The sequence below is a fragment of the Cajanus cajan genome, chromosome 5 (genome assembly GCF_000230855.2).
Source record: "Cajanus cajan strain Asha chromosome 5, NIPB_CcT2T_4, whole genome shotgun sequence".
Taxonomy (NCBI): domain Eukaryota; kingdom Viridiplantae; phylum Streptophyta; class Magnoliopsida; order Fabales; family Fabaceae; genus Cajanus; species Cajanus cajan.
The window spans coordinates 289,315-361,403 of NC_138521.1; the positions used below are offsets into that span (position 1 = coordinate 289,315).

The 72,089-nt window shown below is 35.5% G+C and overlaps 6 protein-coding genes across 7 annotated transcripts; 4 read left to right on the top strand and 2 right to left on the bottom strand.

Annotated features, from left to right (window-relative positions):
* Positions 1 to 3,669: 3,669 nt before the first annotated feature.
* Positions 3,670 to 6,410, bottom strand: LOC145958169 (uncharacterized). The gene is made up of 2 exons (XM_083074664.1): positions 5,111 to 6,410; positions 3,670 to 5,042 (listed from the first exon to the last, which is right to left on the bottom strand). The coding sequence occupies exons 1-2, from the start codon at positions 6,093 to 6,095 to the stop codon at positions 4,015 to 4,017; spliced, it is 2,013 nt and encodes a 670-aa protein (XP_082930790.1). The 5' UTR covers positions 6,096 to 6,410; the 3' UTR covers positions 3,670 to 4,014.
* A 6,185-nt stretch (positions 6,411 to 12,595) lies between these two features.
* LOC109807940 (pyrophosphate-energized membrane proton pump 2) lies at positions 12,596 to 22,305 on the top strand. Of its 2 annotated transcripts, none has more exons than XM_020370687.3 (15): positions 12,596 to 12,755; positions 12,907 to 13,214; positions 13,282 to 13,485; positions 15,495 to 15,646; positions 15,729 to 15,876; positions 15,960 to 16,092; positions 16,617 to 16,789; positions 17,569 to 17,689; positions 17,786 to 17,973; positions 18,184 to 18,621; positions 18,703 to 18,867; positions 19,815 to 19,970; positions 20,061 to 20,172; positions 20,796 to 21,015; positions 21,996 to 22,305. In XM_020370687.3, exons 2-15 carry the CDS (start codon positions 13,119 to 13,121, stop codon positions 22,093 to 22,095), a joined length of 2,406 nt encoding a protein of 801 aa, XP_020226276.2. In that variant the 5' UTR covers positions 12,596 to 12,755; positions 12,907 to 13,118; the 3' UTR covers positions 22,096 to 22,305. The 2 variants fall into 2 exon arrangements, with proteins under 2 accessions (XP_020226276.2, XP_020226277.2); XM_020370688.3 differs by having other exon boundaries at positions 12,599 to 12,755; positions 12,912 to 13,214.
* A 3,019-nt stretch (positions 22,306 to 25,324) lies between these two features.
* On the top strand, positions 25,325 to 26,448 carry LOC109809322 (reticulon-like protein B22). The gene is made up of 4 exons (XM_020372592.3): positions 25,325 to 25,637; positions 25,726 to 25,937; positions 26,017 to 26,152; positions 26,253 to 26,448. Exons 1-4 carry the CDS (start codon positions 25,459 to 25,461, stop codon positions 26,254 to 26,256), a joined length of 531 nt encoding a protein of 176 aa, XP_020228181.2. The 5' UTR covers positions 25,325 to 25,458; the 3' UTR covers positions 26,257 to 26,448.
* A 1,834-nt stretch (positions 26,449 to 28,282) lies between these two features.
* On the bottom strand, positions 28,283 to 30,855 carry LOC109809021 (Mitochondrial substrate carrier family protein). The gene is made up of 7 exons (XM_020372241.3): positions 30,704 to 30,855; positions 30,508 to 30,622; positions 30,237 to 30,350; positions 30,052 to 30,146; positions 29,633 to 29,966; positions 29,184 to 29,421; positions 28,283 to 28,775 (listed from the first exon to the last, which is right to left on the bottom strand). The coding sequence occupies exons 2-7, from the start codon at positions 30,571 to 30,573 to the stop codon at positions 28,522 to 28,524; spliced, it is 1,101 nt and encodes a 366-aa protein (XP_020227830.2). The 5' UTR covers positions 30,574 to 30,622; positions 30,704 to 30,855; the 3' UTR covers positions 28,283 to 28,521.
* An 18,378-nt stretch (positions 30,856 to 49,233) lies between these two features.
* LOC109808231 (auxin-responsive protein SAUR71) lies at positions 49,234 to 49,662 on the top strand. The gene has a single exon (XM_020371132.3). The coding sequence runs from the start codon at positions 49,234 to 49,236 to the stop codon at positions 49,660 to 49,662; it is 429 nt and encodes a 142-aa protein (XP_020226721.2).
* A 10,876-nt stretch (positions 49,663 to 60,538) lies between these two features.
* Positions 60,539 to 61,039, top strand: LOC109806252 (uncharacterized). The gene has a single exon (XM_020368625.2). The coding sequence runs from the start codon at positions 60,539 to 60,541 to the stop codon at positions 61,037 to 61,039; it is 501 nt and encodes a 166-aa protein (XP_020224214.2).
* The last annotated feature ends 11,050 nt before the right edge of the window (positions 61,040 to 72,089 follow it).

Sequence of the window (72,089 nt, forward strand, 5' to 3'; positions counted from 1 at the left end):
CAGAGGAAATATCATTACAATTCACGCCGATCAAAAGGCTGCTAGGGAATGTTATTACGCTAGTTTGCGTGTTGAGCCGAGGGAGGAAAGAAAATCCAAATCCAACAAAATTCATGCTGTGAACGTTTCGGCACTAGTAGGGGAGGCTGTGTTAGATCTTGATCCAAGAATGAATAATGAAGAAAGGGTGGAACCAATTGAGTCTAAAGTGCCATTCCAGATAGGCTCACGTCCCGAGCAGGTCACGTACATAGGTGCCGAAGGCTCTGAAGATGACCACTCGGCCTTATGTCAGGTTATTAAGAAGAACAGAGATCTCTTCGCATGGACACCCTCCGATATGCCAGGAGTGGATCCAAAAGTCATGTGTCATAAGCTTTCAGTCTGTGCCGAAGCAAAATCAATCGCGCAGCGCAAGAGAAAAATGGGGACCGAAAGAAAGCTGGCAGTTGAAACAGAGGTTGCCAAATTGCTTGATGCCGGATTCATTCGAGAGGTTCATTACACCACTTGGTTGGCGAATGTGGTCATGGTAAAAAAGTCAAATGGAAAGTGGAGAATGTTCACAGATTATACAAGCCTCAACAAGGCATGCCCTAAGGATGCCTATCCACTTCCAAACATAGATCGATTAGTCGATGGAGCTTCGGGACACGAAATGTTGACATTCCTGGATGCTTATTCGGGATACAATCAAATTCCCATGCATGCCCGGGATGAGGAAAAGACGGCCTTCATTACCGATTCGGCTAATTACTGCTATCGGGTAATGCCGTTTGGGTTGAAAAACGCTGGAGCAACGTACCAAAGGCTAATGAATAAAGTTTTTCAACATCAGATAGGCAAGAACATGGAGGTATATGTGGATGATATGGTGGTAAAATCCAGAAATGTTGATCAGCATGCAATGGATCTTTCTGAAATATTCAAACAGTTGCGCAAGTATGATATGAGGCTTAATCCGGAGAAGTGTGTGTTTGGAGTGTCAGGAGGAAAATTCCTTGGCTTCATGCTTTCGGTTAGGGGGATTGAAGCTAATCCTGATAAGTGTATGGCAATTGTCAACATGATCAGCCCTAAGAATCTTAAGCAAGTTCAGCAGCTAGCAGGTCGGCTTACAGCGTTGTCAAGATTCCTCCCGTGTTTGGCTGAAGTAACCAAACCTATGGTAAAATTACTGAGAAAAGCGAACAAGTTTGAATGGTCTGCCGAATGTGAGAAGTCTTTTCAGACTTTAAAAGAACGTCTTGGTTCTCCACCTATCCTATCTAAGCCCGATCCGGCAGTACCAATTGTGGTCTACTTGTGTGTTTCGAATGACACAATAAGTACGGTTTTAATTCAAGAAAAGGAGGGACAACAGCCCATTTATTTCATCAGTCGTATGTTACAGGAAGCCGAAACAAGGTATCAGCTCTTGGAAAAAGTGGCACTCGGGCTTGTTCACACTGCTCGGCGCCTTCGGCAATATTTTCAGAGTCATCAGATTATTGTTCGAACTGATTGCCCGATAGCCAAAGTGTTACGCAAACCCGAGTTAGCAGGAAGGATGATGGCTTGGTCAATTGAGTTATCGGAGTTTGATATTTGTTTCCAACCTAGGGGACCCATCCGGTCCCAATGCTTGGTGGACTTCGTTGATGAATTGCAGCCGAAAGGATATTTTGTTAATACTGTATGGACGATACACGTGGATGGTTCCTCAAACAATCAAGGGAGTGGGGCAGGTATAATTTTGGAGGGACCAACAGGATTAATCCTAGAACAGTCCTTACGGTTTGTGTTCAAAGCTTCAAATAATTAGGCCGAGTATGAAGCGTTATTGGCTGGCTTAAGACTCGCGCAAGAAATTGGTGTCAACCGGCTGGAGTGCTGGACCGATTCAAAGGTCGTAGCCGAACAAGTGAATGATAATTTTCAGGTAAAAGATGCAAACTTGTTGAAATATTATCATTTGTTCCAAAAAATGCGCGATACGTTTGAAGAAGTTCAAGTAAAACACACACCAAGGGAACACAATGCGAGAGCGGACCAATTGGCTCGGTTGGCAAGCAGCACCAGAAAGCCTGGACAACTACGAACCACACTTCACTTGGACCTCGAATCGCCAAGTGTGGTAGCCGCCGAATGTTTGGCAGTGGAGCGGTCCGTTCGTACGTGGATCACCGAGATAATGGATTATCTTGAGCAGGGCACACTACCATCGGACCCAACAGCGGCTAAAAAGCTCCGAATGCAGGCCGCTAGATATGTTATTGTTGGAGGAGATTTGTATAGGAGAGGATTCTCGACTCCATTGTTGAAATGTGTTGATGAGGCACAAGCTAGCTACATTTTGAGAGAAATGCATGAAGGGATATGTGGTTTCCATTCGGGGGGACGGACTTTAGCAACGAAAGTGTTACGAGCCGGATACTACTGGCCTACTCTCAAGGACGACTGTGTAAACTTTGTGAAGCATTGTGTGTCATGTCAGCGACATGGTAACCTTATCCACGCTTCGGCTGAAGAACTGCACGGCATAAGTTCGCCGTGGCCATTCGCGATGTGGGGTATGGACATTCTAGGCCCCTTCCCGATAGCCAAAGGACAGTGCAAGTTTCTATTGGTAGCTGTGGATTACTTCACAAAATGGGTTGAAGCCGAGCCACTTGCAAGTATCACAGCTGCCAATGTCCAAAAATTTTTATGGAAAAACATCATTACTCGCTTCGGCATTCCATATGCACTTGTTACCGATAATGGTCTGCAGTTCACCGATCAGAAACTCAATCGGTTCATACAAGATCTCGGTATCAAGCACAGATTTACCTCTGTTGAACATCCACAAGCCAATGGGCAAGCCGAAGCAGCAAACAAAGTCATACTTGGCGAACTGAAGAGACGGTTGGGAGACGCTAAAGGAGCTTGGGCGGAGGAATTGTTGGAAGTTCTATGGGCTTACCGGTGCACGCCCCAATCCACAACTAAAGAAACACCCTTTCGGCTGACATATGGCACCGAAGCTATGATACCTGTGGAGGTTGGAGAACCTTCTTTTCGGAGAATGCATTTTGATGAAAATACCAATGATATGTCTCTCCAAGCTGAAGTGGATATGGCGGACGAGGTTCGTCTAAAAGCAGAAATCACGGCTGAGGCTTGCAAGCAAAGGATGACTCGCAGATTTAATTCCAATCTTATCAAAAGAAGTTTTAAAGAAGGTGATCTAGTATGGAGAGCACAAGGATCGGCGAGGCGTAATCCGAGAGAAGGAAAGTTGGCTGCTAATTGGGATGGCCCATTTCGGATTCGGCATAGCTTGGAGAACGGTGCATATAAATTGGAAGAGCTTTCAGGCAAGGTCATTCCGCGAACTTGGAACGCATCCCATCTGAAGACATATTATAGTTAATATTTGTTGTAAATCAGACCTTGTATACATAGATGGTGTACTCTTTTCCTTATTCGGTCTTTTCTCCCCTTGTAAAAAAGTGAAAAGGGGTTTTGGCCGATAAGGTTTTTAACGAGGCACCTGTTAATAAAAATCTATGCAGTTCTTCCATTCTTACAAGCCCAATTTTCGATTCTGTTACTTAATCAACGCAACAGGCTTCCCTCCCGAGTTGTTCAACTCGGCCAAGGATGTGCCTCAAAATCTCGCAACAGGCTTCCCTCCCGAGTTGTTCAACTCGGCTAAGGATGTGCCTTGAAAAATCTCGCAACAGGCTTCCCTCCCGAGTTGTTCAACTCGGCCAAGGATGTGCCTCAAAATCTCGCAACAGGCTTCCCTCCCGAGTTGTTCAACTCGGCTAAGGATGTGCCTTGAAAAATCTCGCAACAGGCTTCCCTCCCGAGTTGTTCAACTCGGCTAAGGATGTGCCTTGAAAAATCTCGCAACAGGCTTCCCTCCCGAGTTGTTCAACTCGGCCAAGGATGTGCCTCAAAATCTCGCAACAGGCTTCCCTCCCGAGTTGTTCAACTCGGCTAAGGATGTGCCTTGAAAAATCTCGCAACAGGCTATCAGAAACTATGCTACTCTTGGGGCGGATCAGATTGAACGGCAGTTTCGGGACTTCCCTCGGCATCATTCTCGTTCTCGGGATTCTCCTCGTCGAGGGTGTTCTCAGAAGTTTCAACATCATTTTCCGGCTGGGGGGCAGTAGTCGGTTCAGTGGCATCTGGATCGGCTCCCTGAGGCATATCGGCAAAAGACATCAGTGACCCTTGATAGAAATCTTGGGTCATATCAAACTCGAAGCCCTCTTCAAATTGGCCGAAATGTTTAGCCTGCCGAACCGCATGCTGAAACCCGGCTTCATGTTGAGCAAGAATCTTCTCCTTAGCCTGCTCCTTAAGACGGTTATATGCAGCTTCAGCTTCATTCAGTCGACGACGCTCCTCATTAGCCGCCTTTTGAAGGTCTAGGCGAAGAGTGTCATTGTTTCGCCGAACAGCATCCAACTCGGCCGACAATTCTCGGTTTTTGGCCGTCAGTCCTTCATTCACCGCAATCGCCTCGGCCGCAGTCTTCTCGGCTTGCTCTAGACTTTGCTTCAAAAGCATCACCTCGCCGATAGGCTCCATAGCTAGGTGTTGAGCTAGTGCCAAGGTGCGAGTTTGTACCTCGCAGAAAAGTCTCCATTTGGCCCTCACATCCAAGGTAGCCAAGAACTCCTGCCCAGGCGGAGACACCATGTCTGGCTGAATCACTGCCTCGGCCGAAGAGTCATCGCTTAGAAAAGCCCGAGACATTAATTGGGGAGGCACCACAATCACGGTCCGATTAGGAGAGGCTTCCGGAACTGATTTCGCCTTCTTGGCTTGCTCTTGCCTTTCGCCAGAATTCTTTCTTTTTGAACGGCCCCGATCAGCATCTTTACCCTTCTTGATCTTCTTTTTCTTGCGTTCAGGAGAGGGGGGAATTCGATCACCATCATTGTGTTGAGGGGTGCATGCAGCAGCCGACGTGCCTACCCCCCCGGATTGCCGAACTTGCTTCACCCGAGCAGCAAGTAGGTGGCGTATATCCAGCTCATCGGCACCACTGGTAACCATGATTCCTGCAAGAAGGGTTGAGTAAAAATCAATAGGAATTAAGTTTATGAGTGGAGTAGGACAAATAGCATACCTATCAGGTCGTTCCACCAACGGGAAGACTCAACCAAGTTAATTAAAGACCTAGTCGGCAAGCGCCGAGGAAGACGAAGCAACAACTTCAAGTCCTCCCGCTCTTCGGTCGTCAGCATTTTCTTCGGCACTACGTCGTACGGCCGGGGGGATCGAGTCCAGTACAGAGGAAACAAGGGCTTATCGTCCTTGTTAAAGAAAAAGCGTCGTCCATTAGGCCTGATGGTCACTCGAAAAAATCCAGCCTTAAAATTTTTGTACGATGAAGTAAAGCTATCCAATAGTAGTCGATCGCCTATTCGGCTTAAGGAATGCCACTTCGCCAATATAGAAGGCCGGGACGAGTAGAAATATAGAAAGAGGAGCGGAGAAGGCTTAATGTTGACACACTTACACAAATGTTTGAAACCTTGCAATTGCGCCCAGCTGTTCGGGTGCAATTGAGTAGGGGCAACATTCAGCACCCTCAACACCCCCATAGTAAATTCATCAAACGGCAGCTTGACTTTGAGATCCCGAAAGAGGCAGTCGTACATATAAAACGATTCCATCTTCGCACCACTTTGATCCAGGCAAACCATATCCGGGTTCGGAAAGGCATTATTCCGGCATGACCGAACCCCTATCGGATAGGGTTCCTCGGCGGCGCTAAAATTCAAGCATTTGGTGTAGTCCAACAAGTTGGTGATCATGCCCGTGTCTCGGTAACGCGAGCAATAGGAAGTCACTTCCCCGTTTACCCATTCATAACCTGGCACTTCGGACGGACCGTACCGCTGCCGATTTGATACGCGCTTTGTCTTTTGTTGGACCTCTTCGCTCCCACTAGTAGAAGTCTCTCCCGACGAAGAAAGACTTCCATTCGGCCTTTCAACATCGGTAGGGGACCGAACCATGCTAGAACGACTCGAAGTACTGGACGAAGACCCCTCGGACGCAGACGACCTAGAACTGCTGACCGAAGAGCTCGATGAAGCGTTAGACATGACGATAAAAACTTACCAATTTCTTTTCAAAATCACAATCGCTCTTCGGATCGGCTTCTCAAGCGTTCGGCCACCTCAATTCGGATGAGAGCAATACGTGTGAATGGCCCTACCACCCAACCTATTTATAAGCTCAAAAAGAGGCGGGAAATTTCAAGATTTAAGAGAAAATGTAACCGTTCGATCTCCAAGATCTAACGGTTACTATTGTGCGACCGTTCGCTTCACCCTGGCAACCGTCCTTACTCTACCCTTGAAGAAAGCCTCACCTTCCTTCAAGGCTGGGGGGCAGTGTACGGGTAGGGGCATTCGGCCACCTTTGGTCGGCCGCCGAAAGGCAGTACTTGGTGGCCGAACGGCAATCGGCCACCAGGACCGAACTATCATTACTCATTGCTCTTAACCCGTGATTAGGGGTTAATCAGATGATTAAGGTGTATTACCTAATACGGTAAATACGTTGCAGGGCCCATGGGGTCCAGGGCCCATAAATGTCAGTATAAATAGCTCAGGTCAAAAGGTAACGTCACTGTTCATTAATTACCCTCGATATTGGTGCTTGTCCTGACTTGAGCGTTGGAGTGCCTTTTGCAGGTACCAACCCCTCACTCGCATTGGATCGGACCACTCGTTCGGCCTTCAGAGTACGAGAAGATTTGGTGTATCCTCCAGACAGGTACAATAAGGATAGCAAGAAAGTTCGGAAATGTTAGATTATATGTCGAACATCCAACATTTGAACCTAAAATTATACAAAGTTTACCATCACCTATTGTAAGAAATGATGGGCCATGTAGTTATTGATGACAGTGGGCATGGACCTTTTGTTGATGGGCTGATTGGGATAGAGGCTGATGTTGGTGTTGATTGTGGGGTTGGGTGTGTTGCTAATGATGTGAGTGTGCAAGAGGGTGGTGTTGCTAATGAGAGTGTGCTAGAGGGTGATGTTGCTAATGAGAGTGTGTCAGAGGGTGGTGTTGTTGATGAGAGTGTGCTAGAGGTTGGTGTTGCTGATGAGTGTGGGGCTAGGGCTGAGAATGGGCCTGGAGCTGTTGTTGCTGATGAGAGTGTGCCAAAGGGTGGTGTTGCTGATGAGTGTGGGGCTAGGGTTGAGAGTTGGCCTAGGATTGTTGTTGTTGATGAAAGTATGCTTGAGGCTGTTACGGGTAATGAAATTGGGCCTAGAAAGGGTGATGATGTTTGTGATGACAAACAAAGTGAAGATAGTTATTATAGTTATCCTTCCGTACATTTAGGTGATACCGATGAAGAAGAAATTTCAGATATTGATTTATTTGAGGTACCTGTTAAACCTAGACATAATGCTTCGGTGGATAGGTTTGAATGACCTTTGGAAGTAAGATATGTTACTAATAGTGGTGAGTTAGATATATTGAATCATTTTGAAAATACCTGTCCCTAAATAAGTACCTGAACAACAACCTAGTTGTAGCAGTAAGGAGAAAGGTAGGCCTAAGAAGACTATTGAGCCTACTAAAGACCCTACAGTTGAGGATACTAATGCGTTTGGTAATGATGATTCAAATGACGATTTAGATAATGATTCTAATGATGACTTGTTCAAAGGTGACAACTGTGGAGTAGATAAAAAAACCATTCCGTGGGTAGGGGTATTTTTGATGAAGAATATGAATCAAAAGAATTACTAAGTGGCCTAGATGACACTAGTGAATGTTTTAACTCAGTCATTGTTGAGGCTAGAGGAAAGCCAATTGTTACCATGTTAGAAGACATTCGATTGTACTTGATGGACAGATGGGCTAAAAATAGGAAAAAATATCCTATTACATCAAGGAGACATTCTTCCTAAAATACTTAAGAAGATTGAAATGGAAAGTAATTTCAGCAAATGGTGGATACCAAGGTATATTTTAAAGCATTTTAATTGTTTAAATTAACCCATTTTTGGTATATAATTAGTTAACATATTGTTTTCAATTGGGCTGGAGAGCAAGTTTTTTATGTTAAAAATGTTAACTTGACAGGAGATAAATATACTATCAACTTGCAAATCTAGGAATGGAGCTATAGAAAGTGGATGTTGACAGGGTTGCCCCGCTGCCATGCTATATCATGTATGAGGTATACGAATTTGGATCCAAAGGAGTTTGTGCCAGAATATTACAAGAGGGTGACATATGAAGTTGTATATCAATCAATGATATATTCAGTAAATGGACAACAACTGTAGACCAAGACATGATAAACTGATGTTCTTCCACCGCCATCAAAGAAAATTCCAGGACGCCCTAAGAAAAGAAAAAAATTGGAGCCATGGGAACTGAAGAAGGATGACACTCAATTGAAAAGGAGTGGATATAGGAGAAAGAGTAGTTGGTACGCCTAACTGATTTATTATTTATATGGGCAGTGATGAAAAATAAGGATGAGAAGATCAACTCTGGTGCATATTTGGCTAGACAATTCTAAAACATTTCAAACACTAGATTTTGTAATATTGTCAATGGGGGGTTGATAACTACAATTGTTAAAAATTTAGGCTATACCTCATTTTTGGACCATTTGTAGGATACCGGAACTCCTAGAAGCATTAATTTTAATACTTGTTATGCAATGCAGTGTATTACTAAGGATAATGATGGTAGGTTTTATTTCATTATTAGCCAAATTGGAGTGAATCACTTACTACCAAACTGACACTATACACTCAAGGATGAAACCACATGGTGTTTCCCCTTGCAGTCATTAATTGATGTACCCCAACAACAACCTGTTCCTAAGGAGGTAGAACCTGAAGCAGAGGAAGAGGAGACAGAGGACCAAGATTTCACCACACAATTGCATGTACAGGTAAACAATATTGATATCCTATCAGTCATTCAGTGTATGGATCGTCGATTGCAAGAGATTGATGAACACCAACAACACTATAATTATATGGTAGACAAGATGTATAATTTGCACCTTCAGCGTTATCTAAATGATTTTCCTCCTCAATGATTTCTTTGAATCATATTGCTTCAGCATAAGTAATTTATGTTATGAATTTTTATTTTTAGTCTTTGAACTTTCTTAGCATATGTATTTAACTCTTTCAAATTTCAAACCGTATGCATTCAAGTCTTTAAACATTTAGAGCTTAATATATGTATGTTTATGATTATTGGTTTGATTCGACGTTGATATTTGGTGCACCGATGATTTTACTCTTGTCATCCGCAAACTGGTTTTACTCTTAAAAACTAATAGCTAAATTTAAACTTGAGTCAATGCTTCAATACTATCATTACTAATTTGTTATTTAAATTCTCTATTTGTGGTTGAGTTGGTGCGATATCACTTCTATGCGAATGAGATCATGATTATACAAGGCTACTTAATCAATTAATAACATGCTCTGTCCACCACTTATGCAAAAGAAATGGTTGTGTTAATAATGCTCTTACTAAAACAGGGTCTGCGTTAAACCAAGAATTGGTGCTATGCAAACTCCTCCTTCTTGCTTGACTTTAATATTGCACGTTGATGCAATGTATATTACTTTTACTTGTTTATAATTCTTGTTTTTGTTTGGTTTCATTTTCCCCCTTATTGATGGGCTCCTTCCTTACATGGTGTGTTCTTTAGCTTCCAAGTTTCTCCACGGATTAGGAAGAAGGAATATGGCTGGATGTTTCCTCAAGGGTGGTAAAACAAAATATTTGGAGGGGTGGAGGTGAAGTGGGCGAAAATAGAAGAGGAAGGGTGGAAGGTGTTTTTGGTGCTCTTGGCTAGCTCTCTCCACCAAGGGATGGTGGAGGCCACTCAAGGGGACTTAAGCACACTCTAGGGTAGAGAGGAGAGGAGAGTGGCCGTGGAGTCCTATGAGACTAAGGAAGGCTTTTGAGGCAACAAGGCTCACTCAAAATGCATATATTCCAAAGTGAGTACAAGGTGGAGGGACTAGAGTACTTATAGAGAAAGAAGAGCATCGATTTCTTGGGAGCATTTGGCAGAAAATTTCAAGCCCAAATGCACCCTAAATTAACCCTAGATGCAGCCCAAATGAAATGGCTCTCATCTCTTCAAAAAGTCTAAAGTACCCTTAGTCTTAGAAAATGAAAGAAATGGACTTTTGAATTTACAAGTCAAGGTTAAGTCCCTAAATAAATCCTAAGGCTAATTTTGCCGCATAATACAAAGGCTAAATAAAAATACAAAATAAAATCCTAATATCTAATGTACCCCAAAATACAAGGGCAAAATAGGAAAAGAAAGCAACAAGTTAAGGAGAAAGCCCAAAATCCATGGACCTTGTGGTGTGTTCTTCATCTTCCTCTACTCTCCTAGCCATGGACCTTGTGATAGACCCTATATGATGTCTCAAGGATAGTCTTCCATCACTTATTTACTCTATGTAACCATATATATATATATATGAGGAAAGATCTGTTTATTTTAGGAGAGATTTGTTCAATAACTCATGTTCTACATTAAATTTCAACGATCCAACTATTTAATTTAAAGTTCTTAATGCATAGATCAAATCTGCAAATTTTTAAATAATTTGAAAATCGTTTGATACTTCATTTCATTAATTAAAATTGATGGATAATCATAAAATTATTTTAAACATTGATTTGAATTAATGAAATGAAACATTAAATAATTTTCAAATTTTTTAAAAATTTGCAGATTTGATCTATGCATTAAGAATTTTAAATTCAACGTTGGATTGTTGAAATTTGATGTAGAACATAAGTTATTGAATGAAGTAAATGAATCTCTCCTCATATATATATATATAATCAATTTTTTTATAATTGAGAAATTGAATTATCTATGAATGGTTAAAATATTGTTGACTAAATGAATATTTATTTATATGCAACATAATTCTTAAAATTTGCATGTGATATAAGTGAATATCAATTCAATTAAAACGTGTTTTACCAATATATTTTTTAAAACAAGATAAAAATAAATGTACAAACACAAAATCCTTGAAAAAGCTAAGCAACAACAAAAGACTAAACATGATAGAAAATAAATGTAGAGTTTGATTAACGCTAATTAATTTTACGTACAACATTTTATTTTATGTTTGAAAACACGAATATTTTTTTTTATAATTTAATATACTATGAACAATAATTTTTATTTTTTAAATATTTTTTTTACTTTTCAAATCTATTAATTTACTTTTTAACATTGTATTTTTTAAACTATTTTTTTGGTAAATAAAAAAATTTATAATTTACTTAAACAATTATAATTTACTTTTAATGCATTCCTTATATCTTTATAAACAAAATTATTGTTTGGTATATTAAAAAAATTATATTATAATTTATCAATCAAAATTAATGAATTGAAATATAAATATAACATTAAAAAAAATAATGATTTTCATAGTTTCATTGAAAACTTGTAATTTTTCTTATCATTATAAGTATGATCTATAAATCATAATATTAATAACTCATCTCATTATAAATATTATTATAACTACTATTATTGTTATTATTAATGTTATTGTTGGTGATAATAATAATAATAATAATAATAATAATAAAAAAAAAAAAAGATGATGATAATAATATATTAAATAAAAATTTGAGATAAAGATTATTCTTTAGACTAAATGAAATCAGATAAATATGATTGGTGTGAAAGATTAATGATATGAATTTATTTATATATATATAATTTAATTATTACGTAATAAGTTGTATTAATAAAAATAGCTTATTTACATAAAATTTTATAATAATATTATTTCATTTTGACAAGTATAGTTGACCTTCTCCAATGCGTTTTTAATTATGTTGGTTGCACTTTGTGAATAAAAATCATACATCATTTGTTTTACTTTTTTTTTTTTTTTTTTGGATAGAATATTTTTTATAAGAGTTAATTACCTATATACACTACACTGGTAATCAATCAAAGCCGTTAATAGTATTTTTTTATTTTCATTTAATTAAATGAGCAGATGAAAAGACACTGTTAACGGCTCTGATTGACTGCCAGTATAAAAAAAATTTACACTGGTAGTATATAGGTGATTAACTATTTTTATATATAGAAAAATATAAAAGAGAGAATAGTTTGATGTATTTGTTAAACTGAACTATATATTATTAAATTTGCCTAAATTAAGTTGAGTAAATTTAATTTCTAAATAAAATATTTTATATTTTGCAGGAAAAACTGTTTATCACAAATAATAAGTATGAATTGGTTAATTGTTATACTTAATTAACATAATGGTGAAAGAATTAAATATAGCATTTAATCATAATTTATAATAAAATTTTATAATTTAGACCTTAAAGTTAATAATAATAATAATAATAAAAAAAGAAAAAAACGGTAAAAAGAAATAGAAACATATATGGAAGTAGTTATGATAAGAGTGGCGAATTAGAATGCAGTTGGGATGAGATGTCGTAAGGTTATTGGATATAGCTGACAGTATGTTAATTGGGTGTTTAGGAAATAGGAAAAGAAAAAAAAAATAAGAAGAAAAAGTGGACTGATTCCATTATGAGTTGCGGAAGTGCGAAATTAAAAAACGCAGTCATCTCTCTCTTTCTCTCTCTGTTTGTAAATAAAGGACACGCTTTCTGGCTGTGACTGTGGACAACGGCAGGCAGGAAGCTAAACGCGAATTCCATTTCCGGTTCATCACCCCAAGTAAGCATTAGATCTATGAATATTACGTTTTGGGTAGCAGATCTATTATGCAATTCTGTTTTCCTTTGTAAATCGGAGGAATAGGCATTGGGCATTGGGCATTGGGAATTGGGATCTACATCTTACGCATTGCATATTCTATTTTGTGTAGCCTAGCCTGTAATACTGAAGAGTGAAGGCGTTGCATGCGAAGCGAACAACTGGTGGATTGCGATTCCCTTAGTAAAACGCAAACGAAGCATTCCTTGTGTGTGTTAAAGGCAATTCAAAATTCAGCGACCGGGTTCAGGGGGTGACTTGCCCCAAGGAGGTGAGTACAACCCTTATCCTGTGGCACGGAGGGTCAATTCCACCCATTCTATAATGATGGATGACGACATGGAGACCGGTACTCTGGGGGCTTACCAGGATAGGCCAAGAACTTTCCCCAACATGCGCACCAAACCTTACACCCCACTGGTAAACTTTTTTCTTCATTCTCTAATTTCACCCTTCCCCTCATTATATACTAACTATGTTTCTTCAGATATTTCGTATTCTGCTCGGCATAAATGTTCGTGTCCTCTTCCTTCTTTTGCTCCTCGCCTTGGTAGCTATCTTTTATGTCGGAGCAAGTACATCTCCGATCATTGTCTTTGTCATCTCTGTTTGTATTCTCAGCTTCCTTCTCGCCTTATATCTCACAAAGTGGGTGCTCGCAAAGGATGAGGGCCCTCCAGAAATGGTTCAGGTATTTACTGATTCCTATCATCCTTTGTAGTTTGTACTACTATGCAACATATATAGAGAAAACTAGGAGAAGGAGAGGGGCCAGCCTTTTGATTCATAATTTGGGTAAACAGAAGAAAACCCATGCTTTAAGATAAAAACTGTTCTATCTTCTGTTATTATATAGATAGTCATTAAACCCCATTTTATAGGATACAAACCATGATTAAAAACTTTAACTGGCCTTTAGGGTATGTTTTGATATCTAACGATGGTTGGAATGGAACAAAATTACCATGATATTCTACGTTGGAAAGGAGGAAAGTTTCCATTTCTTTGTTTCAGAAGGCTAATGAGAATAGTAAAACTTGAAAAGAGAGAAAATAATTTCTGAATATTATTGCAGGATGACAATAGTACAGGTGATGAGTACAATATACAGGCTAATTCTAATGTATCTAACTATGGGCTTGCATGGAATAAAATCTAAGAAAATCCATACAAAATTCAATCTGCCCTAATTACAGGAAATTAGTGAAACCAGTCTGCACAAGAATAAAGGGAGGGGGGAAATAATGTACTGATTACGGTAATTATGCCACACGTCTGTAAAATATAAGTTGGTTCCATTCTGTAACCACACTTTTTTTGGGGCGCGGGGGGGGGGGGGGGGGGGGGAGAAGGGGGTAGGGAGAGGGGAACAGATGAAATACATTCCATCCCTATTTTAGCAATTAAAAACAATGGAAACTAATATTTTTTCCATTTCCGTCAATCCAAACATAGCTTCAGAGTAAATCCTAATCATAGTTCTGATCTGGAGTTAACTTGAACTGTAAATAACTAAGAACCAAGAAATATAACTATAATTGACCCACTTTATCCTGCTCCTGCATCAACTTTCTGTGTAAATCAGTTAGGTGGCTTCTTGTGACCGAGTAATTGTTGGCTTTGGAGCTCTTCACGTTGGTGAAGATGAACAGTTCAGTCAGGTTGTTTATATTTTTTTAAGGTTAAATTTTAAAAAAATTGCTCCCTAAACTTGGACACCATTTTTCATTTTAGTCCCTAATCCCTACATGAAAAACTCAACATTTTATTTTTAATTTTCAATGAAAAAAATGTTTATGAATTGATCATTTCCATTTGTCGAACTTATAACTGTGTTTGATTTGGTCCCATGTAATTGACACCATTTTTCATTTTAGTCCCTACACTAATTTTTTTTATAATTTATTTTGATCTCTACAAGAAAAGAATTCTACATTTTTGGACCTACACCTAACATAGTGTTTTTCGTTTTGGTCCCTACATGAATAATTCTAACACCATTATAACTTTATCAAAGGGTAGGAACTAATTTATAAAAAGCAAAAAAAAAAATTCATGTAGGGACCAAAATCTGGTATTTGTTTTTGTAAAGACTAAAATGAAAAGCAGTGTCAAGTCTAAGGACCAAATTTTAGTTTATCCTTTGGTTAATTATCAGTTTTCTATAAATCAATATTGTTTTTCTCTGTTTTTACATAATTACATCTGTTGGAAAAAAAAAAAATGAGAAGATCATGTCAATCTAGATTTTTTTTTTGGTTGGGGTGGGGCCGGGGCGAGGGGGGTGAGGAGGGCAACAATCATTCTTTCAAAACTAAGTTTCCTTTTTATTTTTAATGAAGAAAGGAAAATATAAACCTAGGAGCAGATAGGCATTAGATAACCTCTGAAAATTTCTTGTTTGCATATCCTGAAATGTGAAAAATACCAAGAGATGTTTTTTTTATGAACACAACTATAGCAAGCTTTTGGAACCTTTTTGTTATTGTGCTTTCATGCAATGAGCCTGGTTTGTGGAACTATTTGGTTTAATTCAACTATGAAATTTATAAATTATTGTTTTAGGCTTTTAGCATGAAAACAGTTTGTCTTAAAGTTTTTGTAGATCTATAATGTCTTTTGTGATGGCTGCTTGACATTTGGATCACATCACCATGAATCCTTGTTTTCTTGTCCTGAGCTTATCATATTGATTTCTAGATATCAGATGCTATACGGGATGGAGCTGAAGGATTTTTCAGGACCCAGTATGGGAGTATATCCAAGATGGCCATGTTGCTTGCTGTTGTCATTCTCTGCATATATTTGTTTCGCAGTACAACTCCTCAACAGGAAGCTTCTGGCCTGGGAAGGTGATGTCATAGACTATATATGCTTTGAATCTTTTCTTGTACCTTTTACTCGGTCTTATTTGTCATTTACATCCTGTTTCAGGACAACTTCTGCATACATCACTGTAGCTGCTTTCCTTTTAGGTGCCCTTTGTTCGGGTATTGCTGGATATGTAGGAATGTGGGTATCAGTTCGGGCCAATGTCAGAGTCTCTAGTGCTGCAAGACGGTCTGCAAGAGAGGCATTGCAGGTTAAACCATCTAATTTATTATCAGTTTCTGTGAATACTATGAACAGTTCACTGTGTGTATTAACCGGAAGGAATTTGCACAGGTAGCTACTCGTGCAGGTGGTTTATCTGCTATCATTGTTGTTGGTATGGCTGTAATTGGTATAGCAGTCCTTTATGCCACATTTTACGTTTGGTTGGGAGTGGACTCACCTGGTTCAATGAAGGTTACTGATTGTATGTGTAGACTTCTCCCCCTAACTTGTTATCATAAATGGAATTTTGTTTTTAATGTTTGAAATTTGAATATTCTTATTGTTGAACATACATGGGTGGGTTCTCTTTATGTTTCGTCATTATCTTTTCAAGCTATTTTTCCATTTGATAAGTTTTTATAATGTGGTGAATTTTTATTTGAGTACATTTGCAAACTGTAGAAAAAAAAATAGCTAAGGTGTTAAAGTTGGGTGAGGATTTGCTTGAGGTCATAAATAATTCCTTTTGTAAAATAAAAATTATGTCCTTTTTTTTCTCATTAAATATCCTCTATTTAACTTTTGTATCATACTGAACTGAAGAGGGAATAATTAAATTGACTGAAATAAGTTTTAGATGATATGATTGCGATTATCAAGGTATATTTATTGTTGATTTCACCAAATTGGTATATTGACAGTATGACAAGATTTAATTTTTGTCTGTTCTCACCTTCTCTCTCTTTTATTGGTGATTGATTCTTGAACATTCTTGTTTTCCCTCAGTGCCTCTTCTTCTAGTTGGATATGGATTCGGTGCCTCCTTTGTTGCTCTATTTGCTCAGTTGGGTGGAGGAATATACACAAAAGCAGCTGATGTTGGAGCAGACCTTGTTGGAAAAGTAGAACAGGGAATACCTGAAGATGACCCTAGGAATCCTGCTGTTATTGCTGATCTGGTAATTGTTTTTATTTTTGTTTAATTTGTTTTGATTTGTCCACACATTAAAATTGAAGACTATTTCATCTAAGTGTCAGTTGATTACTACTTAATGTTCTTTGGGCTAGAGGATACTTTGTGGAAATGATTTTGATATAAGATTTTATCTTTATGAGTAAAATGAAAAGCATGTTTGCTTTCATTCAAGTTTAAATTACAATAATTACACAATGTTTTTCATGGTGCTATTTAAAGGTGGAAACACAACAACAAAAGCCTTATCATGCTAGGTGAACATGTAGAAAAACAAGAGAATATATTTTCCATAAGTCATCTGTATAACTCAAGCAATTGATGGTGTTCTGTGATTTTAAGTTCCTAAGACTGGAATATTTACAATCATGTTTTTATTTGTCTGAGATAGTAAAATTTTCTCAAAAAATTTATGATCATTTTTGGTTTTGCCAAATATTCGATAAATAGGGAAGAAGTTGCATGAGGTGTCTTTATTTCAATTTCTTTTAAGAACTCTAATATTTAGCTTCAAGGCAAGACTGCAAGAGAATAGTGAAAATATTGTTATGAAAATTTTATGAAAACCATTATTAACTGAATGATATAAACGTACAGGATTTTCTTTTGTAAAATTGATTGATACTTGCAGAATTACATCAGCTCAATGAGAAGAACTGCTTAATATTTATAATTTCCTTGACTTGTGCTTTTGTTTCTTTCTGTTTATACTATTTCTGGTCTTGTGCTTCCATTTGTATCACACTGGTTTGATTTGATTTCTAGGTTGGTGACAATGTGGGAGATTGTGCTGCTCGAGGTGCTGACCTTTTTGAAAGTATAGCAGCTGAAATAATCAGTGCCATGATACTTGGCGGAACAATGGCACAACGCTGTAAAATTGCAGGCAAGCACCTTACCTCATCTAGTTCCTTTAAACCCCATTTTGTTATCAGACTTGTATGCATGCTCATCTAACATGGTGCTTTCTCTTTTGATTTAGATCCATCTGGCTTCATCTTGTTTCCTCTTGTTGTTCACTCTTTCGATCTGGTAGTTTCGTCAGCTGGAATATTTTCCATTAGGGGTACACGTGAAACTGGAGTAATAGTTCCTGTGGAAGATCCAATGACAATTCTTCAGAAAGGATATTCTTTTACAATAGTTTTAGCTGTTGTGGCATTTGGCTTGGTAATAGTCGTCAATCTTCATTTGTGATATTTTAATTTGGCTTTTCTATGCTGTCTGGATTGGCCAAGCATTCATTGTTCCAATTGCTGTAATTTGTTGTCATTGAGATCTGTAATTTCCAACTAGGACTGCAACAATTTATCTTCAATCTTTTCAAATTTTTGTTGCACCATATTTTCTGCTTAATTTTTAAATTGAATTACTTTGCAGTCTACCCGGTGGTTACTTTACACTGAGCAAGCACCTTCAGCATGGTTCAATTTTGCTTTGTGTGGGTTGGTTGGTATTATCACTGCTTACATTTTTGTCTGGATTGCCAAGTATTATACTGACTACAAGCACGAGCCTGTGCGCATATTAGCCCTTTCTAGCTCTACTGGCCATGGGACTAATATAATTGCTGGAGTTAGTTTGGGTCTGGAATCTACTGCGCTTCCCGTCCTTGTCATCAGTGTGTCAATTATCTCAGCTTTTTGGCTGGGCCACACCTCTGGATTAGTAGATGAAACAGGAACCCCAACTGGTGGGCTGTTTGGCACAGCTGTGGCAACAATGGGAATGCTTAGCACTGCTGCCTATATTCTTACAATGGATATGTTTGGCCCAATAGCTGATAATGCTGGAGGAATTGTAGAGATGAGTCAGCAGGTAGCTTTTGCCAGAATAATTTGGTCCATAGTGTTATTTTTGAAATTTGTCGTTATGTACTGACAATTAACCTGTTTCCAGCCTGAAAGTGTCCGAGAGATAACTGATGTCCTTGATGCCGTTGGAAACACAACTAAAGCTACCACCAAAGGATTTGCTATTGGTTCTGCCGCTCTTGCATCTTTCCTTTTGTTTAGTGCTTATATGGATGAGGTTTCTTCATTTGCTCAGGAACCTTTTAAACAGGTGTGCAGAACTAGCTCCCACCTAATTAGGCTTAAATTTGTTCAGTCCTTACATTTTAGAATTTCCCAACCTGTCCTAATAAAATATATTTCTTCCCAATGTAAACCTATTAATCTTCCATCAAGCTTGATTGTTAGATAACTTCTGGGACTGAAGACAAGATCACCTCTGTTTCAAGCTGTCAGGAACCAAAAATAGAAATAGGAAAATAATTTATTATCAAAGAATTACAGAGATGAAAACTGCTATATCCACATAGCAAATCTCCTGACCTACTACTATTGCTATTCCAGAAACTGATTACCAGCAAATCTCCTGACCTACTACTATTGCTATTCCAGAAACTGATTACCCCCCACTCCTCTCTCCCTAAAATGGCTTAAAATTAAGTATAACTCTCACTCCTCAATTCAACTTTTTTGTCCTCCTACACCTAAACGTGTATCCAATGCTTGCATCCCATGCTGAAATGCATATGCTATATGACTACTTCTTCATGTTCTGTGTTCTCCACCGGTGCCTTTCACCTCTTCTTTTCAATCTCTCATCACACCACAGTGGTGTCTTTCACATAGATCCTCTAGTCTGATTCTGTCCATTCCATTCTTCTAAATTTTTGGGTTCAAAACTACATGCATCCAGAGACAATTTTGTTGTATTCTTACTTAGATTGAATATGTCCAGGGTGGCTAACAAGTGTCCTGTCACACAAGAAGAAAATGTTCAAGCTTGATGGAGATTTAACGGATTGATTGCATTGGGAAGAAATAGCCTATATAAGGACTGGTTTGAAAGATTAAAAATAACTAAAACCAAAATGTAGGCATTTTTTGAGGATTAAACATATTTAAGTCACCATCCTAATAATTAGTATTACTAGTTTACTACTATTGTGTCTCATCAGATTTCACCGTTCTTCTAAATTGCATCTTATGATTGAATTGTAGGTTGATATTGCAGTTCCCGAAGTTTTCGTTGGTGGGTTGCTAGGTTCCATGCTTATATATGTCTTTAGTGCTTGGGCCTGTTCTGCTGTTGGCAGAACTGCACAAGAGGTTGTTAACGAAGTGAGAAGGCAGTTCATTGAGAGGCCTGGTATAATGGTGAGTTTGGGTTTGTAAAGTAATGTTGTTTATGCCAGTTTAGGTTTTGAACTTCTCTCCTTTATTTTCCGCTGTTTATGCTCTTGACAGGATTACAAGGAGAAACCAGATTATGGTCGCTGTGTTGCTATTGTAGCATCTGCATCGTTAAGAGAGATGATAAAACCTGGTGCTTTGGCAATCATTTCACCTATTGTAGTTGGTGGGTTAACTTTTAATTGCACATGTTTTCTCATATATTATCATCAGGGAAACTTGGGGAGAATGGCAACAGTGATGCAAATTTTTGTTGTACCATAATCATGTCACATCATGTGACCATCATAATTTCTTGATAGGCTCAATCATATGGCAAGTAAATAAATGTTTGTAATCATTTGAGGAACAAATTATAGATATCTTATGAACTTTCCGCTGACAAAACCTTTTAAAATATATATCATGTATTGGTGAGACTCGTGGGTATGTACTGCACATATTTTTACAAATCCTACCTAGATGGAGGACACTATATTACTTTGAAATCCTTTAATCCCATGAACTTGTTTTGGGAAGTTCCTGTATCTCTCATATATGAGCATTTCTATTAGAATATTTTGTTTATTCGACTATGAATTCTGCCCTCGCTTAATACCTTCAATTGTTCCATTAGTTTTGTTGGTAATAAATAATTATTCCTTATGCCCCTAAATCATCTGTCAAATTCTGTCATGCAAAAAATTCTTGGGCAAACTCTTGAAAAAAAAGGCCTATATTCTTATATTTATTTATTATGAAATATTTTTTATGCCATCAGACTTTACTATTTTTTTCTCCCACTTGCAGGTTTTCTGTTCCGAGTTTTGGGCTACTATACAGGGCATCCTTTACTCGGGGCTAAAGTTGTGGCTGCTTTTCTCATGTTTGCAACAGTGTCTGGTATTCTTATGGCACTTTTTCTGAACACAGCTGGTGGTGCCTGGGATAATGCAAAGAAGTACATTGAGACTGGAGCTCTTGGAGGCAAGGGAAGTGAGGCTCACAAAGCAGCTGTAACTGGAGATACGTAAGTTACTGTTTATGCTACTTTTGTTGTATAGTAATGTCATTAGCATGTCATCAGCCATTATTATAGTTATGACGTGTGGGTCTCTGTGTCACTTTAATAATTTAATTAGGTTTTTGTTTCTTTATATCTGGAACGTGGCTTGCAGTTGCTCTAAAGTTTCATCGATACATTTTCACTATTCAGCTAGTGGCTAGGGTTGGTGTTTATTATAATATACCTGTGGCATGTTTCCGTTGTCTAGCAGCGTTGGTTATTGTGTCTGGAGTCCTTTCTTATAAACATATATCTGGTTCTCTTAACTCTTTTCCATCTTTTTTTTTTCTATCTACCTCTACATTTCTCAACTATCACATATCAAATCTATCATTTCTTCTCTCCCTTCATCTCCCCCACTCTATTCCACCCCAAAATGGGGTGGATGGGTGTTTACAATTTCTCATGTTTATGCTCATGTGTCTGTTGCAAATTGCAATGCCATTACTGCCATTGTGGCTCTGACCTGTGGCCTCAATGTGCAGTCAACCATCAGAGCAGTTTCATAATCTTCATTATGCTTCCCTCTTTCATTAACACCGCCTCTATCTTTACCTTCACGCAATCATCATGTTGCTCCAGCTCAGGCTTATCGTACATGCTAATGTTTCCCTATTTGCAACAATGCCAAGCCACCTGCTGGCTGCTGCTGCTAACCCATTGTCACTGTTCTGACAAGCGCCTTAATGCCATTGCCTCCAGCGCTTGCACCGGATAATCAGTGTGGGAGATAGCATGAATGCTTTTCCCAAAATTGTCATTGAGCATGAAATTTGAGTTCTATGATTGGCTAATTGCTGATGTAAAACTGGCTCCGTATAGTTTGTTTTTGGAAATGCTTTTAATTTGGTAATAGTGTTTGCCTTCTCTATTACGTGTTAATGATTTATCGTTCTGTTGGTTCACTCTTTTTGTAAGTCTGAAAGATTTGATTAATTTGGCAGTGTGGGAGACCCATTCAAAGACACAGCTGGGCCTTCGCTCCACGTCCTTATAAAGATGCTCGCAACAATTACGTTGGTAATGGCTCCAATATTCCTGTGAGAGTTGTTGATATCTCTATTGCGGCCTCAAAAGCATACTCGCGCCAATTTGATTTTGATAATTTTGGAAGTATAGGGATAGGTTGTATGAATCTGTGATGTACATTGACGAGCCTGATTATAGTTACAATGCATTTTCTGTCCTTGATCAGAATAAGAGATATTAATTGACTGAACATATGGAAAAAATAGATTAGAAACATTCCCCATATATTTTTGGTCTTTAAATAAGACGATGTCTACGTGCTCCTTCTACGCGTTGACCAAACCTCCAATTCAAGTGCGGCGGCTAAATTAAAGTAAGTATCATAATGTACCTAAAAACAATTAAGGGATTACATTGCGAACATATGTGTTCAGTCGTTTCCTCTCGGTCTGGTGCTATCAAGTACTGGATTTAAATTGAGGCGATGACGAGTAAATGAGTTAGATTTCGGTGCACAAGTCCTCTAACCCGGAGAAATTATTTTGATAAAAAAAACTGATTTTATTCATTGACAAGAATTTCGAAGCTATGAACTTCCAAAATGTCTTTTTTATTTTTTATTTTTTTGTGGTGGCACCATAATTTTAGTTGGAGGATCAATTGAGTGTTTTCCAAACACTAATAATTCATTCGGATCATGCTACCTGTACGCAGCGTGAGATGTGTACGTATAAAACCGATTTTATGGATAAAATAATAGTTTTTTTTCTTCTAATTTTTCTTAAAGTGCAGAAATAAGATCATTATTTTTTAAACAATATCCATTAATTATAAACACCAATCAATACCTATTATTTCTCTCTGTCTCTCTCTCCCTCTCTCTCTCTTTTATTACATAATATTACCTATCATTTTTATTTTATAAGTAAATGACATTATCTTTTTTCCAAGGGACATTATAATGTCATTGTCTCTTATTTTAAGATATATAATTTAGTTTATTTAATTTGGTGTTGTTAAAGTAAATTATACTCCATATTTTTAATAAATGCTAGTATTACACTATCATCCATTCATATGTTAAAATGTTGAATAAATTACACTTTTATATTTAAAGATGTGAGTATTGTACTATCATTCTCCTAATATATTAAAATATATGATAAAAAAATATTCTTTATAGGATTTTAAGATGTACTTTTGAATAAAATATATGTTAAAATGTTTTTAATTCATTATCATTTATCCACTTGATAAAAAGTTATAAAATAAAAAATCAAATTTAAACTAATTTGTTAAAATAATTATTTTATATAAATTATATATTCTTGATAAAATTATTGTACTCAATAATTCATGATGCATCTACTTAATAAGTAATAACTCATGGTATATGTTGAATTTTAATACTCCAATTATTAAAGTAAAAATTTTTAATGTATAGATCAAGTCTTCAAAATTTTTAAAATTTGAAAATGATATGATATTTTGTTATATCAATTCAAATCAATGTAGAAAATATTTTTATAATTATTCATTAAATTGAATTAATAAAATAAATTATTAAAAAGTTTTCAAACTCTTTTAAAATTTGTAGACTTGATATATGTATTAAAAAAATAATTTAACAGTTAGGTCATTGAAATTCAAACATATATCATTGATTATTAAATAGTTTTCAACTTTCGACATTCCAGATTCTATTGTAAAGGTTTATTGAAAATGAACCTTTTGAGCTGAAATTTATGCTCGCACAAGGAACAATTTGCCTAAACTGCTTCAGGTTCCTAATATATGAGGTGAATTTCTCGTAAATCATTTACATTCAATTGGAGTGTCATGGATACTAATGAAGTTAGTAATTAAATGAACTGTTGTTCTGCATTTATGTTTGTAACTGTATGACAAAGTGCTCAACTTTATGAATCTATTCAGGTTCAGTCATGTTTTGACTGATGATTCATATCCTGATCTTATTAGGATAAGTGAAAGCTCTATCCTTGTTAGTTGTTAGTTGTTATTCCTTCCATTTTTTATTTATAGTCATTTTGATATTATTATTTTTTTCATCGTCACTTTTCTAAAATCAATAACTTATTAATTTTTTATTTATTTTTATCCTTGATAATTAATGTGTATTTATTAAATAATGTGTTCATTCGTTTTTAATGTACTTATTTCTTATCCAATCATCTAAAGGGTATAATAAGAAAATAAATAATAAATATTTTAAAAATTTTAAATATTAATCATTTTCTTAATTTTTATATATAAATATTAAATGTCAAACAAAAAGAAAAGGGAAGCAGTACAAGTTAGCAGTATGTTCTTAAAATGGTACCCTTCATCGAATCCATCAATTCTCATTGTCTACTTGAAACACTTTGTTGTTTGCTTTCAATGTTTTCTACAAATTGTTTTCAATATGTTTCTTCTAATGGAAAAATACTAATATGGATTATCATTAGCAAATATGTTAACCATTGTTTATAACATATTCTGGACACCGTATGACAATGAGAGCAAGAAAGTTTGTGTTATCTAAAATGTATTCTTCTTCCATCAAAATTGTGAGTTTCCAAGTTGTTTTGTGTAACTTCCAATATAACAATTGTTGAGAATTATTTTTTCTCAGATATAAATAAGATTTCACATCAATAAAATAAAAAAAAAATGATATTTTTTTATATAAAATATATACATATTTCAATGATTAACATATATTTTTAAACAAATCTTCATAAAATAATTTCATCAAAGACATTTTTAATAAAAAATGCTTACATAACACAAAAAGAAAACACATTTATTTGAATATTTCGATGAGGAAAATTTCACACAAACTAATTTATATCCCAACAGTCTCATGCAGTTGTGCTCTTATTAATTAAAATATAATAAGAGGTTGTTTTAATTATTTTTTTGCTCTAAAATAATATCATTTGAACAAGATATTTATAAATTAATCCATTATGTTCAAATATTTAACATTTTCACATATTAACAAAGAAAAAGACTTACTTTTTTTTAAGAATAATTTTTAATAAATTTATTTCATTCAATAATTTATGTTTTATATTAAATTTTAATGATCTAATTATTAAATTAAAAATTCTTAATTTATAAAAAAAAATTAATTATTCATCAATTTAAATTAATAAAATAAAATATTAAATAATTTTTAAAATTTTTTTAATAATTTAAAAATTTAATTAATGTGTTGTTGTATAAATGTTTCATTTCACTTACAAATCTTAGTATAATTAAGAAGTTTGCAAGTATTAGAGTGTTATATAAAAATAAATTTGAATTTGAAAAATAAGGCAGAGGTGGTGTCCGGTGGGCGCAGAGAGAGAGAGAGAGATGAGAATTGAGAGTTGAGAGTTGAGAGTTGAGAGTTGAGAGTTGAGAATTGAGAATTGGGAATTGAGAATTGGGATGATGGATGGGAGAAGCGAAGCCGGAAAGGGTGCAATTGTGTTTGTAATTGGGAGTCTGATATACTATCACTGCGGCTATCGCAATTCAAATCTTCTCTCTCTTTTCTCCGATCTCTTCATCGTCCTCCTCTGCTCCCTCGCCATTCTCGGTCTTCTCTTTCGCCAAATAAACATCCAGTCAGCATTTATTTATTCTCAATTCAATTTCCATTTCATTTCATTTCTCTTAGGGTTAGGGTTAGGGTTTCACTTTACACTTGCACAGGGTGCCTGTTGATCCCCTCGAGTGGCAAATCTCTCAGGAAAGCGCCAACGCCATCGTCGCATGGTTCGCCAACACCGTGGGCGCCGCCGAGTCTGTCTTCAGGGTCGCCGCCACCGGCCATGACAAGAGGCTCTTTCTCAAAGTCATCTTCTCCCTCTACGTCTTGTCCGCTATTGGAAGATTGGCTTTGGGAGTTACCGTTGCCTACGCTGGTAAGTGGTAACTAGAACGCTTTTCTCACTCCTAAACTAATTATCCCTCTTTGCATTTCTCACATTCATTCCTACGCAGGACTCTGCTTCTATTGCCTTTACATGTTCGCCGAATCCTCTCCCACCATTAGCTCCGCTCTCGCCTCTTTCTTAGGAAGAAGAAACGACACTACCGAAGATGATGATGAATATGAAGAAGAACACGACACCATCATGTAACATCTCTTTCCTATATTCTTCTCAAGTTTCAACCATATAAATCTATCCATTCTTCTCAATTTAAACTCTGCTCATTGCTGCACTATTCTTTTTCAGGTAAGCCCTTCTCAGCTTTATTATCATCTCACAATTCTTCTTCTATGGGGAGAGCAACTCAACACAATAGTTTTCCGTGTTCACCAAAGGAAAATGTTTATAAATACTGGTTAAGGTATAAAAATGTATTATTAACATACTTTCTCCTCTAATTTTATGTACTTTTATAATAATTTCTGAAATACACTTTTTAGGATATTAGTTGGCCAGATTTTTAAAAAAAAAAATCGTCAACATTGCATTTGGATGAAACTTCCTTAATGTGATAAGTAAATGAAATAATGCTCACATTGCGGAAGATCATCAACGTGCTTACTAGTTCGTCAGTCATAAAGATCATGACTACTTTAATAAGGATGGTTCATTTTAGTAGAGGGGCGAATTCTCATCTTTATTTAGAAAATGTCTTAAAATAAGTTGTTTTTAATTTTTAATGTAATATTTTTTTTTAATTTACTCTTTTATAAATTATTTATCGATCATAATTTAAAATAATATATTTATTGACAATAGATTATTTTAGCAAACTTATATGAAAAAATAATATATTTATTGTTGTTAAAAACTTTAAACTGATCTCATTGTAAAACAAAGAGATTATGTTGCTAATTTTGGGGTGCGTCTAATTTAGGATGTTTCTTACCCTCCTTCTTGGGGGATGGTCTAGAGTGGTTCTTAGTTTCTACTTTAAGGAGATATATGAAGTCTAGCTAGATATAAATTAAAAGTGTTTTCAAGAATTTCTTTACTCATGAAAGCATTTATAAGTTTGTACTTCTTAATCTATTACTTTTGGATTGAGTAAATCTTTTACAATGATAATAGGCGTCAGTATTAACTTTTAATTCTACAAAATATTCATATTTTCGGTATTTAATATCAATAAATTGAATTAGTTTATAAAATTAAGGATTAAAGCATTTTATTAAATAAACTTAAACGAATGATGCTTACACTGTAGGTCCCAGAGGTGGATTCCAAATATTCCTTATTTTAATCATTAAATTTTCAATTTTGTTCAAATTGATAAAATATTTTATATTTGACAAAACCTACTGAAGTGATTTCTTTGTCTCGAAAGTATTTAGTCTCTAACTTGTCGAGAAGGCATCCTTGAAGGAAGAAAAAAACGCATACTGTATGGAGAATCCTTTAAGGAGGATGGTTGAGTTCAAATGTTAAAATGCACAAAGGTCTTTGAAATTAGAAAATCCTTTATATTTGGACAATATTCACGATAAAGTAAATATAATTAAACTTGATCCCATCACAAATTACAAATGAAGCGAAATGCATAAAAATGTAAAACACAAGTTAAACCACCGGTGTTTGGTAGTGCTAATAGACTACAAATAAGACCTATGACGATAGATAAAACAGTTACACGTTACAAATTCTATTCTGAACCGTTAAATAACTAAAATGTGCATGAATCAATATCAATAATAGATTTTATATTAAAACATATCCCAATGAAAATAATTGATTCTATGTTGATACGAAATGAACACATAAAGATGTACAAAGCTGTATCGAGAGTCATTATGCATTATGCAATCGAGGGATTATACACTATATATCCTTTATTTTTACCTAGATCCCCGGATTACTCATCACTGATCAAAAAGTAATACTGGGAACATACATGTATGTGTGCGAAACTTATCTAATAAGTGGGTTAGAATAATTGATTTCATCCATGCAACTAAAGGGCGGCCCAGTGCACGAGGCTCCCACCTAGTGGGGTCTGGAGAGGGTAGATGTACGCAACCTTACCCCCGCAAGCGGAGAGGCTGTTTCCAGGACTTGAACCCGTGACCTCTTGGTCACTAAGCAGCAACCTTACCGTTGCGCCAAGGCTCACCCTCTATTTCATCCATGCAACTATTCGTTTTAATTATACTGTTAAAAACGTATTATGTGTGCACAAATACGCTCCGTATATTGAAAACCATTCTAGAGGGACATTAACTCAACCGACACAATTATATCACAAATCAAGATGGAAAGAAACAATGAACATATGAAACTAATCCCAAACTCATTTTTTAACCTTTTTCTTGGATGGGAATCTTCCCAAATCAATATCAAAATCTGGAAACTTACAAGCTAGGTAACTAACGAGCTAGCTAGCTGGCTGCCCTGGCAAAGCAACTTTTCTTGCCAGGCATTTAGTTATTCCATTCTTATAAAATTCAAAAGAAAAAAATGTAAATAGTTAACTACCATGACTTGTAGAGCTACAAACTCACCTAACCTTATTATTAGACTAGAAGGAATTACTATTCTGGACAAGCAATATGTCTTTCCATGCTTCATAAAACATCCAGGTGATACCAGAGGAAGGCATGACCTTTAAACAGCTTGCACCCCATCCCCTATAGAGACCCTTCAGACCTTCTTCTCTAATCACTTCTGAAAGTGCTGCTGCCATGTTTGGTGGGCACTTACCTTGCAAAGCACCCACCATCAGGCGCTTCCGAGCCACCTCCAATGGGAAGCTAATTGTACTGGCAGTAAAACCTGGGTGAGCATGAAGAAGTCAGATAGCACAAATCATATAGATTACCAAGAATAAAATATTCATGTTCTACATGCATAGACATAGGACACATTAATGGGGTTAAAAGGTGCATTAAGTGACACAGGCAAAATACACTGCCGGGTAAATGAGGTCCACCTATCAAATATACTATTAAATCTAGTACATCTTCTCACGCTTGCACACCCTCTCTTTCTCTTCCACTGTCTTTAGGTTATAAAAATAAGAGAAATCAAATAGCAAATGGTTACTTTTCCATACAATATTTCATGCTATCATTTGCTTCATACAACATAGGTGTGTGACAGAGACAGGGCAAGACCAAGAACAACAATAAAGGAGAAACATAAACAATTAAGTCTTTTAACAAGTACTACAGAATCTCTAACCTGCTAGAGCTCCAAGCAAAAGCATCTCTGGACGAGTTAGAGATTTCTTATTTCTGGTCTGGCAGTAAGTTTTCTTCATCGTATCATACATGAAATAATAACATGTACTGTATGGAAGCATGCCAATTAGAGTCGGTGAGATACCAGCATAAAAGGCGCCAACACCACCATCTTTATAAATATTTCTAATGGCAATACCTAAACTAGGGTAGGCTTCAGGACTTACAGTTAGCCGGTCCTGTTATAAAATATCAGAAGATAACAAGAGTAAGAGACAAGAAAGAAAAGCTTCAATATTTTCGAGCCATGGTCATCATTAAACAGTACAACTTATAAAGATTGCAGCATCAAGCCTATGTGCATCTTGATATCCCAATACAAAACTAATATATACTCCATTCAATTTAATATAAAGATTATTAGTTTATTAAACTTTTTACATAATATACCTTCAAAACTTCCAGGGGATGGCATACAAGTGTGCTAGCAATTCCTGCAGCTGCACCAGCCAGGGCAACTGGTGAGATCCAAGATAAAGATAAGTCAATATTGATGCAACCTATCTGCAACTTGGGGTGTTCATTCTGCTTCCATTTCTCTTGCACCGATGTCATTGTCCTTTTCACACACTCAAATGTGCCTAGCTCAATGGCCTGTGTTGGAATTATTCGAAGCATGTTGATCATGTTTCCAGCCCACAATCCTTGCCATCCCTGCTGCTCTATAACCTGAATGAAACTACCGGTGATATTTTTAGACCCAACACCAACTACCATTCTTGTCCTGCATTGCATAGTTCAGAGATCATGAGCGCGGCAATGTGTTTAAATAATGTATAACATTTGAAAAAGGGAAAAGGGTGAAAAACCTGATGGTCTCAAGAGGAGCAAGTATAGCCTTTGTCATTGCCCCTGCTAGGGCACCGCTGATAAACTCGCGAACCTCTCTAGAGACCAACAAATTCTGAAATCAGGAGCATAGAAAGAGGACATGTAAGTACAGAAGCTAGGTAGCATTGCATAAGCATAATGAATTAAGAAAGCGGGTGCTAACAGGAAGTGGGGGAAGCTGAAATTGAAAAGCAAAGGTAGAGTTATGATGATCAGTCTCCAAGTCTTTGATGATGCTGTACACGTCTCCAAACACTCCCTGCCCATACTTGTTTTTCTGCGATTGGGATTCCAATGCCATGTTAACAGACAGATACCAAAACCTACTGATCCTGATCCTATTCTTCTATGTAAATAGATACAAACTAAGCGAAGATATTAATGTAAACAAAATGACAAAAGAGAGTGATTGAAATTGAATTGACATGACATACCTGAGGCTGAGGCTGAGGGCTGCAGAGTGAGAGTGAAGAAGGGGGTTTTGCCTTGGACGATGACATTTTGTTTTATTTGGAGGTTTTGTAAATTTGTTTTTTCACTTCCTTGCTCCTTCACAAATCACAACAAATTAGGGTTCCTTTCAGCATCCAACATATATAAATAGAGAGAGAGAGGGATTGGTAAAGTTACCCTTTTTACTTTGAATTTGAAGTCTCGGTTCAAAGCGCTGTTATTCTGGCTGGACATGAACATGAACCCATCATATTTTCGATAAAATTCCATTCTTCAGATATTTTCCTTTTCTATCGATAAATCCAAAATGTCCCTCTCGCGTCACAATTCACATGCTTTGTATTTCTCACACCACTTAAATAGTCAATACTACTATAATTAAAAATAATTAATTACTCTTTTATTGTATTTTATATTTAATAATCAGATTTGAGATAAAATCGTATTTTTAACCATATCTGATCCAAAATAAGGTGGAATTTTAGTGCCAACTTCATATTTAAACTGAAGATCAAATTCCAATCTTTAATTAATATATATACATTTTATTTTTATTTTTTTAATCTTTATAATTATATAAAATTTTCTTTTAGTTTCTATAAAATTAAATCGCAGAAATTAAAAAACATAAAATGATGTATATTTAAATTAACATAAAATATTTTTAACTATAAAAATCTATAAATAATATTTTTAAAATTATGAAGATAAAAAATAATTAAACCTTAAAAAAAGTTTAAATACAATTTTCTTTTCCGAATTTTCTTTGGATTTATTTTAACTTTTATATTTGAAATTATAGTTATAAAAATTGAACAAGTCGGTTGCACCAAGAATCGGTGCTGAAACTAAAAAAAACCTGGGAACTTGTCATGTTTTCAAAAGGAGAAAATCTAAAACTTTTTTTTTTCAAAAGAAAATTTTAAAAGAATGTCTTTGTACATTGTAAAAGGTGTATTTTTAAGTGTTATAACTTGGATATGAATTTTGGAGGCTGATGTTGTTTATATCTTATTTATTTTAACTTATTAATAGTGATGTGTTATTGATTTTAATTTAATTGTTTATGAAGTTTGTTGTTAGGACTTTTAATTTAATTATTATTTTATAGTGAAAATATTTTTAAATTTGAATGAAATTTTATTATTATAGCTTATAATCTTAAGTTTGAAGTTTAAACATGTAATATTTGTCATAATGTCAATAATTTTTATTTTTAATATGTAAAATATTTTAAATTGTGTTAATTATATTAAAAAAATTAATATAGATCATTTTATCTAGTTTAACAAGTGACTTTTTGATTTGATTACTAAATCATCTTTTTACTAAATCATCTAACGACTTGTTAAACCGATTGGATGACCGTTTAATTTTTATACTTGAAATTTTATTTGTTAATATTCATAATTTCAACAAAAATTATTTTAATCCTTATTATCGTTAATATTTCAAGATACGTATCGTATGAGATATGATTATTTAGAATAATATCTAACATTTAGAGAAACTTGAATAATGTAAAGTTGTTAATATCAAAAACTAAATTTTAAAATTAGAAATTAAAATGAATTGCAAAGATAATAAATGTATTTAAAAAGAATATGACAATAACGTAAATATTCGATTTGTTGGTTAAATTATTACATTAGTCCCTAATTTTTATTAACATTATTCAATTTTGTCCTCTATTTTTTAATATTTAGTTTAGTTATTAAATTTTTAAAATATATTCAATATTGTTCTTCTATTTGTTTGAGAGTAAAACAAATAATTTAATCTAATTTGTTTCACCTCTCAAAATCTTGGTCTCATTGCTCATAACATTCATATTTTTTTTAAAAAAAATATTATCATCAAATTAGATTATTGAATGGGAGTGACAAAACATTATCGTCCCAACATACCATCAACTCGCCTTAGGCAAAGTGAGACAATAAGTTGACAGATAAATAAAATTTGAGTTGGATAACATAATTTGTCCCGATTAAAGGTGGTTGATCAACCAACTTTTAAATGATAAAGGGTGGATTGGTGGATTATGAAATGACAAATTGACAGATTGATTAACAAAAATTTACAAAACAAATCATAATAAAATTTTTTTAAAATAATAGTATTTATTTATTTTCAACACGAGTCATTTAAAAAAAATGTATTTATTATACTTTTTTAATCATAAAAAATATATATTTATTTATATACAAATTAAATATTATCATATTCGGAGTGAATTAAGCAAATCAACTTAACATGATAAAACCAACATTAAATATTGATATATTTTTTCAATATTCATTGATTGTGTAATTTAACATTATATATATAGAGAGAGGCACGTATTCATGTATACATTAAACATGTTAGATAAATTCAAAATATTAATTTTATAAATTAATATTGTGAGATCTATAAACATCCTACTCTCATTTTCCTTTCTCATTCACTCTAACTTCTCAAGTTGTTAAAACCCCTTTGTTTCTCTTTATTGTTGATTTTTCAAGGTTGAGCTAGTGTGGAGCAGAGATTGGGAGTGCAAGTGATAGCTTGAAGCCCAGAGTTGGTGTTGCATCTCCATTTCTCTTCTTTCTTTTTCTTCCCTGTGGTAGCTTGAAAGCTTGTTAGTCTTGTGCGGAGCTTCAATCGAGGTAAGAGAAGCTAGCATTCTTGGATTTTGGTTGAAACATTGGATTATAGTTGATGAAATTCTGAAATCTATAGTTGTGGGGATGAATTCCAAGGGGTTGCATGTTTCAAAATTGGGGTTCTGGGTGTTCTTGATGAAAAGTTGAAATGTTGGTGATTTCCTTGATTTTTATGTTTGCATGTTGCTCCTTTTGAGGTTTCTGAGTGGCATGAACAAATGCAGTAGTAATAACGGGTGTAGATCATGTTTAAAGGGGAAAATTTGTGAAAAGAAGTTGAGGATCAAAGGTGAAAGCCATGGAAATGCAGAAAATTTTACACTCGGTGTTGCAGCCGTGGTTCATGGCTACAGTCGTAAGGGAAAATGAAATGGCAAAATTTATTTGTTGTAGTCATGGTTCATGGCCGTAGCCATGGAAAAAGAGAGAGTGGTAGAAATTCATCAATATAGCCATGGTTCATGGCCATAGCCGTGGAAAAAGAAAGAATGGCAGAGATCAACCACTGCAGCCATAGTTCATGGCCATAGCCGTGGAGGAGAAAATTGTTGCATTTTTTACATTTTTAACAAGGTACATGATGGAATTAGGATATGATGTCTTCATGAAAGTTGTAGGAAATCTTCTTGTTTTTCATATGAGATAAGGATGAACATGATAGGAGTAGTATAACTTCATATATGTTATTTTTTGTGAAGGTTTCCATTTCACAATAAGTGATTTGGTTAAGTTGAAAGTTGTTTTGGATGCTTAAGTTGATTTATGTTGTTTGTGTGTGTAAGTTGGCATGATAAATGAGTTATAAACATGTTGGTTGAGTTGTATTATGCGTTGAATATGTTGTATGTTGTTGGAGTTGTTTTATAAGTTGTATGTTGAACAGTGAATTAGTTGTATGTTGTTTTATGTGTTGAAATTTTGATGTGTTGTTGAAGTACACAATGATGATTGAATTGTGATATGTGAGATGCATGTTGTAATTGAGTTGTCAAGTTGTGTAGTTGTGTAGAGATGTTATATGAGTTGAAAGTTGTGAGTCGATTGAGTTGTGTTGTGTTGTTAAAATGTGTTGTTAGACAATATTGATGAAACTGTGTCATCGTGATGAGTTGATGAGATGTGTTGACCACTTAGGACTAGAGGAAATATTTTTGAAAGATTCTCAACCTATTGTGTGGATTGAGAGTGTTATGGTGCTGTGAGAGCCTAATTTTTTTGAAAAACCATCCTTAGAAAGTTATCCTTTGGAATGAATGTTGTGTTGTTCTCCTATAGGACTTAGTTGGTATCGTGTGTGGGCAAGATTGAGACACACGTGTATAAAGCGATCACAGTATAAGGGCTAGGTTAACCTATACTAATTACAAGCAGCCAATTCGAGTAAAGTACGAAGTCAGAAACTTAGTTCCTAACTGAATATCAGAGGGTTGTAGTATTTGGAGGATAGTCAGTAGGCTAATCTCATAGGTGGGTTAGTTAAGCTAGTTAATGTCGTGGTAGGCCTAGACCTAATTGTTTTATCCTAACATAGTATTATACTTCCTTGTTTAAATGGCAAAGTCTGTGAAACTGTTATCGTATTGTGAGTTTTTATCCAAATTTATTGTTTACCTAGCAAGCCCAAAAAAGTATTGTGTTGTCGGTTTGGTAGGACTTAGTCACTTATACTACTCACCCTATGTTGTAGGAGATCTCTGAAATGAAATGTGTGACGACGCATATGTGTTGATAAGTTGTATGTGTTGATATGTTTTGAAGTTGTTGTAAAGTTGTGTATTGTCTATGCGTAGTGTGTTGCATGATGAATAAGTTGTTATTGTTGATAGTGATGTTGTGTTGCAGGTTGCTTTTATAATCATATGTTATTTAAGTATTATGTGTTATATGTTGAACAAGTTGATGAAGATGATGGCAGTGATGCTAAGTTGCATGTGTTGTATATTTCATATATATAAGTTGTTTATTTTCACTAGTTTATCCTTGCATCTTTTCATGTGGTTTGGACTGTGATGATCATACAATGTATAGGAGCAGGGCATGGATATGTTGGTGTTTGCTGTAGAGGCCACCTAGATGGTAGGAGCTAGAGTAGATGATTCTATTTTATTTTGTAGACTATCTTATTTAGAGTAGCATTTCTGGTTGGCATTGTATATATTTTATGGCTTGTTAAGCCACTACTATTTGATGGTTGTAGTTTTACTTATATTTTTAGTAGTATACTATTTGGTATATATATTTTCAGTCAATTTTAGTTATTTTTTTTTAACATGACGAACAAGGTGGGTCGTTACAAATATAAATATTTAACAAAATATTGTATTATCTAATTATTTTCCTGAAAATTTTAAAATTAAATAATTATTTGTATAAGTTAATACCTTATAATATATGAAATTTTTAAAAAATAGTCTTAGTCATTAATATCCTATGAAATCTAATTAAATTCAATACTTTATTATTATGAAAAATGATTAATAAAATTATTAAACATTTTCTTACCAATTTCCTTAAAAATTAATTATTTGCATAAATTACTATTTAACCATATATAAAGTGTGAGTTATACGATGATATGATAATTTGAGGGAAGGAACATAAAATTGGAGTGATAAGAAAACTCGATTCAGGTCTTTTACTAATATAACAACTAATTATTAAAAACAACTTTCAACTTAACCAAATCACTTATTGTGAAATGGAAACCTTCACAAAAAATAACATATATGAAGTTATACTACTCCTATCATGTTCATCCTTATCTCATATGAAAAACAAGAAGATTTCCTACAACTTTCATGAAGACATCATATCCTAATTCCATCATGTACCTTGTTAAAAATGTAAAAAATGCAACAATTTTCTCCTCCACGGCTATGGCCATGAACTATGGCTGCAGTGGTTGATCTCTGCCATTCTTTCTTTTTCCACGGCTATGGCCATGAACCATGGCTATATTGATGAATTTCTACCACTCTCTCTTTTTCCATGGCTACGGCCATGAACCATGACTACAACAAATAAATTTTGCCATTTCATTTTCCCTTACGACTGTAGCCATGAACCACGGCTACAACACCGAGTGTAAAATTTTCTGCATTTCCATGGCTTTCACCTTTGATCCTCAACTTCTTTTCACAAATTTTCCCCTTTAAACATGATCTACACCCGTTATTACTACTGCATTTGTTCATGCCACTCAGAAACCTCAAAAGGAGCAACATGCAAACATAAAAATCAAGGAAATCACCAACATTTCAACTTTTCATCAAGAACACCCAGAACCCCAATTTTGAAACATGCAACCCCTTGGAATTCATCCCCACAACTATAGATTTCAGAATTTCATCAACTATAATCCAATGTTTCAACCAAAATCCAAGAATGCTAGCTTCTCTTACCTCGATTGAAGCTCCGCACAAGACTAACAAGCTTTCAAGCTACCACAGGGAAGAAAAAGGAAGAAGAGAAATGGAGATGCAACACCGCTCAATAACTTTTTGTTATATATATATATATATATATATATATATATATATATATATATATATATATCTGAGGAGGGTGCAAACGATACCGGTATAACTTTTACTAAGTGTTACACCGCTCAATAACTTTATTTTAAATGTGAATTTTGTATATCCAACCGTTAGATTGAAAGTTCATTACTATTAGATCATATATATCAAATTTTATATTAATCTAAGATGATTTGATACTTCATTCTCATAAAATAAAATTAATGTAATATATACATTTCAAAATATACTAAAATATGAATACTTTGATTACCTTAAAGTTGTTGTTCAATTTTAACAAAATTTGATATATATGATCTAAAAGTAATGAACTTTCAATCTAACGGTTGAATTTTCAAAATTCACATTTAATATAAAGTTATTGAGCGGTGTAACACTTAGTAAAAGTTACACCGGTGTCGTTTGAAGCCTCCTCATATATATATATATATATATATATATATATATATATATATATATATATGAGGAGGGTTCAAACGATACCAATGTAATTTTTACATTTAATATAAAGTTATTGAGCGGTATAACACTTAGTAAAAGTTACATCGGAGTCATTTGAACCCTCCTCTATATATATATATATATAAAGAGAAATCCTTTTACTCCAGGAATAAGTCTACCTATACTTACTTCGTTCAATAACTCATGTTCTATATCAAATTTCAACGATCCAACCGTTCAATTTAAAGTTCTTAATGCATAGATCAAATCTACAAATTTAAAAAAAAAATTAAAAATTATTTGATACTTTATTTTATTAACTCAAATTGATGGGATAATTATAAAATCATTTTATAAATCATATCTAAATGAGTCCCTTAGCATAACTCCATAACAAATCTGTTGTAATTCATCGTTATCAAGTTTGGATTGGTGACTTGAGAGCAGGTGACCTTTGGTGGAGGCGTGCAGCACAATGAAATTGTAAGGGTTAATTAAAAAAATGACACATGATCCTTAATGATAAAACTCGAGACAACTTTAACTATTTTCTTTATTTAAAAAAGAATTACAACTTTATAATTTTATCCTTTGAGTTTATAGCATGATGTATAATTTTAAAAATTGTAATTGGCCATTTTGTTTTGAATATCCATATCATTTAAAATATAAAAAAAAAGGGTTAGTCAATAAAACCTTTTCGGGATAACCAATCATATTGCTTTTAAATGCCTCTTCAAGTTTTGAAAACTATTTAGCATAATCAATCATATCTTAAATTATTAGGGTTAGTCTAGTGGTTGGGTGGGGTGGGATTGAGGTAGTTAGAAGCATGAAGACCTAGGTTCAATCCTCATTGTGACCATCTTTGTATTATTTCCTATCTATACAAAAAAAAATCATAGATATAGCGTGATTTTGTCCTTTTTTCTTCCATCAATTTTGTATAAAATGTCCCGTAAAAAATGTCTAAATGATAAAATTGTATTAAAAATAAAAAAATAATTAATTTGTAAAACCAATAAATAAAAAGGTATAGATTTTGTATAGAAATGATAAAATGAGTCGTCTAAGTTGTTTAAATATGTCTGTCATTAAAGAAAACGAACAAGATAATATGGTCTATCAAAAAATGGCAAAAAAAAAAATATTGCGTAATTATTTTAGATACCTTTTTTAACATATTTTTTAATATATAAAACTTTACATAAATTATTATATTTAAATAATAAAATAAATTTTAAATTAGAACATATTTTGTTTTATTTGTCATATAACAAATTTTTAATTTACTATATAATAAAATAGATATGTAATTATAATAGTAATAACTTTTTCAACAAATTTGTTACATAAAAAAGTTTAAATAACATATTATAAAATTAATTAAATACATAATATATTTGTTACACCAACAAATTACAAATTGCTAGCATAATAAATCTCATGTAACTTATTAAATATGACACTAAAGAGTGAAATAATAATAAATAAATAAATAAAAATTAGGCAAACCGGTAGGCCAATCATTAATTTTATGACCCATCATTAATTTGGTCCGATGGACTAATGAGCTAGACGGACTAATGACTTGTCAATTTTTGACAAATCAAAATCTATTTTGTTATGCCTAATCAATGTGTACCTTAAAAAAATTGTCAGAAATAGATAAAACACCAATGAAACTCTTTTAAAAAATACAATTTTATATTTATGAATCAAACTTAAAATATAATTAAACTGAAATAATTTCATATTAGTAGAACCAATAAATAAAAAAAGAAAGAAGTAATATAAATCATTGCTAAATTATTAATCAGTGAATATTATTTATATTTAAAACAAAACTAATTAATAAATAAATTCATGCATTCCGTGAGAAATACTAATAATTTTTTAATATTTTTTTTAATTTATTTATTCTCATTGTAATATAATTTATACATATATTATAACTTTTAGTTATATATAAAATAAATATTTATATTTTGAATTGTTTAAGTTAAAATATTAATTATTTTTAATTTGACAAATAATAAAATAAATTGTCACAATGTAAGTCTAATAATAAATTAAGTAGCTATCAACCTCTAAATATGACTTATATTAAAAACATAAAAATGTCACAAACAATAATAACTATATTATAAATAAGAGTGAAAATAGGTCAAACTTTAAATACATAGGTTGAATATGTTCTATAAAATTAAGTTCTAAATCTAACTTATTATCTATCATAAGTTTTTTTAATAAACTTATTATGATTTTTTTAAAGTCTGATATGATCTATTAACATATTTAAAAATTTATTTTACATTAATAATTTTAAAGAGGCTAATAAGCTTAATTTTTTAAAAAAAAATAACAAAATTATTTTTAAATATGTCATGGAGAATTATTTTTTTAATTTGTGCAATAAAATATAATTTACTCAATATTATTAAAATTTAAATTTTGAAATATATACAAGTCACAAAGAGGAAAAAATGAATCATTTTCTATTATAGGCAATTAATGTGCAATCATGTATATTGATGTATACTCATGCATGGATTGTAACCCTAATCTATAATAAAAAGGATAATTGTATAAAAATATTTTAAATATTTCTTATATCTAATTTAGTATATTTTAAATAATCGACTCATATTTTAACAAATTAAAATTATTATGATAACAATTTACAAACTAAAAAATACTTATTATGCAAGAAGTGGTCTCAAAAGTACCAAATACATATACAATATCACAAAGAGAAAATAAATAATATTATTTTTTGAAATAAAATGACAAATTGCTTCTTTTCTACAATCCATATTTAAAGTCTAACTTATTATTATCCCTAATTACATATTTTTATAAGAATAAATAGATTAAACATCACTAATAGATAATTAATCTCTCCGTATCAATATCATTGATACTCATAATTCATTTTATAACTACAACATATAAGTAGTTATAGTTCATCATTAATAATATTTGTTCTTAACAGTACTAGTGATTCATAATTTAATATAATTAAATAATGTTTAATATATATAAATATTATTATTATTATTATTATTATTATTATTATTATTATATATTTGTTATGACTTACTATAAGATATTGAGATTTTATGCAAAAGGGTATAAAAAAAAATTAATATAAGTATAAAATATCGTTCAATTTGATTTTAGTTTGGCTTTTATAACTAGAACCGAAATCTAGATATGCTCCAGGTAGTTTTAAGATTTTAAAAACTACAATTAAATTTACAATTTTATTTTATTAAGTTTTCTATCCATTTAAAGTTAATTTAAATATTATAATGGGTTATTGTAATGGGTTCACTTCTACATCGGTTCTCCACCGATGTAAATATGCTTACATCTTCTATTTATTTACAAAATTGTCACTGTATTTTTTATTTACATCGGTTCTATTGGAATCGATGTAAATATAGCGATGTTAAATAGTCTTTTTCTAGTAGTGTAAGCACAAGTTTGTGTGGCAAGTAGCAACATGATAACCTCAGTCAACAACCAGTCAAAGAATTTTTTACCATCTCATCTTTGTGGTCATTTACCATTTGGGGAGTTGACATATTCGGTCTATTTCTGTTAGTCAAGGGATAGTGTAAATTCCTCCTTATTGTGATTGATTTCTTCACAAAGTGGGTCGAGGCAGAAGAATCCTTGACAACCATCTCGATCCAAAATGTGAAAAATTCTTTTAGAAGAATATTATCACGTGGTTTAAAACTTATATGCCATCGTTATCGATAAGGGTCTCCAATTTGTCAATAAAAAATTCAATGAATTCCTGCAAGGTTTAGGAAAAAAGCATCGATTTGCATCTATAAAGTACCCTCAATCCAATGGATAGACCAAGTCAACGAATAAAGTCATTCTAAATGAACTTCAAAAATGTCTTAGCAACGCCAAAGGAGCATGGGTTGAACAACTCCTAGGATACTACATGTCTATAAGTGTAGCCCCTAATTAACCACACACGAAACACCTTTCTGTTTGACTTATAGAATCGATGTTATGCTTCCCATCGAGATTGGAGAACCATCTTTTCATTGACTTCACTTTTAATAAGAACAAAATAAAGATGTGTTAAGAGCTGAGTTAGATCAAACCGAAGAAAATCGTGAATGAGAACATATAGTCATTGAAGCATGCAAACGACAGATGACTAAATGATTCAACTCCAAGTTAAAACCTCGAGAATTCTATAAGAGGAAGATTTGGTGTGGAGAGCAAAGGAAGAAGCACCAAAGACTCAAAGGAAGGAAAACTAGCAAAAAACTAGGATTGTCTCTTCCATGTTTGGCAAAACCTAAACAACGGAGCCAATATGCTTGAAGAACTTTCGGGTATAATTAATCATTCCATGAAAATGGAATTTTACCCATCTAAAGGTGTATTACAACTAATTCATATATACAGTGCATTATTTTCCTCATTTGATCTTTTTTTTCCTAAAAGAAAGTAAAAGGGTTTTGGTTGGTGAGGTTTTTAATAAGGCATTTCAAACAATTTGCTAAAAATAATACAACTCTCATCTTTCCACTATTTTGTTGCTATGACTATTTTGATATTTTATTATCATAATAAGATTTCATTACTGAATACCTACTCAGCCAAAGGCGTAACTTCAAAAAATTTATAATAAGATTTTCCTCTCAAATACTTATTAAGCCAATGACGTATTGTCAAACAAATTGTAACAAGATTTCCCTCCCAAGTATCCACTTAGTCAAGGACATCCTTTCAAAAAAATTCATAACAAGGTTTCGCTCTTGAGTACCAACTTGGCCAAGGATGTACCTTCAAAAAATTTGTAACAAGGCTTTTCTCCTAAGTACTCATTTAACCAAGGTCGTACATTAGATAATCTTTCGCAAGGTTACGTTTGTTTTTGCAAGTCACCATTCGGTCAGCAATATGTCCTTGGTTTTCATTTTACCTAAATTACTACAAAGTTCCATATCAAACTCTAGTCAACGACAAATCTTTATCTTCATCACCTTTGTTTGAAGGGGGCACCGACATCTAGCACAGCTTCTTTGGGCATATCGACAAATGACATAAAGATTCCCTATAAAAGGCTTGTCCTAAGACAAACTCAAAGTCGTCTAACAAGTTGCAAAAATTATTCACTTGCAGAATGACTTGGTTGAAGTTGACCTAATGACGATCAACAATCACTACAAGAAAAATGCTGATTTCCGACGAAAATTTTCGACGGAAATTTCCGACGGAAATATGTAAATTTTCGACGGATTTTTTGATTTCCTTCCGACAGATTTCAATCCGTCGGAAAAAGTGGCGTCGGAAAAAAAAATCCGTTGGAAATAATTTTTCTGATGGAAAATTCCGTCGGAGCAAAAATTCGTCAGAAATTTCCGACGAAAAAATCCGTCAGAAATTTCCGTCGAAAATTTCCGACAAAATTTTCCGTCAGAAATTATAATTTTTTTTTAATTTTAATAAATTTATTAATGTAACAATACTCATATTTGGCCTCCCAAGGGTTCTTTTTCACGACTGTTTAGCGTGTTTTATCCTTACTTGTGTAATTTCTGAGAAACTTCCCAGAAGATCACCCATCTCAGTACTACTCCAGGTTAAGCACGCTTAACTGTGAAGTTCTGATGAGTAAGCTACCGAAATGTATATGTATGTTGTCAGTATAACTTGTACAAATTAATTCATTTAAGTCATCCTCAAATATACAATCTAATATTTGTATTATAATAATAATATATAATAATTTTATATTACGAATAATAATAATAATAATAATAATAATAAATTTAATTATTATTTATTTATATGTACTCACTTTTATAATTAACATATACTTATTTCTAATTAAAATTATAATTTAAATTATTTAATTTTATAATTTATAATGATAATATAATTTATAAAATTATAAATATTTATTTATTACATACTTATAAATTAAATTTTAACATTTTAAATAAATTATCAATTAATTTAATATATTTATTTAACTTAAATCAAACATATAAAATTCAAAAAATGTATTTATCCTTATTTTTTTTCTTCTAATTATCAACTATTAATAAAAATACTAACTTAAAATCTTATCTAATTATATACAATATTCTCATATCAAATTTAAAATCAGATATTAGTTATACAAAAATATTAAGATCATATAATAAATTGTCAATAAGATTTTAGTTAAATAATTTAAAATAATTAATGTTTTAATTATATTGTTAATTAGAAAATAATTTATTCCAAAACTAATTAATTTTTTATATATTAATTATTAGTAAAATTTAATAACTTTTAATTTAACAATTAATTAGATCGATGAAATTCAACACACACCATGAGTTATTGAGCAGAATTACTTTACCAAGAGTTATTTTGTAAGTTTTCTTAAATCAAACATATAAAATTTCAAAAAATGTATTTATCCTTGTTTTATTTTTTAATTATCAATGATTTTCAATTTAACAGTTGAATTTACAAAATTCACATTTAATATAAAGTTATTGAGCAATGTAACACTTAGTAAAATTTACACTACTGTAATTATATCCCCCCTCATATATATATATATATATATATATATATATATATTAAATGTGACTTTTACTAAGTATTATACCGCTCAATAACTTTGTATTAAATGTGAATTTAGTAAATCCAACTGTTAGATTGAAAGTTCATATCTCTTATAGATTATATATACAAAACTTTATATTAATCCAAGATGATTTAATACTTCATTTTTATAAAACAAAATTGATGTAATATATTCATTTCAAAATACACTAAAATATGAACACTTTGATTACCTTCCAGTTGTTGTTCAATTTAACGGTTAGATTTACAAAATTCACATTTAATATAAAGTTATTGAGTAACATAATACTTAGTAAAAGTTATACTGGTATAATTCACAATTACGAAATTTGATTTTGATCTTTGTCAAAAAAAATTATTTTTCAATCTCTTAAAATTTGTAAACAACGTTTTTGATCCTTGTAAAACAAACTAATTCTTATTTTGGTCTTTATAAAATATTTTTATTTGATTTTTTATTTTTCTAAAATTTAAAATCATTGTTGTTAGTCCTTAATAATCATTTTAAGATAGATAAATAGCATTTCTTTTAGTGATCTATAAAATGTTCTAGAGGTAACATGCATTGATAGGATATTGCTAACAATTGTGAGTAACATTTAGAATGATTATTTAACTTTTTAATAACTAAATAAGTAGTTAAAAATTATCACATGATAATATAGATTAAAGAAGATAGTTCCAAATTTTAGAAGATGAAAAATAAAGAAAAAATTTTACTTAAACCAAAATCAAGACTTGCTCATTTTTCTAGAATTAAAAACATTTTTAAACTTAAAAATAAGTATAAAATCGACTATGGTTGACAAATATCCATTATGTGACGTGTTTGAAGTGTACTAAAATTATATAATCTATTATAAATTTGACATAATTGCTAATATAAATGAAGGTGTTCCAAATAAACATAACATAATTGATTATATCAATTAATTATAATACTAAATTATATAATACTATATATAAAAGAAGAGAAAGAGATAATATAATAATTAGTTAAATTATTTAATTTTTTATAAATTTTTTAATCACATAAAGTACAATTTTAAAATATTAAATATCTTTTATTTTTTACTTAATTCTCATGTATTAAATAGTTAGTTACAATTTTTACTTTAATTGTCAGTTTTTTTTATTAAACCATTTCTCATATATTTTATTTTCTTTTATTACTTCACTCCTTCAATAGAGCATTAATTTTTATATGATTAAATAATATAAAAAAAAGCATTGTATTTTCTATCTATTATTATTTTCTTAAACCTAACAAATTAACAAAGTATATATACATCTCTTGTTATCATATCATATATTATTTTAAAGTGGGCCTATGTTATTTTAGATGGGACCAGGTTGATCAATGGTGTGTGATTGATGAAGGAACCAACCAACATCATTAGAATGGTATATGGTCTGCACCGAATATACTACGTTTGATCATTTTTATATTTTTAATATTATTAAATTATTATAAAATAAGTCTTTATGATTGTAGTTCTACCCAAACATTTAAAAAATATCTATGATAGATAAATAAATCATACTTAAGATATATATTTTTAAAGAAAGTTGGGTTCAAACTAAATAAATTATAATAAAATATAATGTGACCTAATTTATTTTCATCTTTAATATTAATCGTACATATAAAATACTTGTAATAAATAATTATAATATATATTTACTTCTTTAAAAGTTATATATAAAATTTTTAATACTACAAATATATATAAGAAATTAAAAATAATAAATTAAAATAAGAAATTAAAAATTAAAAATAAAAATAAGAAATTTCTGACGAATTTATATTTCCGTCGGAAATTCCGATAGAATATTCGGTCGGAAATTTTCCGTCGGACATTTTCGACGAAATATTCCGTCGAAAATTTTCTGTCGGAAATTTTTGACGGATTTTTTTTTCCGTCAGAAATTTTTGACAGAAAATTTCCAACGAAAAATTCCTTCAGAAATTTATGACGGATTTATATTTCCGTCAAAAATTTCCGACGGATCCAAATCCGTCGAAAATTTTCCATCGAAAATTTACGTTTTTCTTGTAGTGAATCCTCGTTTCACGTACTCCTTAAAAGTCACATAATCCACACGTAACCGGTTAGCCTCGTCCTCATTTTTCTTCTTATTCTCTTCACTGATCTACAAACTCAACTTTAGGTTGTCAACCTTTTGACGTAGCCTAGTCATTTCCCCCTTATATTTTTTATTTTCTTCCATAGAGGCATTATTTACAAATAAGGCCTCCATAACTTTTTCTCATTCCTCAAGCTTTTGGTGCACCTTGAACCCTTTAACAATTGGCTACAACACCATATTTTGGGCAAACACAATCAACCTAACTTGCAACACGTGGAAAATCTTCCACTTGGTCATCGAGTCAAGTTGATTAAGGTAGTCTTGACCTTGAGAGGACATCATCTCTTGTCAAATGATGTTCTTCGGATTAACCTCGATGTTGAGAAAGATATGACCACAGATGATCGGAGGAATGGTCAAGGTTCCTTAGGAGGCATCTTGGAGAGTTTGTTGCTTTAACCTTCTAGTTTTCTCCTCTTGACCTCATTCGTCATTTTTCCTCTTATGGTGGCCGTTTCGGTAGGACTCTTTTTCTTTGTGACCTTTTTTCTCTCCTTGTGCTTTTTATGTGGCTTAGGAGATACCCTATTGTTTGTAATCAGCCTCAACACACTCACCACCCCCCAATTAGTAATAGTCCTCTGTTTTAGGCTTGTTGTGTTCATCCAACCAAGAAATTGTGAATATTTAGCTCATCTTCTCTACTTATTACCATTATTCCTATAAAGAAACAAAGTAAAAATCAATAGTATTTTCACTTAGCTAATACTAATGGAATGATACTTACATATCATATATCATATCATGTTCAATTTGCGATGATTCAAGCAAATTTATATGATGCCTTATAAGCAAGTTCCTAGGCAATTTCAGTAAAGATCGAGGCCAATTTTTTCTTCAACTGAAAGGTCATCTCTCGGTAGTACGTCATAGCGCTGAGGAACACGCGTACAGTAAAATGGGAACAAACCCTTGTTGTTTTCCCTTAGAAGAATTGTCTCCCATTCAGCCTGATAGTTACTCTAAAAAACCTGACTTTAAGGTTCTTATATGTTGAAGTATAACTCATTGATAGACATTGTTCAAAAACATGTGCCAAAGACACTCCATTTCGCCAACTCACTCAGTTGATAATAATAAAATAACAAACAGTTCTTCGAATAAATAAATATGGGTATCAGTACGTACGTAATTTGTATCGGGCTTAGATCTGCAGAAGCATTAAACAATCAAAGCTTACTACTTATGCACCCTGTTACGAAGGTTTGACCCAATAATTAGAATTCATAATTATTACTTCTGATTACATAATCTTGAATCTTCCTTTTCTTTGAAAGAGCTATTCACTCAATTTCTAACATTTTTTTTATTATTATCGATAAAACTTATAATTTTGTAAGTTCTGCATTTTTAATGATTTTCTCTTTTGATTTAGCATAGAATTTATTAAAATTTATAATTTTAATTAATGATAAATAAAATACTAGTAAAAGAGTATTAGAGAAAATATTGTTAACATTTTTTTTATGTAATTACAAATTAGTTGATCGTAATTTACATTTTATTTCCTCATGTTACTACTTGCATTAAACATATGTTTAATGTTTCAGTCTTGAACGAATCAAGCATGTAGATATGTGTATTGATCTTTATAGGTATGTTATTTTGGGATACTAAAAAATTTAGCAAGTTGTCGTGCGATATTTTAAAATTTAAATAGCTTATAAATAGAAATAATAGATATATAATACTACTATATCTACTATTATATTATAAATTTGAATCTTTGTTATTCTTAGCATTTTTAGCTTAGAATTTTTTTTAAAATGGAAGCGTTTTAAAGATTTACTACCTGCTGGCTCAAGGTTTTTATATTTGTGTTAGTTGGATAAACAAATAGGCAATTCACATGGAAATCACAGAATACCATCTTCCACGATCTTCTAAGCACATCCAATAAAACCAAGCAGCAATAATATGCTCAAGTTGCCAAATAAACAATTATGTACAAGCAGAATCCTACGCCAGATCAGTAAGTGAAAATATTAATAAATTTACGGGCACAATAATTATTGATGAATTGAGAGTTTTTTTTTTTACATGATGAGATAAATTTTTTTTTAAATGAGTAAATCTTAAAAAATTTCTTACAAAAGTAATTCATGCGTATTACTAAAAACACGATATATATATATATATATATATATATATATATATATATATATATATATATATATATATATATATGTTAAGGAGTTGTTAAACATACTTGTGACTTCATAGATTTTAAAATTCAATTAATAGGAGTTGTGATTGAATTTTAGAAAAAATATAAAATCACAAGTCATGTTTTTAGATATGACTTCCTTTTACATATCTCATATTAAAATGTAACTTATTTCTTTTTCAATTTCTTTTAAGATTTATCTATTTTGATTTTTTTCTAAAAAAATCCTATTTGTGTAAGAGAAAGCCTTGAGAATAAATTATTACTTGATAATTGATGGATATATTTTTTTAATCAGTTATTGATTGATGTGCATGTTATTCATGGAAATTTTGATTGTAAAAATATAGCTGATATGTTGTGATTGAAGAATATATATATATATATATATATATATATATATATATATATATATATATATATATATATAATGGAAAGAAATATGAGAAGCATTTACTATTTTTACAGAAATCGCTTTTATCTTTAGTATTAAACAATTGGGTACAAATGCATGAACATATACGCTATTAGACATCTTGAGAGAGAAATATAGATATTACATGTTACAATATTATTTGATAGGAAAAGAAAAATAAAGAGGAAAAAAGTGTCATATAGGTGCTTGAGATATATGTGTTTCTATTGATCATTAACTGCACAATCATAGTATAAAGAGAAAGATGAGGTTTTATTTTTAGAGACTTCCAAATTTTGAACCACTTATGATACCTAATACTTTTTTCTATATTTTATTTTGCCATATCACACTGCCGATCATATCAATCACTCATCTCTTCTCTCTTTTGCTATCCTGCTCAAGATGTCTGCACCAAGTAGTGTTTAAAAATATTTTTATCGAGAAAGATGTACATATAAAAGAGTTACTCTAATTTTTTAATTACACACTACTCTTCCGTGGATATGAAAATGCCTAGTACAAAAGAGAGGAAGGGAATGTACATGGTGAACAGTGAGGAATATTTAAATTTAAGCAAGAAAAGTGATTAAAAATATGTAAATTAACCTTGGGATGATTGAATGAACTGCAAGTGAAACGGTAATTTGAAATAAATATTAATAACATGGCAAGGTATGCATCGATCTGAGCTTAATTATAAATGAGTTGTGGAGCATCCTCTTGAGATGGATGGAGAGATGGATTCAAAGAAATGTAACAAGATAAGAGAGATGGTTAGGCTTCAACAAATCCTTAACAAGTGGAAGAAAGTGGCAGCTGCTTCTGCTTCCAACAACACTAAAGGCATCAAGTTTTTAAAACGAACCCTCTCATTCACCGACTCCAACGATGTTGTTCCAAAAGGCTTCCTAGCTGTTTGCGTAGGGAAGGAGCTCAAGAGATTCACTATTCCCACCCATTACTTGAAACACAAAGTGTTTCAGATGTTGCTTCGACAAGCCGAAGAGGAGTTTGGTTTCCAGCAAGAGGGTGTCCTCAAATTCCCATGCCAAGTCTCAGTGTTCGAGAAAATATTGAAGGCCGTCCAAGATAACAATGGAGACAAAGATAATATTAGTTATTCTGAACTTCATCATGCTCAAACGTGTACATAGATCTACACCACCCCTTGCTTTACTAGTTTTCTTTGTTTCTTAGAGGGTATGCATGCATCAATTACAAAGTAGTGCAAGTGCTAATTAGTTTTATAGCCAGACATTCAGATTTTGAGTTGAAGTTATATATATTTCCCCAGCTAGCTTTTAATTATTTTGATAACATATATGTATATGAACGTATGTCATCGATCTCCACATTGATGTCTTCCCAACCGGAAACTATTCCGATTCTCAATGCTGCAATTTATCAATTAAGGCCTCCATGAAAACATATATACAGATGTTTGATCGAGTATGCATGTCAATAATGTAAAAAACTAATCTTCTCTTGTTATAATTATATAAAACATGTCGATAGTGATATGATAAAGGAAGGTCAAGTCCTGTGGGGCTCGCTAGTCCACCTGTTACTCCACCATAGTATGATATTATCCGCTTTGGGCTTAAATCCGCACGGTTTTGTTTTTGGGTTCCTTCCCAACAGGCCTCATACTATGGAATGGTGGACACCCTTATAAGCTAGCCAATGTTCCTTCATTATATCGATGTGGGACTTGGGATGAATCCCAACAAGTCCAACACTTATTAGGATAATTTTTTTATACCATTAAGAAAGCCATTTAGAAATCAATTCTATAAAATCGACTACCAGTAAGGTGAGAATTATTCATCACATATACCTATTATTATGAATTTATTATTAGATATATAATATGAGATCTTCAATACATCTTTTTCATGTCCTAAACGATCTAATAACGAATGATATGATAAGTTTAATATCAATTAATAATTATTAAAATATAGATTATGATATATTTTTATACTATCTTAAAAAAAAAATAGATTGAAGCATAATAACTTTATCCTATAAAATCTAAAAATATTAAACAAAACTTTTGAGATCGATCTAACCATTTCGATGCCTTATTTTCCTGTGGCAAATGGGGAATCAATTTTATTAATTTTGATTAATCCAACTTGCGTTAATTAACTAGTACGTAGCAGGTTTGGTCATATCATAATAGAAGATTTGATGACCAAGAATCCATGCATGAAAAAGAAAAGAAAAAAAAAATGGAAGCTATACTAAACAATAGATTATTGAATGTTGATGCTATGAATTCATATGTACATGTGAATGGGATGTTATTAGGGAAAATGATCCGTTGTTTTTTTGTTTTGAATGGCACCGTTGTGATCGCAACCATATTCATCAGCCACCGTTTCCATCAAAACCCTGAAGTCAGGCATGGCCAAGAAGCTTATTGGAATCACGAACCTCCGAAGGTGGGGGCCCACATAAATGGCGAGGAATCCTTTGGGAACCTTGATCCGTGTGCCGTCGGAAGATTCTCCTGCCACCAACAATGGCTTCTTTGCGCTTGACCTTGATGATGACTTTCTCGATACCAACTTCAGAGGGCTTGGAATCTTTTTTATGATTCTTGGAAGTTGTTTCATCTTGATCTCTTCACAACTCGATCATAAATCATAATCATGATGGCTGTGCCATCTTTAATTAATCAATAATTATTTACAAGCGGAGAGAAGAGATGATAGATTATGGCCAAGGCCAAGGAAATCAAGAGGTGATATCCTAAAAGAACCAAGAGGAATGAGATGATCTTCAAGACCTTTTCATATGTTTGTATATAGTCTTTTGTATAGGTTATTTTTACCTTTGTATTTGTGAGACACTTTATTTGCTTTTCTTAGTATTTGTATATTAATTTTGAGGTAGGTTACTTGGAGAGTTTAACTCCATTTAACCTCCCTAGTTGATACTTTCTTTTTGTATTTTTTCAGTAGGAAAAAGGGGGTGACATTTAGCAATGCTTGAGGGTGTGCTTAGAAATTGGGCCTGAGTTGGGCCTAGGCAAAATTTTGCATATTGGACTCATTTTGCTCCTAATTTTTCATAGATTTGATTTAGGTAGGTCTCATCATCATATGATGAACCTAACTAAACCAAATCAAATATTTTCAAATTAAATCAAGGAGCATTTTGAACCATGGGCCGCCTAGCTCTTCCTTTCTCCTTGGCCGAATTCTCTAAGTGCTTCTCCTTGAGTTTGGAAGCTTGTCTTGCAAGTTTCTAAACTCAAGCAAGGTTAGCTCACCTTACCATGGTTCTTAAGTGAACCATGGTCAAGGTTAGCTTCCCTTGCAAGCTAGCTAAACCGTAGAGAGTCAAGTTCACCTTACCATGGTTCCTAGTGAACCATGGTTAAGGTTAGCTTCTCCTACAAGCTACCTTATCCTATATAATTGTTTCCTACACTCTTGTAATCACTTTTGATAAATTTGAGAAATAAAATCTGAATTTCTCTCCATTCAAGAGTCACAAAAACCGAAGAGAACCCTCACTCTAAGGATTCTCTCAAAGTTCTTCTACTTTTGGCTTGGTTCCTAAAGCTTCCTTCACAAGCTTAAGGAGTGGCCGAACCTCCTTCATAGACTTCACCTCCATTGAAGCTTCTTCAAAGGAGATTTTCAGAGTTTTTAAGGAGTAAACCTCAAGGAATTTCGGTCCTTAGCATGGAGCAAGTGAAGGAAACAACAATCTCCTCACCTAGTTCCATCATTTTTGGTATCAGAGCCTAGTGCTCTTGAGGTTTTTGTCTCTAATTTTTTCTACTTGAATCCGTGTTGTATCTTCCTTGTATATGTCTAAAATTGTGTTTGCTGTATGGATCTAGTTCTAATACAATTTTTGATGGATCCTATATGTCATATATGAAGTAATTGATTCATGTTTGCTTGTTCCTTTTCTTGTGAATCAATTTCGGTTTTGGTGCTTTAGGTATTCTTATACTTGTGCGTTTTTGAATTTGCTTGAGTCTTCTCCATTCATTCACATGTGTCCGTGATTGGACAACATGCATTGAGTTTAGTTTTGCTTTTGAATCAATTGTTTTGTCTTAGAAAGTAATGTGTAGTCCTTTGCATGTCAAAATTTCCTAGACTAGCTTGTTTTGACCTAGTTTTTGTGTTGTGTTGATTGAGTCCGAAAATTTTGTGGAATTTTTTATTAAATCTGAACCTCACCATATGTTCTTTTACCTTACATATTTGAGTTCTTAATTTGCTATTAGTTCTAGTAAATTTCCTAGAGTTAGGTTTCTATTATGTCATATTAAGAGTTTTGTCAAAAAAAATTGTTAAACACTAATCCTAATAGGTTTCCTTGAGTTTTGTGTTGTGGCTGAAACTTTGTGTAATTTTTCTAGCCTTAAAACAGAACCAAAACAGAGGTGTGAGTGTCTTATATGCATGAGAAAAACAAAGGAATAAGTGCTTAAAAATTTGACCTAAAAATACTACAAAATTGTGAAGCACTAGAAAAGAAACATGCATGTGAACACCTTTGTTTTGTGTAAAAATTTTACTGCAGTTTTTCTATATTGAAACTGAGACTTATAAGTGATAAAAAGGCATTGAAACTCCTGAATATCAAAAGAAAAATAAGTGAAAAATATTTTGCAAAAGAAAAAGAAAGAAAATAGCAAAAGAAAAAGCCAAAAGGAGTGAAAAATTTGCTTAAGAGTGCTCTCGGTTTTGACATTGTTTTTGCTTATAAATTTTTGTGACCAGCCACATCTTTGTGTCTTGTTTTGGTTTGTAATCTTAGCTTTTATTTTTGTAATCCAAATCTAGTTCCATTCCTAGGTTATTCATTGTGTGTGCTAGCTTTCAAATTTGCCTTAATTTTTGCTTGTCATTTGGTGGAACTCTTCCTAGTTTGTCACATTCTTTTCTACCATTTGGTGTAGCTATTCTAAATTGTTCTTTTTCAGTTTTAGCACTAATATTCAGTCTTGAAGGTGGTTGAGTGCTTCTTGAAAGGTGTAGGAGGCCAAGGCAAAGGACATCCACTTGAAGGCTTTGGTGGTTGCTTAGGGAGTTTGTTCTCTCTTGGTGGCTAGGCTCTTGAAAACACCTAGAAGTGACTAACATCAAGGTTGCTTCTAAAGAGAGGAGTGAAACACTTGAGAGGCTGCAGTTTGGTGGCTGAATTGGAGCAAGAAAGAACAAAGCTAATTGTGAAAATTTTTGTGAAAATTAGTGACTAATTTTAGTAACGGAATTTTTGGTTACTAAAACTTGTTTTTCCTCACAAAATCCGTTACTAAACTTTGTTGCTAATTAGTGGCTGATTTGTTTTCTTAAAATTAGGTGCAGCCACTAATTTCATTTGAAAGTAAATTTACATTTCATTTGGAGTGTGAATTTACATTTCATTTGAAACAAATTTGAATTTCATTTAATTTGTAATTTTTGTTTTCTAACTTTTTGTACAAGACCTTTATTAAGGAGTGTCTTGGAGTGCCTTTGGTGTATCTCCATCTCTCCTTAAGAACTTTTATAGCTAATCACGTGTAGTACTTGTGAGAGTGGTCCTTGAAGGTCTTTGGTACCTTTCAAGCTCTCACCTAGGTTTAAATTGCTTTCTACGCCTAATTTATGTTTTCTTGCTCTTTATGATTTCAAGCAAAATATAAATTGTACACATAGGCACTTGTTTGTTATTTTTCTTTGAAAAAAGATCTTTGTGAAAATTGTTTTGTGCAAGGCAAACGTACAAGGGAGTTTAGAGATTTTTACTTGAAGAGGCTTGGTTTTTAAGTGGCTCTTTAGTAGCTCACCTCCCTCCAAAGTTCAATTTGTACTCTTAGACCTCCAAGTGCCAAGTCTAAAGCACTTCAAAATCTTATTTTCATAAAAATATTTTTGTGTGAAAAAAAACCTCTTGAATTAAAATGTCTCAAAATTCCTCCAATAGTGAAAGTGATGGCTCTCCAAAAAGTCTTTCTTACATCACTAAAGAGCTTAAATCACTTAAACTATGGAAAAAGCAAGAGTCCATTCAAAGAGAGAAGGAAAGAATTGAAAGAGAAGGACAACTTGCTTATCTTGAGGAAGAATTGAGAATTTTAAGGCAAGAGGAAGAAAAACTGAAAGAAGATATGAAGAAACATAGAAAAAAGAGTAGGAGCTCACATTCCCAATACACATCCCCTAATGAAAGCATGAATCAAGGGGATCACTACCAACATACTCCTAGAAGGTCCATAAGACCTAGGGAAGTCAAAGTTGACCTTCCACAATTCTTTGGCAAAGATGATGTGGAAGTATACTTAGATTGGGAAATGAAGGTTGAGCAACTCTTTGCTTGCCACAGGGTAAGTGAAGAGAGAAAAGTCCCTCTGGCTACCCTTAGCTTCCAAGGGCATGCCATGTATTGGTGGACAGCCTTAGAAAGAGAGAGACGCCTCCACAATGATCCTCTAATTCAATATTGGAATGATCTCAAAAGTGCAATGAGAAGGAGGCACATTCCCACCTATTATGGGAGGGAGCTTATGAATAAGTTCCAAAGGCTCCAACAAAGAGACATGTCTGTAGAACAGTACATGCAACAAATGGAGCTTTTAATGATGAGGGCTTGTATTAGGGAAGAGGAAGCCACCACTGTAGCTAGATTCCTAAGTGGTCTTGATTTAGAGATTAGAGACCAAGTGGAGCTACTACCCTACAGGGACTTAAATGATTTAGTCCAACTTTGTGTAAGGGTAGAACAACAAATGTTGAGAAAATCTTCTTTTAAAAGAGAAGGCTTCCACTCTAGATCTCTTAAGAAAGACTACATGGAGGAGGAAAAATCTTTTGAAAAGAAAAATATTATAGAACCCTCCAAGCAATTAGCTAAGAATAAGGATAAGAACAAAGAGAAGGGTAAAGGTACCCACACTCCACACACTAGCACAAAGACTAGTGATATTAAATGTTTCAAGTGTCTAGGGAGAGGCCGCATTGCTTCTCAATGCCCTACAAAGAAAGTCATGATCTTAAGGGGGCATGACACTTATAGTAGTCAAGAAGAGACTACTACCTCCTCTTCTAGTGAGAGTGAGGTTGAAACAAATCTTCAAAGGACCAAAGTGGAGCCAGTTTATCCTTATGAAGGAGAGCTCCTAATGCTTAGGAGAATCCTTCATAATCAACCTAGTGGTACCCTATCACAAAGAGAGAACATCTTTGTTGAGATTTCCGTTGAAGTACTTTTGTTATAATTGAAATTTAGTTAAATTCTATCAACGGTCTCAAACACGGCAAGTATACCGGCCGTTCAAGTAGTAAAAATATCGTATCCACAGGGATTAGAAGGTAAAATAAGCATTTATTGACTATTCGTGACTAAAAAATAATTCCAATTTCATAATTTGTCATGTGAATTCAAGGTTAAGACTATTGGAATGAAAGCTGTAAATAAATATTGGTTTGTGAGTGGAAAGGGTAGAAATGATTTTATGGTTTTGTGAGATTGTGGGGTCAGATTTCACCAAACGTCAAACTAATGAATCCTTAATCTCTTGTTAAATTCATTGCTTAGTCAACCCAATAGTTTACTCAAACCTAATCCCTTAGAGCAAGAGCCTAGATGTGAATATTGAATATCAATCCCTTGAGTACCCAATATCTACATCCGCATTACGGGCTAGGGTTTAAGACTACTAATGGGCTAAGCTCCATTCCTAGATACATTTCCCACTAGGCATTTGTTTCAGAGCTAGTTTCAAGGGTTATTTTCCAATACCCAATGGAACCTATATCATGCAATGAGATTAACTCCAAAGCAAGCATTAAGAATAGAAACATAAACAACAATGAATGAAACAACATGTATATATATCATAAAAACCGTAAGGATTACAATAGAATTCGTTGGTTACATCTAACCCCACAAAAAATGGGTGAAACCACTCAACAAAGAGGGTAAATACAAAATAGAGATGAAGGGAGAAATGAAGAACCGAAGGAAAGACCCACACACGAACGGCTCCAAGCTCCGGGAATCCCTTCCACAGCTCCCAAAACGCGCCCAATGTGTGAATGAGGGAGAAACCCTCAAAAATGGCTTCAAATACGAGCCTGGGAGGTCAGATTAGGGTTCTGCGCCCGGCGCATAAGTTGTAGCGCCCGGCGCATAGTCTTCTGAACACTTTCTGCCTCGTTATAAGCCCGGTGCAATTACTTTTTACGCCCGGCGCGGTGTCTTCCAGAGACTTTCAAGCATTCTCTGCCTTAGAGCGAGCCCGGCGCAATTCTCTATTAAGCCCGGCGCAATTCGTTCCAGAGAGTATTGAGGTACTCTTTGCCTCGATCACGCCCGGCGTGGTGGAGTCTCGCGCCCGGCGCATGTACAACTTCCAAAAGTCCACTGCTCTGTTCTTCTCAAGCCCGGCGTAGCGTCATCTTACGCCCGGCGCAGACACTCTGCTCTGCTCCTTGGCTCCTTATGTTTCCAATCCAAAAGATCTTCAATCCTCAAATCTCTAGCTCAATACCTGTACAAAAAAATGAGGTGGATTAAGGTATTGTTAGATGAATTTGGGTTAGTTATATCTGCATACAAAATGAACCAAAAAGAGAACAATTATATTGCAATGGTTCAAAGGATGAGTGGAATTTGTTCAATAAGTCTCATCCAAAAAGAGGTAAAATTGAGACTTAACAATCTTTCATACAAGATGTAATGTTTTAAATAATGCTTGTTCTCTCATTGTTGATAGTGGTTCATGGTGCAACTGTTGTAGCACTAGGTTGGTTAAAAAGTTGAGTCTAATTACTATGCCACATCCTCAACCTTATCATTTGCAATGGCTTAATAAGGATGGTGACATAGTAGTTGACCAACAAGTGAAGGTCAAGTTTTCCATTGGGAAGTATGAAGACCAAGTTTTATGTGATATAATACCAATGGAAGCTTGTCATATTTTGTTAGGAAGACCATGGCAATTTGAAAAGAAAACTATACATGATGGTCTTACTAATGAAATTTCCTTCACTCACAAGGAAAAGAAATTTGTACTTTATCCTCTCTCACCTCAACAAGTGGCTGAGGATCAAGCACAAATGAAAAATAAAAAAAAAAGAAAAGAGAAAAGGTAGGGAAGAGTAAGGAGGAAGAAATATCCTCTAAAAGGATTATGTCTAAAGAGAATTGCTTTATCACTAAAGGACCTATGAAAACTATTCTCTTTATTCATAAAGACCTTAATTCTTACCCTCACGCTGCCACTAATCTTGAAGAAGAGATTCACAAATCCATTATTTTTAAAGAAAAAGAATCTCAACTTCAAGATTTTGTGAAGGAGAAGTGGACTTCATTTAGTTCTACTTCTCATGCTACTTCCTTGGTGGTGCCCAAGGTGGATAGCCTTCCTTTGTGTAGGACTTGTCCTACTTTAGTTGTGTCAATAATGCACCCAATTTATGGAATATATTATTTGTTGGATTTAACATATGAACCTTCAAGGTTCCTTGTGACAAATTCTTTTCATAACTATCCAACAAATAATATAATCCAAAATTGTTTAGGAAATTTCTTAGTAGTATTTTCCTTATTTTCTAGGAAATGCCTAGGATACCACATAGGGTACTTTAGGCAAGATGTTTTAGTTTTTAGGATTAAGTCTTTAGTGTGCTATAGTTTTAGTTTTAGCACATTTTTAAGATTTCGATATATACTTAGTCTATGTTTAGGAGAGGATCCTATTCATTATATTAGTAGGTCTAATATCATAGATTTCTTTAGGTTCCGTGAAAGGATTCCTACTAGGATATACCTTTCACCTTTATTTGTTGAAAATATCACCTATTATGAATTTTATTATATACTTGTAGGTGTGGCCAATAATCATGAAGACCCTCGAGATTTGAGGTCAAATCCTTTTCAAGAGGGAGGGGATGATAGATTATGGCCAAGGCCAAGGAAATCAAGAGGTGATATCCTAAAAGAACCAAGAGGAATGGGATGATCTTCAAGACCTTTTCATATGTTTGTATATAGTCTTTTGTATAGGTTATTTTTGCCTTTGTATTTGTGAGGCACTTTATTTGCTTTTCTTAGTATTTGTATATTAATTTTGAGGTAGGTTACTTGGAGAGTTTAACTCCATTTAACCTCCCTAGTTGATACTTTCTTTTTGTATTTTTTCAGTAGGAAAAATGGGGTGCCATTTAGCAATGCTTGAGGGTGTGCTTAGAAATTGGGCCTAAGTTGGGCCTAGGTAAAATTTTGCATATTGGACTCATTTTGCTCCTAATTTTTCATAGATTTGATTTAGCTAGGTCTCATCATCATATGATGAACCTAACTAAACCAAATCAAATATTTTCAAATTAAATCAAGGAGCATTTTGAACCATGGGCCGCCTAGCTCTTCCTTTCTCCTTGGCCGAATTCTCTAAGTGCTTCTCCTTGAGTTTGGAAGCTTGTCTTGCAAGTTTCTAAAGTCAAGCAAGGTTAGCTCACCTTACCGTGGTTCTTAAGTGAACCATGGTCAAGGTTAGCTTCCCTTGCAAGCTAGCTAAACCGTAGAGAGTCAAGTTCACCTTACCATGGTTCCTAGTGAACCATGGTTAAGGTTAGCTTCTCCTACAAGCTACCTTATCCTATATAATTGTTTCCTACACTCTTGTAATCACTTTTGATAAATTTGAGAAATAAAATCTGAATTTCTCTCCATTCAAGAGTCACAAAAATCGAAGAGAACCCTCACTCTAAGGATTCTCTCAAAGTTCTTCTACTTTTGGCTTGGTTCCTAAAGCTTCCTTCACAAGCTTAAGGAGTGGCCGAACCTCCTTCATAGACTTCACCTCCATTGAAGCTTCTTCAAAGGAGATTTTCAGAGTTTTTAAGGAGTAAACCTCAAGGCATTTCGGTCCTTAGCATGGAGCAAGTGAAGGAAACAACAATCTCCTCACCTAGTTCCATCAAGAGAAGGAATAGTTTCTTTGGTCTAAGAAACTTTTCCTTTTTCCTCCAACTTAAGGAATTCATTATCGTTAACAAAGACTTTCAATTCCAAATTTGAATGCACTGTTTGAGCCATTAATTATCACCCTATATTGCACATTGCATTCTCTACCTCACGATCTTACACTACCTCAATTTCAATAGTTCCCACAGAGATTAATTTACTCCACTATTACGTATAACTATTTTTCTCATAACATATTGTACCGTCCAGGTCGTAATCCGACCTGACCTCATTCGGTAATCGGGCGAGCACGATTTTTGTATTCGGCATTAACCCGACTGAACACCCAGTACCGACCTACACTCGACCTGCCAGCTCAATTCCATTCGCCTATAAGGGGACCACTCGGCATTTACCCGACTGAACCCCCAGCGGGGACCTAGTCGGTCGGTATCCAATTATGCTCGTTCCCGCAAATCTTGCGCCCTCACGATAATAACGGTTAGGAAAATCCCTTCGTTCTCGGGGCCCAAGAAGCCCACGGATGACCTACCATAAAACCCAAAACCCTAGAGCGAAGAAGGCAGATTACACTTTTGAATGCTCTGGCTTTGAGGCTTGACCTAGGAAGAAATCCTAGTCCACCCCTTGGCCGGAACATTTTGGCGCCCACCGTGGGGCTACGGTGAAACTTTTCCTACGCCCCAAGTCACACCGAAGAACCGACATTCTACCATGGCGAGAGGCGGCAACAACAACAACTCGCAACCACCAACCATGGAGGAGATGATGGCCATGATCAATGGCCTACGAGAGGAAAATGCGCGATCCAGGGAGAGAGAGGAGGTCATTCAACGTGAGAACGAGGAGATTAGGAGGCGAGCGGGTGAGATGCAGGCCCGAATAGAAGCCAGTACCAGGACGGTGGAGGAGGATATCATGTTGGATGTCCCTAGGGATTTTTGACCTTTCTCGGAAGCCATAGAGGCCGAGGCCATCCCTAGGGATCATCGGATACCGCAGGTTGAACCTTTTGATGGGACGCAGGACCCCAGTCAGCATCTGACGGATTTCCAGGCTCAAATGCTGATATGTGGGGGAAGTATGGAGGTTCGTTGCAAGCTGTTCATGGGAACGCTCAAGAAGGCGGCTCTTGACTGGTTTAGCGGCCTGCCTGACCGGTCAATTACCGACTTCGATGTTTTCAGTCGGCTCTTCATGGCACAGTTTGCCGCCAACAAGAAGAAGCCGCCGATCACATCCGACTTGTTCGATCTTAAGCAGCAACGGGAGGAGTCGTTGAAGGACTTTTTGCAGCGATTCAATGAGGTCACTCTGAAGATAGCATCTTTAGATGAGAGGATGGCTGTCATTGCATTCCAGAAGGGTTTGAGGTCTGGAGCTTTCGACATCGCGTTGGAAAGAGCAAATTGCCAGACGATGTCGGAGGTGAGAGCTTTCGCCCTGAGTCACATTAAGACGGAGGAAGGGCAGATCAGCAAAAGAGTAGCGGAGAGCCGAGAAGCAGGGGCAGCAACAAGGAGGGAAACAAGCATCTCCGACCGCGATCGGATTGGAATAAGCGACGTGACCGTTATAACATGAAGGAGGGCGGCTACCGGCAGGCTGACCATGCTGTTCGGGCAAGGGGCGACTGCCCGCGTAATAACGACGAAGAGAAGTTCACTCCACTCAATGTCCCTAGGAGGCAGATACTTCACGACGTCAACAGCGCGTCGCTTTTCAAATTCCCAACAGCGACAGAACGCCAGTTGGATCCCTTCAAGACTGATTGGTGTGAGTTTCATAGGACTCATGGACATTCCACAGAAAATTGTTTCGTCCTCGAAAGACAGATCGAACGCTTGATTAAGGAGGGGAGACTGAAGGAATTTGTGGCGAGAAAGCAGGAAGGAAATTCGTCGGATAGGCGACCCCGACGCACACAGGATGACACTAGGCGGGACAGGCGTAGAGAGAGAACTCCTTCCAGAGACCCGCCAACAAAGGTGTCAGAAACCCACCAACAACCCATCCATGGGGATTTCAATACCATTGCGGGGGGCTTCGCCGGCGGGGGGGTTACCTCTGCTGCCCGAAAGAGGTACACTCGGTCGATACTCACGGTATCAGAAATTAGGCGACCATCTCAGCCTGAGATTTCGTTCTCAGACTTGGATTATGAAGGAGTAGAACCTCATGAGGACGACCCTATCGTCGTATCGGCGATTGTCATGGGGTACAACGTGAAGCGTGTGTTAATCGACCAGGGAAGTTCTGCGGACATTTTATTCTAGGAAACCTTTGAGGGGATGAAAATACCTAACGACCGACTAATTCCTTATGCAGGGACTCTAGTGGGTTTTGCAGGAGACCAGGTCATCACAAGGGGATACGCCGATCTGGAGACGACCTTTGGCCAAGGAGCTCAGATGAAGACGGTGGTCGTTCGGTATTTGGTGGTTGATGCGCAGTCATCGTACAACATACTGATCGGCAAACCAACTCTGAACAAGCTGGGAGCGATAGTGTCTACTCCCCATCTAAAGGTAAAGTACCCGTTGTCAAGTGGCGCTGTGGGGGTTCTCAGGGTGGACCAGGAGGTTGCTCAGAGATGCTATGGGGATAGTTTAAAGGCGCGAAGGCGATTGTACACTAAGCAGGTAGAGAAGGAGGTCCATTCCATCGAACTGGATCCTAGAATGGGTCAGTTCGACCACCGACCCGCCCCAGCAGAAGACCTCAAGGAAGTGGAGGTAATGGCAGGAAGAAACGTAAAGATAGGTACTTCCTTAACTCCCGAGGACAAAGCGAAATTGGTGAAGGTTCTAAAGGACAATGTGTCAGCATTCGCGTGGCACTCCAGCGACATGCCTGGGATTGACCCAAATTTCTTATGCCACAAGTTGGCCATAGACCCTAGCGCGAAGGCAGTAATCCAGAAGAGAAGGAAGTTTGGCGAGGAAAAACGAAGGGCTATCGCGGAAGAGACGCAGAAGTTAGTGATGGCAGGACACGTCCGAGAAATCCAGTATCCGACCTAGTTGGCAAATGTAGTCATGGTGCGCAAGAGTAGTGGCAAATGGAGAATGTGTACGGACTTCACCGACCTTAATAAGGCCTGCCCAAAAGATTCGTATCCGCTGCCGAACATAGACTGCTTGGTGGATGGGGCGTCGGGGTACGAGTTACTAACATGGATGCCTACTCGGGGTATAATCAAATCCGAATGCATCCCACAAACGAGGACAAGACCGCCTTCATAGCCGATCAAGCCAATTTTTGCTATAGGGTTATGCCGTTCGGTCTGAAGAACGCAGGGGCGACCTATCAGCGACTGATGGACAAAATCCTTGTGAATCAACTAGGTCGGAATGTGGAAGCTTACGTAGACGACATGGTGGTGAAGTCGGGAAACGTCAGTCGGCACTTTGGCGACTTGCAAGAATTATTCGACACCATTGGCAAGTACCAGCTCAAACTGAACCCTAAGAAGTGCTCTTTCGGTGTCCAGGCGGGAAAGTTTCTCGGTTTCCTGCTAACTCACTGCAGAATTGAAGCAAACCCGGACAAGTGCTCGACGATCGTCAACATGAGGAGCCCATCTATGGTGAAAGAGGTATAGCAATTGACGGGAATGATGGCTTCTCTCTCCCGATTTCTGTCAAGAGCAGCGGATAAAGCGCTGCCTCTTTTTCAATGTCTGAGGAAGAACGACTGGTTCGCTTGGACGACCAAGTGTGAAGAAGCCTTTTCGGAACTCAAGAAGTCATTAGCATCTCCGCCGATCCTGACAAAACCGCGTTCAAACTTGCCATTGTTGGTATACATCTCGGCATCCGACCGAGCTGTCAATTCAGTCTTGGTACAAGAGCAAGAAGCTTCTCAAGTCCCCATTTACTTCATAAGTAGAGTCTTGCAGGGAGCAGAGACGAGATATCAGAGAATCGAAAAACTAGCCCTCGTAATACTGGTTACCGCGAGGAAACTGAGACATTATTTTCAGAGCTACGAGGTGATAATCCGAACGGACTATCCGATTCGTCAAGTTCTACAGAAACTTGATCTGGCTGGTAGAATGATGAAGTGGTCGGTCGAGTTATCAGAATTCTCCATCAAGTATGAGCCGAGATGAGCAATCAAAGCTCAGACATTGGCCGACTTCCTAATGGAGTTGACCCCTCCGGTCGAGGAGGATGCGGTCGGTGAGACCCAGTGGATTATATCGGTTGATGGTGCTTCAAATCTAGGAGGAAGTGGAGCAGGAATTGTTTTGGAAGGCCCGGGCGGAATATTACTCGAACAGTCATTACAATTTGAGTTCAGGGTCAGCAACAACCAAGCTGAGTACGAGGCGTTATTAGCAGGGATGAGTTTGGCAAAGAAGATGGGTGCGATGAGTTTGTCAGCCAGAAGCGAATCCCAGTTGATCACTGGGCAAGTGGCTGGAACCTTTCAGGCCAAAGACCCTCAGTTGGCCAAGTACTTGGAAAAGGTCAAACTCTTATCGGAAAATTTCTGAGAGTTCACACTTAACCATGTACCACGAGAGCAAAATTTGACAGCAAACCTCCTATCCAAGTTAGCCAGCACGAAGAAGCCTGGAGCCACTCGCTCAGTCATCCAAGAAACCTTAGCTCAGCCGAGTATAAATGAGCCACAAGAGAGTGTCCTTTTTATTCAAGAAGAAATAGATTCGTGGATGGGACCCTATATTGCATACCTGACTCAGGGGGAGTTACCAGAAGACAAGAAGGAAGCGTCGCTGATACAAAGAGAATCGGCCAGGTTTGTGGTCATCAATGAAAGGTTGTATCGAAGAGGTTTCAGTTCTCCCCTCTTGAGATGTTTGACAAAATCACAAGCACAACGAGTGATGGACGAAGTGCATGGCGGCATGTGTGGAAGCCATATCGGAGGACGAGCACTTGTGTACAAAGTTACGAGGGCAGGCTACTTTTGGCCGACCCTTAGGAACGACTGTGTCAGTTGAGTTCAGAAATGTGATGGATGTCAAAGGCATGCAACGTTAAGCCACTCCCCAGCAGAACGACTCCACTCGATCTTATCTCCGTGGCCATTCAACAAGTGGGGTATTGACATTCTCGGTCCATTCCCGATCGCGGTGAGACAATTGAAATTCTTGATAGTGGCTGTGGACTACTTCAGCAAGTGGATTGAGGCGGAGCCCGTAGCAACCATTTCGGCGGAGAAGGTAAGGACCTTTTTATGGAAGAATGTGGTATGCCGATATGGTGTTCCCCAAATACTCGTATCGGACAATGGGACGCAGTTCGCGAGTGGTCGAGTTCGTGACTTCTGTAAGGAGGTCGGAATCCGATTGACATTCACTTTGGTTGAACATCTGCAATCTAATGGTCAAGCAAAATCAGCAAACAAGGTTATACTCTCGGGTTTGAAGAAGCGCGTCCAGGATTCAGGCGCTTCTTGGGTGGAGGAGCTTCCCCGGGTGCTATGGTCATACCACACAACCGTTCATTCATCGACCTAGGACACTCCTTTTAACTTAGTGTATGGAACGGATGCCATGATCCCTATCGAAATTGCGGAACCCACAGTACGTACTACAGCTTTTTTAGAAGAGGAATCTGACCAAGGAAGAAGAGTTGACTTGGATTTGATCGCAAAAACAAGAGAGAGAGCGAGGATAAATCAAGTAGCAGCCCAGAGAAGAGCAGCTTTCAAGTACAACACGAAGGTCGTCCCACGAGACTTTGTTGTAGGAGACCTCGTTTTGATGCGTGCTCAGCTAACACAGATGAGGAACAAGCTGTCTCCTAAATGGGTCGGGCCTTATAAAATTGATGACGTTGTCGGCAAAGGAGCTTACCGATTAAAGACCTTGGATGGAGGGTTGATACCGAGGACGTGGAATGCTGCAAGTTTGCGTTTTTACTATAGCTAGCCTCTTTGTCCATTTGTATTAGGTGCACTCTTTTCGTAACTCAGTATTTTGTCCCCGTAAAAATATGAGGGGTTTTTGCTGAGAAAGTTTTTAACGAGGCACCACCTTTTCGATTATAATAAATATCATCTCACTGTTTCATTGCATGATTCCTAACATGTGTTATCTAAAGGCAACAAACTCGTGATTGTCGGCAAAAGTCCGGCTGGGCGAGTATAAATAACTCGAAGACTAAACTCGTGATTGTCGGCAAAAGTCCGACTGGGTGAGTATAAATAACTCGAAGACTCAAACTCGTGATTGTCAGCAAAAGTCCGACTGGGCGAGTATAAATAACTCGAAGACTCAAACTCGTGATTTTCGGCAAAAGTCCGACTGGGCGAGTATAAATAACTCGAAGACCAAACTCGTGATTGTCGGCAAAAGTCCGACTGGGCGAGTATAAATAACTCGAAGACTCAAACTCGTGATTGTCGGCAAAAGTCCGACTGGGCGAGTATAAATAACTCGAAGACTCAAACTCGTGATTGTCGGCAAAAGTCCGACTGGGCAAGTATAAATAACTCGAAGACTCAAACTCGTGATTGTCGACAAAAGTCCGACTGGGCGAGTATAAATAACTCGAATACTCAAACTCGTGATTGTCGGCAAAAGTCCGACTAGGCGAGTATAAATAACTCGAAGACCAAACTCGTGATTGTCGGTAAAAGTCCAACTGGGCGAGTATAAATAACTCGAAGACTCAAACTCGTGATTGTCGGCAAAAGTCCGACTGGGCGAGTATAAATAACTCGAAGACCAAACTCGTGATTGTCGGCAAAAGTCCGACTGGGCAAGTATAAATAACTCAAAGACCAAACTCGTGATTGTCGGCAAAAGTCCGACTGGGCGAGTATAAATAACTCGAAGACTCAAACTCGTGATTGTCGGCAAAAGTCCGACTGGGCGAGTATAAATAACTCGAAGACTCAAACTCGTGATTGTCGGCAAAAGTTCGACTGGGCGAGTATAAATAACTTGAAGACCAAACTCGTGATTGTCGGCAAAAGTCCGACTGGGCGAGTATAAATAACTCGAAGACCAAACTCGTGATTGTCGGCAAAAGTCCGACTGGGCGAGTATAAATAACTCGAAGACTCAAACTCGTGATTGTCGGCAAAAGTCCGACTGGGCGAGTATAAATAACTCGAAGACCAAACTCGTGATTGTCGGCAAAAGTCCGACTGGGCGAGTATAAATAACTCGAAGACTCAAACTTGTGATTGTCGGCAAAAGTCTGACTGGGCGAGTATAAATAACTTGAAGAATCAAACTCGTGATTGTCGGCAAAAGTCCGAGTGGGCGAGTATAAATAACTCGAATTTAACAAATTTGTGTCTCAAATCTTAAATCGATAATCGGCCGATCAACTTGACAAATTTGAGTCTCAAGTCGGATCTTAGCCGACTAAGTATTTCTGAACGGTGTTGGACTGATTACTATGAGTTTTATAATTCTATTCGGAATATGACCGATCACAAACACATCTCTTCAGTGACAACAACGTATCAGTGCTTACTTGTAGGTTCAAAATTACCACTGTGAGAGTTAAGTAGCTGATTCTCTGCATGAAATAGTTCCACAACTTCGGCTTTAGTAGCAAGCGACTGAGGATAAAACAGATGGACACAGCCACCATCAAAATCAGCCCCAAACCGTGTGTCTATCGATTCATGAAGCTCTTTATCGATCCCAAACCGTGTGTCTATATCACGAGCTAATTTGAAAATACTGATCAACCACCGACTGCAAATCATTTGCTTCCACATGAGGTACACAAGATTCCCACTGACTGAGTGAAGAATCACTAATGAAGGCTGTACACTCAGAAGCGCATCAAACGGTGTCCAATTGGCGCGTCTCCGATTCATGAAATTCGCCCTTAAACTTAGAAAATGTTTTCATCATTATTGCTAGTCGGATTTTGGGCGATTCGATTGAAAGAATTTCGTCATATTTCTAGGCGGATTTTGAACGGTTAGTACATTGGAGATTGAACTATTAACTTAGAAATATTTGCATCATTTGTCCCAGGCGGTATTCGAACGATTAAGCATTTTGAGGTTTCACTCTGTAACTTAGAAAAAATATTGGTGTTTCCTAGTCGGTATTTGAACGATTAGGTACATGGGAGATTTACCTTTTAACATCGAAAAACTTTCATGATATTTCCTAATTGGAATTTGGACGACTAGAGGGGAGATTACACTCGGAATTTGAAAGAGTAGAGATGGAGATTCAACTTTTAACTTAGAAATATCTTCATCATATTTCCTAGTCGGGATTTCAACGATTAGATGGAGATTCAATTTTTAACTTAGAAATATTTTCATCATATTTCCTAGTCGGAATTTGGACGACTAGATGGGAGATTCAACTTTTAACTTAGAAATATTTTCATCATATTTCCTAGTCGAAATTTGAACCACTAGATAGGAGATTCAACTTTTAACTTAGAAATATTTTCATCGTTTGTCCCAGTCGGAATTTGAATGATTAGATGGAGATTCAATTTTTAACTTAGAAATATTTTCATCATATTTCCTAGTCGGAATTTGGACGACTAGATGGGAGATTCAACTTTTAACTTAGAAATATTTTCATCGTTTGTCCCAGTCGGAATTTGAACGATTAGATGGAGATTCAACTTTTAAATTAGAAATATTTTCATCATATTTCCTAGTCGGAATTTGAACGATTAGATGGAGATTCAATTTTTAACTTAGAAATATTTTCATCATATTTCCTAGTCGGAATTTGAACGATTAGATGGGAGATTCAACTTTTAACTTATAAATATTTTCATCATATTTCCTAATCGAAATTTGGACGACTAGATGGAGATTTAACCTTTAACTTAGAGATCGTCCCCAAGCATCAAGTCATTTATCAAAATCAACGCATAATTTTCATATAGGCTTCAAAACAGAGGAATCACGATAGTTCACACGAACGATTGACAAAAAACACAAAAACATAGAAGCAATTATAAAAGTTTCACAGGTCATGACTAATCATCCTCGGGAGGATCCGCCAATTCCCCATTCACAATCTCTTTGAAGTAACCGATAGCCTCAACATCCAGATCAGCATGGAGAAACTTCATTTGCATTTTCGCGGCGTCAAAACCCTGCATAAATTTCTTCAGGGAGTCCACTTGGGTAGCATGGAGGTCGGCTTGCAACTTGGCAATCTCCGCCTTCGCCGAGGACAAATCATTCTCAAAGACAAGAGCGGCATCGGCATTCTTGTCCCTCACCAAGCGAGTCTCCTCGAGATCCATTTCTAGGGCTGACTTCTCGGCCATCAAGGTGCTCCTCTCCTCATCAAAAGCGTGCCAACCATCGAGCAATTTGTCGCGCTCGAATGCCACCCATTGGAGATCGACCTTCCCTTTTTTCACGCTCTCCTCAAGGGAATTAATCTTCTTCCCTTGGAGCTTGGTCTCTCGGACCAACTCACGTATCTTGTCTTCATTGATGAGGGAAAGTACAGATAATCGGTTAGTTAGTGACTCAACCCCCTTTGCGATCGAAAAGACACTCATTTTCTCCAGGTCTCCCTTATCCCTATCCAGCAGGTCGGTTTGCCGAATGTGGGATGAATGATTAAACTTCTCATCCCAGAAGGACGCTCCTCTACCATGCTCGACACCGCGATCCACCGGATCTCAATTATCGCCGAGACACGCACTCAAAGTTCTCTCAGCCGATTGGACCTCCATATCACCTTTGTCCGCCTCGGTAGCTGCGATCGTTTCCAGGTTAACAACCGGGATGGATTTCTTGGATTCTCGGCGACGTTTGTGTGAAGAATCGCCGACCCCTCTCACTATCATCGCCTGTTTCTCGGTCTCAGTGCCCTTCTCGGTGGTCGATTCGCCAATCCCAGCAGCCTGCGAAGCCTTCTGTTGCTTCCACAACTTCATCATCTCTCGAGTTCCCAGACTAGCCATCCTCCCTGCAGAAAACACATCAACAACTTATGATAGGAGCAAAAGACAAAACGAGGGGAAAATGTACAAATTGATACAATGCAATACCTATGTATATTTTCAACTCGTCGGGCCTATTCTCTAGATCTAAGAGTTTCGCGGTGGTGAAAAGGGTGTTAAGTTCTTCCAATTTTTTAACGTCTTCTCGGTCGCATTCGGGAAGTGACTCGAGACTTAGCCCACCAAAGGAGGTCGGCTCTTTGTTCCAAAAAAGAGGGTACCCTTCCAATACACCCTCATTACCGGGCAAGCACCGAATTCGAAAAAAAGATTTCTTAAAGTCCTTATAGGACGATTGAAAGAGGGACAACAACCCTCGCCCCGACACGCTACTTACGGATACCCAGCTACTCCGTTTGCTAATTCGCCCTTCAAAAAAATAAAAAAATTTACTCGCAGTCGCCGGTATTCCGAGCCCGGCGCATAGAATCTCAAAACCCCTGACAAAGGCCCAACTATTGGGGTGAAATTGGGTGGGGGCCACATTCAAGGCGCTAAGAACTCCTTTCTTGCACTCAGTGAGAGGCCACCTCACTTTAAGCTTGGAAATAAGGGTCGCATAACAAAATGTAAAACGCTCGGAGGAAGAACCTATGCACACAGGCTCCCTATCTACACAGGGTTCACAAACAAGAATGTCGTCAACCCCGCGGGCCACAACGTGCTCACTATTAAAACTCTCCATAGAAGCCCAAGTGTTTATGCAAGACTCACACTTTAAGACGTCATCTTTCACCCAGTTGTAAATCTCCCTATAACTTAGTAACTCCATGGATTCCAAGGACCTAGATAGACTAAGCAACTAAAATGATTAACGAATAGCAACTACCAAGCACGATAAATACGTACGCGTACCTAGGGTCCCACAAACACCACCTCTTCTCAAAAAAACACCACAAGACCGCCACGAACCACCGTGAGGAGGCGTACGAAAAGGGAGACATTATCACCGGAGAAGGAGCAAAAGAAGATGAGGGAACAAAATGGTGTAGGGTTTCGAAGGGAATGCGTATTTATAGAGGAGGAGGGGTTGCGCGTGAGAAGGGGCGCGTGTGAAAGGCCATGTCCACTGACCTTTGGGATCCCAACGTTCGCGCTATTCACCCCAAGCGACACGTGGAACTGCAATAATGTCTCTGCTACAGCAACAGCGTTACAATAAATGCGTGTCTTTTCAAAGGTAAGGCGAAGAGACAAGCCTCGGGAGACGCTACACACTCAGCATCTCAAACGTCACGGGGTCCCATACTGATTGGATCCCACATGATGTAGCCGTTTTCCGTTCACCAGGGAATGGACTCGGTCGGAGGCCCGACCGTGTATCTTTTACCACGATAGTTCGGCCCTGAGGCAGACTTAACCCACCTAAGCCCTCTCGCCTTGCATGCTTAGGGCTGGAAGGCAAGTGTACCGTCAGGATCGAATTCCGGCCGTTTAACGAGATCCGACTTGACCTCGCACCCAAGGCAGATTCTGACCATACCCTCTACGGATGACGATCTGACTACCACCTTAACCGACACTCACTCTTCCCCTAATAGCCACTCGGCCGAATATTGACCTATTTTTCGGCTTACTCCCAACTAGACTATTGCGACTCGGACCTAAGCCCTCTCGCCTTGCAGGCTTAGGGCTGGAAGGCAAGTGTACCGTCCAGGTCGTAATCCGACCTGACCTCATTCGGCAATCGGGCGAGCACGATTTTTGTATTCGGCATTAACCCAACTGAACACCCAGTACTGACCTACACTCGACCTGCCAGCTCGATTCCATTCGCCTATAAGGGGACCACTCAGCATTTACCCGACTGAACCCCTAGCGGGGACCCAGTCGGTCGGTATCCAATTAGGCTCATTCCCGCAAATCTTGCGCCCTCACGATAATAACGGTTAGAAAAATCCCTTCGTTCCCGGGGCCCAAGAAGCCCACGAATGACCTACCATAAAACCCAAAACCCTAGAGCGAAGAAGGCAGATTACACTTTTGAATGCTCTGGCTTTGAGACTTGACCTAGGAAGAAACCCTAGTCCACCCCTTGGCCAGAACACATATAATGAAGTTGAAAAGGATACAAATTAAAATAACTGATATTGATTTTTTTTTTTATAAAAAATGATGACAAGTAAATTTAGATATACTATTCTTTTAGTAATTTTTTTTATCTTATAGGGGAAAAATATGCATTTTAACAAAGAAAATAAAGTAACACTTATATCTATAAAGAGATAATATTATCAATAATATTTTCTTAATGAAAAGTTAACAACAAACTAAAAAATGAATAAAAGTGTCATCCACTATTAAGAGATGAGAGTGTATATTTTATCTTGAATGAAAACTGTTCATACTTGGAACTCAAAATTTGAATAACAATAAACATGTTATTAAAATACTTTAAAGTGAAAGAGAGTAATGTGGGTATACGCATAAAGAATTAGGGAAGAACAATTTGTGTAAAATCTCCTCCCAAGAGATAAAAGAATGAAATAAGGAGGAACCTCAAAAATAATATTTATATGAACACAGTATTTAAAGTCAACATCATGATTTGCTTATCATAGAATATCACAACATTGAACCTATTTGAGTGTAATTTTAACACATCCAATTTTTTTTATTAATTAAATAATAAAAAGGATGAAGACATAAGATAAAATACATAAGTATAATAAGAAAAGGATGAAGACATAAGATAA

Bases quoted from the DNA above. Each gene is read 5' to 3' on its own strand.
- LOC145958169 (XM_083074664.1), bottom strand. From the start codon at position 6,095: ATGTCTAACGCTTCATCGAGCTCTTCGGTCAGCAGTTCTAGGTCGTCT. The intron at 5,043-5,110 runs GTATGCTATTTG...CCCTTCTTGCAG, and splicing joins TTGGTGGAACGACCTGATAG to GAATCATGGTTACCAGTGGT.
- LOC109807940 (XM_020370687.3), top strand. From the start codon at position 13,119: ATGATGGATGACGACATGGAGACCGGTACTCTGGGGGCTTACCAGGAT. The intron at 15,647-15,728 runs GTGATGTCATAG...ATCCTGTTTCAG, and splicing joins GAAGCTTCTGGCCTGGGAAG to GACAACTTCTGCATACATCA. The intron at 17,690-17,785 runs GCAAGCACCTTA...CTTTTGATTTAG, and splicing joins ACAACGCTGTAAAATTGCAG to ATCCATCTGGCTTCATCTTG.
- LOC109809322 (XM_020372592.3), top strand. From the start codon at position 25,459: ATGATGGATGGGAGAAGCGAAGCCGGAAAGGGTGCAATTGTGTTTGTA. The intron at 25,638-25,725 runs GTCAGCATTTAT...ACACTTGCACAG, and splicing joins TTTCGCCAAATAAACATCCA to GGTGCCTGTTGATCCCCTCG. The intron at 25,938-26,016 runs GTAAGTGGTAAC...ATTCCTACGCAG, and splicing joins AGTTACCGTTGCCTACGCTG to GACTCTGCTTCTATTGCCTT.
- LOC109809021 (XM_020372241.3), bottom strand. From the start codon at position 30,573: ATGTCATCGTCCAAGGCAAAACCCCCTTCTTCACTCTCACTCTGCAGC. The intron at 29,967-30,051 runs GTTTTTCACCCT...TATGCAATGCAG, and splicing joins GCTCCTCTTGAGACCATCAG to GACAAGAATGGTAGTTGGTG. The intron at 28,776-29,183 runs GTTAGAGATTCT...ATGCTCACCCAG, and splicing joins TTTGCTTGGAGCTCTAGCAG to GTTTTACTGCCAGTACAATT.
- LOC109808231 (XM_020371132.3), top strand. From the start codon at position 49,234: ATGGATGGAGAGATGGATTCAAAGAAATGTAACAAGATAAGAGAGATG.
- LOC109806252 (XM_020368625.2), top strand. From the start codon at position 60,539: ATGGAGGTTCGTTGCAAGCTGTTCATGGGAACGCTCAAGAAGGCGGCT.